The sequence below is a fragment of the Lissotriton vulgaris genome, chromosome 5, assembly GCF_964263255.1.
Source record: "Lissotriton vulgaris chromosome 5, aLisVul1.2, whole genome shotgun sequence".
Taxonomy (NCBI): domain Eukaryota; kingdom Metazoa; phylum Chordata; class Amphibia; order Caudata; family Salamandridae; genus Lissotriton; species Lissotriton vulgaris.
In genome coordinates, this window is record NC_141693.1 from 1556106513 (window position 1) to 1556178601 (window position 72089).

Here is a 72089-nt window from a genome sequence, read left to right on the forward strand (position 1 = left end):
ACCCACACAGGTTGTCGCTCTTCCCCTCCCCAGCTGAGGTGTCCCGGACCTGAAGGGCACCCCATTTGGTCTGAGGGAGGCCCTGCAGGCCCTGAAAGTAGAAGTGGGCTCCCCACAAGTCACTCCAGGGAAGCACAACAACACTCATTGGCATGACTGACTCTCAGTGTGAACACCTCGTGCGAGCCTTTCCAGCACAGAAGCCAAGTTACACAAGGCGCTGTGGCAGTCCATGCACTTTTACCAAGCCTGCCTTATTCGCACGCTGCTAACATATTCAAGATTGGTGGGTTTCCACATTTTGTTGCCTCCTGGTGACAAACACCGGATGCAACACACATCTGCAAACAGGGAGCTTGTCTCCTGCTGGGCTGTGGGTACACAGGCCGTGGCCTTGTGCACCTGTGCCACGGAGGCTGTCAGCCAGTGGAAGCCACCGGCCCGAGCGGGCCAGGAATGCGGCAGCCGAGCTCATTGTGCGCCATAATGGGCGCGGGCCCCCACCCCCCGGGCACTGCTCTTTACTTTCAAGTCTATTGTCAGAGCGGCCGGGACAAAGCTTCCCCTTCAGCAATACAAAATATGTGCGCCAAGGAACAGAGTTCTTCTGATCGGCTGCACGCAGTTAAAGGTGCAGTGCTGGGATTCCAGGGGCAGAGACGTGCACCCGCATCTGCACCCACGGCGGGGCGACCTAGCTTACACAAGTCCATCAATATTCACTCTTCATGTGAAAAAGCACGACTGCTCTTTCTGTATAAGTTTTACCGGCGTGATGGAGGCGTTTCCACACAACATGCGACGTCTGGTGTCCACAGTGAAATACAGCGAGCTGAAAGTGAAAAGAAAAAGTTAGAGGAGGAAGCCGGGGGCGGGGAGAGGAGGGAGCCTGCGCCTTCCCTCGCGGGAGCCAGCAGGAACCATCTGTTCGAGGCATATGAGCTGCAGATCGCAGATCCTACATTTAGCAATAGATCGCCACCTGGTGTTGGGCTCGGATGATTGCAGGCTGTTGTATTCTTAGAAGAAGTCTTTGTAGTCACGAGATAGGTGACTCCTCCCTTGGGCAATACTGCGCATGGTCATCGACTCCATCCTCAGATTGTTTTTTTCTGCCACTGGGTTCGGATGAAAGTTTTCGGCTCCGGCTAGAAAATACTTTTTTCAGCTTTTTTCGAAGCGATAAACTTCAAACAAACTTCTTTCAACATCGAATAGACTTTCGACATCACCAACTACATTCCAGTGCGTCGACGCGGGCCGTTGGGCCCATCGGCGCCGTGCGGCCTACACCTCATGGACAGAACTCCATTCAAGAGATGCCCGGTATGTCGAGCAAAATTCCCACATAGCCACCATCACGAGGTCTGCAACCTCTGTCTCTCGCCAGAACATGACGAGTCGACCTGCACAGCCTGTGCCTCCTTCCGATCGAAGAAGACCATCCGGGATCAGAGGGTCCGTCGACACGAAATGAGGAGATCAGCACCAGCACCGGAGGCCATCTTTGAAGAGGAGATCGTCGAAGAAGACGTCTCCGAGGACGAATATCCAATCGAAGATATCTCCGAGGACGAGACTGCACTCAGCGCAGAGGAGGACTCGCCTGATCTCCAGATTATATTGGGGGCAGAGGATTTGGACGATTCGATCCCATCTCGACAACCCGTGAGTACATCTGCCCTTGCACAACAGACATTACCCAAACAAAAGGCGACGGTCAGCACTCCGCCCATGGGGCCCATTCGAGACCGAAATTTACCCTCTAATGCCCTTCGGGCCCAGCTCCGAGGAACGAAAATACGCCTTCCGGTGCCTCGGCACCGAAGAAACACCATGTGCCAGTTACACCTCCTCCATTGGCACCGAAACATCCATCGACACAAAAGGACTCGTCGGCTCTGAAAATAAAACACCCTTCGATGCCCAAAGACAAGGACACTTCAGCACCCGTACCATCGGTGCCGAAGCCGAAACCTGTACCAGACCCGAAAGCTTCGACCCCGAAACCTTCCGGTTCAAAAAACAAAGAGGGGAAGGCAGTTTCCGGCGCCACAGGACCAGAAAAACCTGTCTCCTCGCCGAAACCTCTAATATCGGTACCAAAGACCCCAGACAAGACTAAAAAACCTTTGGCACCGAAAACATTGCCAAAAGACTCAGTTACTCCTTCTAAGGCAAAAAACACTAAACAACCTCTATCGGCTCCGAAAAAATCGACAACGAAGAAGATTATAGAAGAGGAAGAACTGTTTAGACCAGATCCTAGACAGAAAAAGGTCCATATTAATCCAAAGACTGGACATGTGGAAGCAATTCCTTATAAATAGAGACCAGCAGACACACCACTTACACCTGTGGTTCCTGCAAAAAAGGACTGTGCAACTTCTCCAATGCACCCTTCCTCTCCTTCACCTTCTTCCTCTCCTATTACTCCATATGTAGAACCTATAACCTCTCCAAGTCAATCTCCTGCATCATCACACCACACTGACGAGGAGTATGATTTAGGTGGGGGGATGATGTTCCTGAGCCACATACATACCCTTTAGATGAGGATATCAACACAGAATATCCCAAGGATGATGATTCATATAATTTTGAACCAAATAATACATCAGACATACCTGATCCTCAGAACTACCCAACAAAACCTTCCCCTACAGAGGATAGTATTGGGTTTAACCATTTATTAAACAGAGCTGCACTTTACCATGGGGTTCCTATGCACTCTGATGCCATTGAAGAGGATTTTTTGCTAGACACTTTCGAACAGTCACAAAGGTCTACCCAAATATTACCAATGATCAAGGGGGTCATTAAAAATGCTCCAGAGATTTTTAAAGATCCAGTACGGTGCGGGTGCTAAACCCTAGAATAGAGAAAAAGTATAGGCCAGCACCAGGTGATCCAGTACACATTAAGGGTCATCTGACATTAGACTCCTTGGTAGTGTCAAATGCACGGAAAAGGGTCAATTCTCATACTTCTGGGGATACACCCCCGCCTGACAAAGAGTCCAAAATAATTGATGCGTCAGGGAAGTGAATTGCTGCACAAGCAACAAACATATGGCGCATAGCAAACACAAAGGCTTTACTATCACGCTACAACAGGGCTCATTACGATTAACTAGAAAAATTAATGGAGCACCTACCAGATCAACACAAGGATCTGGCAGCAGAACTTTTACAAGAAGGCAAATTAATATCTAATGCCTCAATTAAATGCGCATTAGATGTAGCTGATACAGTATCCAGAGCAGTGAACACTAGGGTTATTCTCAGGCGTCACGCATGGTTACGCATCTCGGGTTTTAAGCCACAGGTACAACCTACCATTCTATACCAGCCCTTCAATCAGAACCAATTGTTCGGGCCGGAAGTAGATAATATGTTAGAAAAGATGAAGAAAGACACAGACACCGCTAAATCTATGGGGGCATTACAATCCACCCAAACTAGAGGTTCTTTTTGCCGCTCCTCTTATAGAGGAGGCTCCAAGCAGACTGGCGCAGACACATCATCATCTTTTAAAACACACACACAGACCTCCTCTAATAAAGGCTATTTTAGAGGAGGATACAGAGGCAATAACAACAAGGGAAGAGGTAGAGGCAGTAACAACAACCGCTCCTCTTCCACTCCTAAACAGTGACTTCCCTCTGCCTCCCCTAAAGCATTCCACTCCTGTGGGGGGCAGACTTTCACAGTTCCTACCTGTCTGGAACTCCATCACAACAGACAGGTGGGTAAGACAAATTATCCAACATGGCTACTGCCTAAAACTCACAGCAACCCCCCCAAACATACCACCCAGGCAGCGTCCAATGTCTGCAGAACACATAACTCTGCTTCAACAGGAAGTTCTAGCACTTCTACAGAAAGATGCTATTCAAGTAGTTCCGTTAGAGGAACAAGGAACAGAAGTTTACTCCCCGTATTTCCTAATTCCAAAAAAGGACGGGACATTAAGACCAATTCTCGACCTCAGGCCTCTCAACCACTACATACAATCAGATCATTTTCACATGATCAATTTACAACAGGTACTCCCATTACTACAACATGGAGATTTTCTGTCCATACTAGACCTAAAGGACGCTTACTTTCACATTCCAATACATCCTGCGCACAGGAAGTACTCAAGGTTTGTCATACAAGGACAACACTATCAGTTCAAAGTCCTTCCATTCGGAGTCACAACAGCACCACGAGTGTTTACAAAGTGCTTAGCAGTAGTGGTAGCACATCTCAGAGGACAACAAATACAAGTCTTCCCCTACCTCGACGATTGGCTTATAAAAGCAAGATCGTACGACCAGTGTGCACAACACACAAAAGAAACAATTCAGACACTGCACAACTTAGGGTTTACGATAAACTAAGCCAGGTCGCTCCTAGAGCCTTAGACCCAATCCTAAATTCCTACCAAAAGTGATTACTCATTTTCACCTAATCCAATCTGTAGAGTTACCAGTGTTTTTTCAAAAACCGGACTCTGTTGCGGAAAGACCTTTACACACTTTAGAAGAGCTCTACTATATTACACAGACAGGACTAAATCCTTTAGGAAGACAAAACAACTATTTGTATCTTTCTCTCCCCCACACAAAGGCAATCCCATCTCCAAAGGAGGAATTGCTAGATTGATTGTAAAGTGTATTCAAATATGCTATCACAAAGCTAAACGTACACTAACAGTTCCTCCAAGAGCACACTCCACTCGCAAACTAGGAGCCTCTATGGCTTTCTTAGGAAACATACCACTAGAGGACATATGCAAGGCAACAACATGGTCTACAATACACACCTTCACTAAACACTATTGTGTTGATGTGCAAGCCAAGCAGCAAGCTGCAGTAGGCCAAGCTGTTCTTAAAACACTATTTCAATATGCTGCAACGGATACAAGTGACCACCGTTAGGGGGGACACTGCTGCACAATCGTTGCTAAATGTAGGATCTCCAGCTCATATGCCTCGAACGGAAAATGCTACTTACCAGTATGCATCTGTTCTTGGCATGTAGAGCTGCAGAATCCTACATGCCCTCCTGCCTCCCCGGGACTTGTATCCGTTCCAGTACTCATCTTACTTAGATGCACACACAGACTTCATTTCTCTTTTTTCTACTAACTCCATCATTTCCCATCATGGCGAAAAACAATCTGAGGATGGAGTCGATGACCATGCACAGTATTGTCCAAGGGAGGAGTCACCAATCTCGTGACTACAAAGACTTCTTCCAAGAAGACAACAACCTGCAATCATCCGAGCCCAACACCAGGTGGCGATCGATTGCTAAATGTAAGATTCTGCAGCTTTACATGCCAAGAACAGATGCATACCGGTAAGTAGCATTTTCCTTTAATTACAAATAGATGGTTTCAACCTCGCTCCCGCAAGGGAATAGCCAAATGTGCACGGGTTGCCATTAAAGGCAATGCAACGCATGCACGTTTTTGGCCCAAAAAGCAAGTCGATTACATGAGGTCCCCTCCTATGCAACGCATGTGCGTTGCGTAGGCGAGACCTATAAGGGAGAAACCAGGGTGCAGAAAGAACCTGGAAGGGTCAGATGAAGGGGCAGCCGATCCATATGGTGGTGTATAAAAGAGTCTTGAAATAGAATCAAGTCTCTGCTGCCTTGGTATTTGGCACGCAGATATTCAGTAGAGCCAGTTGAGGCTTCTGAGAGCAACATTTGGCCCTTGCACCTATTCTTTTACAAATTGGGCAGAGGCCACCCCTCTTCATCTCGAAATGTTGCTCATATTTTTCAGATGTTAATCAGGTTAAATCAAAGATTTCAACATTCACAATGATGGAAATGAAGTTCAAACCTGAGTTAATGCATGCTCGACAATGTTCTGCACTGCATGTGGTGTTTGTGTTCTGGCTCTCATTAACAGCTCGCATTCCATTTTTGTATGACACTGTGCAGACCTACCTAGACAATAAACCTATTTGGACAGATTTACAAAGCCATTATGACTTGTGAACGCACTGTACATGTAGCAATGCTCGATTTAACAACGGTTGGAACTGCATTCTTAAGTAGATTTACTCATGCATAATGTTACCTGATAATTGTGTATCATTATGCACGAGGAAACTCAACTCCATGGACCAAGAGTAGGGGTTCCAGGGTGGTGAGTTTGGATTTGAAAAGAGTTTGAGAATACCCCCAAATATTCCCACATTTGCACCTTGGAAACACTCAAGGTTCCCTTTCAGTGTTGAGAATTTATGCGTGTGCAATTGTGCCCTAAGTTCAATTGCACAGACAGGACTGCATTTGCATAAATGCAAGTAGAAATTTCCGAACATTTTCCAGGAGCACTACTGAAATCCAGTAACTGTTCCATGTTTCCAGGAGCTTTCTAAGATATGTTTGGGAATTCCTGAAATGTATAAATATGTGCCCATGCAAGTTTGTAAATCTGCAGGTTCATATTTATCCATTTCCTCATGAATGACCCATTAATACTGCTCTGCTTTGTGCCCGCGGTAGCAGGTCACTGTTCGAGCTTCAGATTCTCCATGAAGTGAAGGCTAAGCTCGGAGCAGAGCATTATCTTCCAGTGCTTCAACAGCAAAGGGTGCTGTGCTATGTTGCTTCTCTTAGCTCAAGCACTGTTGCCTGTAGCGTGATATCAATCAGTGCCTAATCTGTAAAAGAATAAGTGCAGCGGATCAAAGTTTTGCTCGGAAGCCCGTGGCTGGTGCTAGTGAGGGTCGGGGTGTTGAATACCAAGTCTTTATTCCACCTAATGCCTCCTTCACTCACCACCACCCCCTGCCCCTTTACTTCACTGCTGCAGGTTATTTTTCATCCCTGCTTCCTTTCCTTGTCACTGTTTTTCTCTTCTTCCTCCTTTCGCCTTTTTGTGTTTTTCCCTCTCTTGCTCTGGGTTGAAGTCTAATTTTGAAGAATAAGGCTGTTCCTAGAAATGAGTGACCGTGGGCCCCACCAGCAACCACCGGCTCACATTAACCCCTTCGCTGCGGTGGTTAATCCCCCGCTGTGCTGGGAGGGGAGGGTGGCGCGCACAGCGCCCCCATGCTCATGACGAGCTGAGCTCGTCATGAGGCACGGCGCTCCTGTGCTCATGACGAGCTCAGCTCACCACGGCCACACCCATTCCAGTGGAACGCTCAGCACAGCGGGGGAATTATCCCTGCATGCGAGCTTTCCACGGCTCATGACGAGCTGAGCTCGTCATGAGCACAGGAGCGCCGTGGCTCATGACGAGCTCAGCTCGTCACGAGCCTCAAAGAGGTTAAGCACCTATATCAAGATGATCTGTACACATGAGACCCAGAACAGAGCTTTCTTTGCCCTGTGTGCAGCACATGTGCTAATGCAGTTCAGGAACGGAGGCACGGGGTTGGGATTTAGTAATGATTTTCAAGCAGTGACTCTGTGCCGCTACAAAGACTTTTCTTGAATGACCACACACATCCCTTCTAAGAGCTAAATCATAAACACTACATATGGCGCAACAAGGAGCTGTGCTTCCTTTTATGAAATTGCACTGCCTACAATGCAGCATGCACATGCTCGAACTTGTGTTGTGCACATTGGAGCTCGAAAATCTGGAGTGTAAACTTATGCACCATATTTCCAATTGGTGGCATAGCACAGCTTATGTATTAAGACATAGTGCATACTCTGTTCACAGAAAGATTTTGTTGCAAGCTGGTGTACTGCTCGGTTCTGGGCCTATGCAATGCCAGGCCGGGTCCAGCTGCTGTCCCTGGCGTCCCTTGTTCTTAACTGTACTAATATGTATCTGTGAACAGACATCTCTGTGCCAGCCACACCACCCCCAAGGTGGTGCAACGTGTGCAGTATCAGTCATCTCTCAGAGGTTGTGAGCTGGTGAAAGAAGATCGCCAATGTAGGGGCACAGCCACGGCAGGGCAAACTGCATAATGGACAGAGCTCTCTCTGGTGCAGGATATAAAGAACAACCTTCAAATAATGCCAGAGGCAGACTCAGTGTGGTAATTCATGACTTTGTAGCAAGATTCTGCTGCTTTATTGAATGTTTCTGTTGTAATCTACTTGTTGGGTTAATGCATCCTCTCCATTTTTGTTCTCTGACTTGCTGCTCAGCAAATGGTGAGGTCATTGGAATGTTGAGAGTGTTTGTGCTTGAAGAAGTATCAGTTGGAGTGGATGAGCTGAGCAGCAAGGAGGTTGCTCCTGGTGGGGCCTAATAAGGGTCTTACCATCTTCCTGTAACCTGTAACTGAAGCTGTAACTTGAAGAATACATCCATAACCTTTACCTACATGACCATGACCTGTCTATGTGACTTCCTTCATTTTAACAGCTTCCCTGTCTCCCCAGAATTTCCTGATTTCTAATTGGACCTTCCTTGCCCGATTTATGTTAAACGGATGACTCATGCTAACTTGAACCTTGCTTGCTTGTAGTTGTCTTGAATTTCCAGTTCCAACCTCTGCTACCCCTAGGTGAAGATTCACTTTCTTTAGGTGCTTGGATGCCTGCATATACCTTTGGAACACTCTATGATTTTCAGGCTGCTGGAACCCCTTATGTTTATTTGCCCTGATCACCTTGGGGCACCAAGCTATTCTTGCATCTTTTCCTTGAAGGCACTGCAGCGCCTTTTCTTGGGCTTTGGCGCCCAGCTACACTATAGATCATGTTGGTGATGCAAATCAAGTCTGGAGAGGGCAGGGACGACTGGCATGAGAGCTGTCTGTAGCCACCTGTCCCCTCATGCCACTATATCCCTCATAAATTCATAAACATCTTCCACAACTTTGAATTTGAATATGATGGCATGGTGGAATAGCACATTACGCTTATTTATGATGTGGGCCAAGTGGAGACAGCAAATTCAGGGGCGTATTTACACCGGGATATCGCCACCAGATCGTCGCATTTAGTGGCGTTCGTGTGGCGTAATACCCTTCTCCATATTTACAAAGTGGTGTTCGGCCACCTTTTGTGGCTTAACGCAGGCTTGTAAATAAGTCCCCTTCATATGTATCACTTAACATGAAAGGGACGTGCAATGGGTGTTGCTGTGAGCATTCCACCCCAACACCCATTGCTTTTGACACTGCCCCAGATTTACAAGGAGGTGTAAATCTGAGGCAGTGCCAAACACTAACGCCATGCAAGAGCAGGTGTAAGAATTGTGAAACAAGGAGAAATATTTTTATTTCTCCTCGCTTTTTCTTTTTCTATGTGCATTGCATTCTGCATTCAGCAGCACACAGAAGTAAAAAATTGCCATTAGCGATTGTTTATGTGCAGGAAGGGACACCTTCCTGCACATAAACAATAATTCCCTGTAGTACAAGGGTGCCTGTGTTGGCGCTAGGGAGCTACATTTAGCACCAGCACTAGGGAAAACATAGGGGTGTGCCATATTATTGTGAATATGGCACATCCCTGCATTAAAAAAATGTCAGAGCGCTGCGCTGCCAAATTTGGCGCAACTCAGCGCTCCGGAATTTTCTCGTATATATGCCCTTCAGTCTCTGAGGTTAGGATCCACAGGTGTCGAAACAACACTGTAATGGAAACTTTTTGAGTTTATTCTGGGTTTCACAACATTGCTGGTGAAAAAACCTGCAATTTAATTCTCCTTGTTCTTGCCTCTTCCACTCTCTGCCTAGTTCTCTTCTGCCATCCGGCTCATTGTTTCTTTACATTGCTCTTCCTTGCTGACAATGGCAATCTGTAGAATGAGTGAGGCGAGGGTCTGTGGTCTGGAACCATGTTTGATTCAGACCATGATTCCCTGTCATTTGGGTGGTAGTATTAAAGGCCTTTCTTCTCCTCTCTTCTCACCTCTCTTCACTTATCGCCTCCTCTCCTTTCTATTCTGGTCCACTCAATACCCTTATTCTTCTTCACTTACTCTCCTCACCATTCTTTCTCCACTTCTTTCCTTTATCCTCTGCTCTCTTGCTTTTTTCCTTCTTACTCTTTTCTCTTTTTCCCTGCTACTCTTTCCCTTTTCCTCTTTCATAACTTCCAGCTGTGGCCCGTACTTAAGGGCGGAGGGGCCTTGCACCCACACCTTTTGGACAAAAAGAGTGACTGTCAGGCTGAGTACAGGTCAGCTTGACAGACACTCTTTATTTTCAGGTCAGGCAGCCAGGAGCTAGACATGCAGTTAATGTGCAGGCTGCCTGAGCTGAAATTTGCTGGGCTGAGGTCGTCACAGGTCCTGTGGGAGTGACCTCCTCAGCTCAGCAAAGGCACTCGAGGCCCTCTCCCTCACGAGGGCCAGCATCAGTGATAGCCTTATACCTGGGCACTTCAGTTTTGAGCCCTGAAGTTCCCAGGGCTGAGTGTCTCTCACTGACACCTCGTCACAGAGTCGGTGGGGTCAGCAGTCTTTCTGACCCCATTCCATGATGAGTGAGGGATTGCCGTCTTCTCTCATTGGCTAGAGGGGAGGCAGCAGTCCCAACACTCCTGGCACTTACAGAGGTACCTCCCACAGAGTTGCAGCAGGTATGTGTTGGGTTTTTATTGCCTGGTGCTTATATGTATAAATTAATGTTTGTGTATTTGTGAGTGAGCGTTGTGAACGGGTGTGTGTGCACTTGTCTACATGTAAATTCATGGGTGTAAGTGTGCATGTGCATGTATGAGCCCCACCAGCCCCCTCTAAGTTGTACTTACTGGCCACCACTGCCAACCAATCCCCATTCCTTTTCCCCTTCACTCATTTCTCCTGTCTCCTCTACCTTTCCTCTATTCTCTCCTTGTCCCACCGTACTCCTTCTCTCACATCTTCTCACTCCCACCCACCCCACTTCCTTCCACATTGCCTCACTACTCCCCTCCATCTTACATTCACTCGTGCTACTCTCCCTCCTACATTCACCTTCTTATTTCCAGTAGCAGCTGCTCTTGACAGCAGGTGGTGGAATGGGGGTTGGGGAGGTGTGGGGTTAAATAGCAGGAAAAAAAGCCCTTACCTGGTTCTTCTGCTCCGGTCCTGACTTCGATTTCCCACAGGCTGGTGTACATTGCCCAGTCTCCTCTGCACCAATCAAGACACTGCTCTCATGCTGACAATACTATTTACCAGCATGGGAGCAGCGCTGTGATTTGCCTGAGCGGGCTGGTTTTGATGCTCGGTCAGGTCCTAGGAGCATGTGCCTCTTCACCATCTAGCTGTACAGCACAGCTCGGGTGGAGAGAAATCAAAGTGCGCATGACAGCCGGCCAAACCACCATGCACACTTATAGTGTGCACTACTCCTCTCCTGCTGTCATTATGGCCTGGCTCTAGCAGGGAAAGAAAAATAAAATGATAATAAAATGGTTTTATTACCATTTTATTTTTACCATTTCTCGCAGCTGAATTTCACTAAGGGGGAAATGCTCCTCTGCGATAGCAGAGGAGCCGCTGCTGCTTATTTCGTCATCTTCTCATCACATTGATTTCCCTCTCCTTACTTTGTGTTTCAACCGTTCATATCTGTGTTTATAGAATGTGCTTGTGCTGGCAGTTTGTGTGTTTCCTGTTCTCCGCATAACTGTGTCTGATGTGCGTATATACAGCACAGCTGCTTGCCTATACTTTAGCTTTATGTAAAAACATCTTCTATTGAAAGACTTCAAAAGTCTATAACCATGAATATTATAGCCCTTGAATATCTGTAAATGAAGGAAGCAGATGTTTGATTACTTGGAGGATTTGCAATGATGATCCCCGAGAGAAGTAAGTCACAGACTAGTCTTCCCCCGAAGTGAATCATGCCAAACAGGACATGGGTCAGGGTAGGTGTCACGTCGTCTCGCCTGACCTTTGAGACAGGACAGGCGAGCAGGAAAAAGGAAAAGGAAGTGAGGCAACAGGAAACAAGACTAGTCTGTAAGTCAGTCTGAGGCTGACAGGCAATAAAGATAGACGTAAATCAGAGCCTCCGCCTCAGTGTGTTTCTTTTCCAAAGGGTGATCCTGACAATGGCGACGAGGGTGGGATGCCCTTGACACCCACCAACCCTACCATCACCCAGCCGAACAGAGCGGCCGACCACCGAGCCCAGCAGCCTGCTTTGCCGGCAGTGCGAAGAGCGCGAAAATTCAAACCGACGCCGGCGCTGCCAACATCGATCTAACGCCAGAGGGGCAGGTCCATACACTTACCGAGTGGCCTGTTCCTGTCTGCGGAAGCGAGAACCGCATGCCAACAACGAGGGAAGGGGAGCGCATATGCCAGAGCGCTGCCCCACGTGGTCCTGACTCGAGCGTAGTCCCGACTCGACCAGCCTGGGGATCCTGACGCGAGGAAGAAGCTGCCTACATCCGCAGTTGGAGACGGAGGGTGAGTCACACCCAGCAGCCCCCAGTGACACCAGACTTGAAGGAAGACAAGACCCTCGGCACCAAGTAAGACGTGAGACGTCCCGCGCGGCGGCCATTTTGAAGTCAGGCGCCGGCGCTTTACACAGCACACGTCCCAATGATGGCGGCCATCTTGAGGTCAGGCGCCATACATTAAAACGACACAGCCTAGTCGGAAAAGAGCGCGAATGTACAAAAAACATGCATAAACGAAGGCCTGGACGTTTTTCAAAGCTTACAATCGATGTGCAATAAATCACACGTGCAAATTAAAATACAAAGTGCACACAGAGCCACAGAAGACCCTGGAAACTCTCTAAGGAGATTGCAATCACTGCACAGCCAGGCAAACTCACTCATTGCTCTGAGGGGACAGTACAAATGTCCGACCTACATCCTGATAGCTCATCTGGCAACACGAGCCCAACTCTACAAGCAACTACAGCCACAGCGGCCCCGCAAGCAAACCCAGGAGGATCGTCCACTCCAAGCAACGCACCCACCATGGCCAACAACCCCATTGGAGCCTCATTCATGCGCCAACCGCTGCCTCTACCCCTAACACCAGGCAACAGTATGGGCCCCACGTGGAAACAGTGGAGTGAGGACTTCGAGGACTACATGATAGGGTCCCGAGTGGAAGACTCCAAACAAAGAATAGTAGCACTAAGAAACCTCATTGGTCCAGACATTGCACAGATCATCAAAGAACTACCCAATATAGCGACCGCCACCTATGATGAAGTAAAACTTGCTCTTGACAGACGATTCCTTCACAAACGCAATGTGGACTATGAACGACACACCTTCCATCTAGCCACGCAAGAAAAAGACGAATGCATGAGCGACTTCATCATGCGCATCAGGAGGTTAGCACAATATTGCGACTTCGACAACTTCAAAACTGAAGATGCCCTGAGACTCCGCATCATCAGTGGGTGTCATTCCGAAACTCTCCGTCGACGACTGCTCAAGAAACCACATTCGCTGGAGGAAATCGAGGAGCTGACCCGGATAAACGATCAAGCAGAAGACTACGCCAAGCGAATGGGCACACATAAATCCGACCAGAAAGAGCACCACGCACTACGCGTTCAGTCACACAGAACATCCAAATCATCCAGACCGACGTCGAGCTCCCACAAATCTCATTCTTCCCGAAAGGTGCCGTCCAAAGGAAGCTCGCGTCACTCCACATCTGCCAAGTCTGCGCCCACCTGCTACCGATGTGGTCAGGACTACCCACACTCAGGACAGTGCCCAGCAATTGGCCAGCGGTGTCACCGTTGCGGGAGAGACAATCATTTTGAAGTGGCATGCCAAGCCAAGCGGTCACCCCACACATCATCGACCAGAGGCCGTGACACTCGCCATCGTGACATCCGCCACCATGCAAGAGCTATCAAAGGGAGGGACAGCCGATCTTCCAGCTCATCAAACTCCAGCGCCCAGTCCGCCTACTCTGGCCAGTCAAGAAGCCGCTCCGAGAGCATTCATCGGACCAGACATCACGCATCCGACTCATATCGATCACGCAGAGACACATCCAGCGGGTCTTCCTCATCGCGCACCCCACCATCTCAAGACAGCGATGAATACATTTGCATGGTATCTGACCCGGACCGTCTAAAGCGATACCCGAAGCTGGACATCCTAATAGGCGAACATCCGGCAAAATTTGTCCTGGATTCAGGAGCATCACTAAATTACATTTGCGCTCTGGAATACTATAACATGAAACAAAGGCCCAAACTATCTCCTGCCGCCGTCCGCATCTTCACCTGGATGTCACGCAAGCCCCTACCATGCCTGGGTCGATTCCACACCACCCTTACCTTCAAGGACCGGACAGTCGACGCATATATCCATGTGGTGGAGGGTCCAGATGTAGCGGACTGCCTCCTCAGCCTACCAACGGCAGAAAGACTCAAATTAGTAGAGCTCCTCTACATGACAGAAGATGCTCCAGACATCACAGCAAAATTCCCAAACCTCTTCAAGGGCCTTGGAAAATTAAACCACTTCAAAGTAAAACTCCATATCAACGAGAAGGTGACGCCTATCGCCCAACATCATAGAAAGGTACCGTTCCACCTTCAACAAGCCGTGGATGATGAGTTACAGGATCTACTCCAGACTGACATTATCGAACGCACGTCAGGACCCACGCCATGGGTGTCCCCGGTCGTGGTAGTCCCCAAGAAAGGACAAGATAACAAAGTCCGCTTGTGTGTCGACATGCGCGCACCCAACACCGCCATCGAGCGGGAGCGCCATCCTGGGCCGCACATCAGTGATATGATTACGAAGCTAAATGGCGCCACCGTCTTCTCAAAACTTGACCTTAATAAAGGCTACCACCAACTGGAGCTCCATGAAAAATCGAGATACATCACCACGTTCACTACGCACCAAGGCCTGTTCCGCTACAAACGGCTGAATTTCGGCATCTCCTCGGCCGCCGAGATCTTCCAAGAGGCCATCAGACGAGTCATTCAAGGCATCCCCAATGCCTTTAATTACAGTGACGACCTACTGGTGTTTGGCAAAGACCAAACCGAACACGACACGGCGCTGAACAGAGTCTGCCACGCACTGCTGACCGCGAACCTGACTCTCAACGCCAGCAAATGTGAATTCCACAGAGACACTCTGAAATTTTACGGACATATCTTTTCCAAGGAGGGGATGCGACCTGATCCAGAGAAGGTAGTGGCACTTGCAGACACTCCGAAACCTCGAGACGTAAGCGACCTTCGCTCCTTCCTAGGCATGGCGAGCTACTGTGCGCGATATATTCGCGACTACGCCACAATCAGCTATCCCCTACGTGAACTTACTCGCCAGGGCCAACCTTTCGACTGGACTGACCCGTGCCAACAAGCCTTCACCACCATCAAACAAGCTGTGGGGTCCTCCACAAACCTGGCATACTTTGACACCAAGAAAAAGACAGAGATCACAGTCGATGCCAGCCCAGTGGGCTTGGGCGCCATCTTAGCCCAATACCGTGATGATTCAGACCAGCGCCACATCATTGCGTATGCAAGCCGCAGCCTCACGGACACTGAAAAAGCCTACTCCCAACCGGAGAAAGAAAGCCTCGCTGTGGTGTGGGCTTGTGAACATTTCCACCTGTTCGTATACGGCAAGCACTTCATGATCATCACGGACCACCAGGCCCTCATCACCATCTTCGGCAATCCCAACGCCAAGATGCCACCACGCATTGAACGGTGGGGCCTACGCTTGCAAGACTACATTTTCACGATCATACACAAACCCGGCAAAGCTGAAAACCCGGCCGACTTCATGTCACGCCACCCCATGGCTGGAGCCCAGAACGCCCTGTCTGTAGCTGATGAATACCTTCATTTTGTCATTGACGCGGCCTGTCCACCCACAGTCCCTCTTGCCGCAATTCAAGAAGCATCCACGACTGACCCACTCATCCAAGCTGTCATGGCTCGCATCCGCACGAACTCCTGGAGGGATGTGAAACACTCACCACAAGACTCCGACCTCATGCGGCAGGATTTGGCCGCATTCCAACGAGTGCGTGACAAACTTTCCATCAGTGACAACGGCCTTCTTTTGCGGGGGGGAAGGATTGTGATTCCACTCAACCTGCGCCAAGGGGTCGTCAATCTGGCACACGAGGGACACCGAGGCATCAACGCGACCAAGAAAGCCTTAAGAGAACGCGTGTGGTTCCCCACACTTGACCACATGGTAGAAACAACCCTGAAAGACTGTATGACTTGCCAGGTGGTCAGTCGGGAAGAGCCCCCAGCACCACTACAAATGTCAGACCTCCCGGAAGGGGTATGGCAGCAAGTAGCAGTTGACTTCTTCGGACCACTGCAATCAGGACAATACATTATTGTCATCATGGATGAATACTCCCGATTACCCTTTGCACAGTTAATACCATCAACTCGAGCAACGACAGTAATCCCAGTGTTGGATGAAACCTTTGCTGCATGGGGCATTCCACTCCGAGTAAAAACAGACAACGGACCACCTTTTAATGGACATGAGTTTGCAAACTTCGCAACACATCTTAATTTCAAACACAAGAAAATCACCCCACTATGGCCACAAGCCAATGGCATGGTGGAGCGATTCATGGGGACGCTCAAAAGGGCGATTCAACAGACCGAACTAACCCATAGAGATGTCCAACAGACACTAAATGAAGTGCTAAGAGCATATCGGAACACACCACACAGCACCACCAACCAATGCCCAGCTACCGTGATGCTAGGAAGGACACCTCGAACTCGACTTCCCATGGTGGATCCCGCACCCCAACAGCGGCATATCACTGTCGACCACAACACTACGCTGACCAACAAAGACATGCCAAAGACACTAACATCCAAGAAAGAGACTGGGTGATTGTCCGGAGTGACTGGCGTGCCAAGGCAGACAGCCGGTATCTCGACATCCCCTTCCAAGGCGTCAAAAGGAAAGGGACCATGATTACAGCCAAATCAGATCACAAACAGATAACGAGAAACATCTCGCACTTCAAGAAATGTAACCAGAATCCCCGACGAGGGACCTCGTCGAGTCAAACCTCAAGTGAATCTCACAACCACAGTGACAGCAGCGACCAAAGTCCCCGCAGCCCGGCCAGGACCGTGGAAGTCACAAGACGTCAGAGTTCACCGCCAAAGCAAGAGAGACGCCCCCAGCGTCTCATCAGGAAACCTCGACGATTAGTAGAGGAGATGTAGTAGAAGCAAGACTTTGTGAAACAGGGGAGATGTCACGTCGTCTCGCCTGACCTTTGAGACAGGACAGGCGAGCAGGAAAAAGGAAAAGGAAGTGAGGCAACAGGAAACAAGACTAGTCTGTAAGTCAGTCTGAGGCTGACAGGCAATAAAGATAGACGTAAATCAGAGCCTCCGCCTCGGTGTGTTTCTTTTCCAAAGGGTGATCCTGACAGTAGGTAGCCAGGAGAGGAAAGGGTGGGAGTTAGGTAAGGGTTATAAGAGTCAGGAGAGACTTGTCCGGCCTATTCCTTACACTAAACATCGCCGGGAGGGGAGTGAAGGTTCAAAATGTTTTGTAAAAGTTAGATTTGCGTGGAATTATAGAGGCTCAGCTTAATTACCTTGGTCTGCGTAGGTTGGTGTCAGCTCTCCGTTCATCTGGGGCCAACGGCCTCTATGTGGGACGCAAGCGGGGGCATTGCCATGCCGACTGCTGTGGAGGTGTAGGCCACGCTGCACATGCTACTTGCCACCGGCCATAAGAATCTCTTTTGTAAGAAGCCCCAGGGTGCTGGGGGAGGCGTGGGTGGGGTTGCTGCCGTTGCAGCATGCTGATCCGACAGTGGTCGCGGAAAGGGAGAGACTGCGCTGCATGGGCAGGGTTAGGAGCAGGATTGGATTGGGCATTGCCCGAGTGCCCACTTTACCAATCCGACGCTGGTCAGGAGCAGGAAGCACTTGGCCAGTGCATCGGGTGCAGGTGAGAGGTGTCACAGCCTCCTCGTCTGTTTGCAGACCTCTGACTCTGCCGATCTCCAGGCTGACTCAGAGGTGCGGGGCCAACCACTGATGCACCCGTGCTGACCAGCGCAGGCGTGGCCAACCTTGGAAGGCCGAGGGCGACTGGGGCTGGTGAAAAACAACATTGTGGGCATTGGGGTAGCTTTGATTAATGTGGTAGGCAGTGGGGCAGCCCCAGTTCATGCGAATAAGCCAGTGCCTAAGCCCAAGCGCCCTGACACTAAGAAATTGAGGAATTCAGGGGGCACAGCCTTAATAAAAATTGAGGGTGGTAGGGTGTTGGGAGTAGCTCAGGAGCCTGCAGACCCCAGCAGCAGTGGACGGCTGGTAGTGTGACCCAGGCCAGCAGGTGGTCGCGAGTGGACATAGAGGTACAGATACGGAGCAGAGGCACATGGTCCGGGGGACCGAGGAATGCTGGGAACAAATGAGCAGGGCCCTAGATGCTGACAATGTACCGGGTAGGCAGGCAAAGACAGTCATGGACAGTGTAGAGGTGGACGACAGCCAGGGGATTAGTGCTGGTGGGGCAGGGGCGGGCCACTGGTTAAGGGTGCTGGCCGGGGAGTGTCTCAGTGTATGGTCAGGTATGGAGCTCTTGTGGCTCGGGACCCGATGGTGAACAGGACCCTTGTGGCAGCCAGGAGGGGGCAGTGCAGACAGAGTCAGGAACAGAGGCTGACAGACAGCGATGCCAGCAGGGCACATAATCGTCTGAGACGTTGGCCCTAAGAGGTGGGGTGTCCGCAGTAGCTGCCCCTTCGCCGGGAATCACACATTTAACAACACTCAGGCCTAAGGGCCATGGCAGAGCAATGATGTGAGTGTGTGGAGCCTGGCAGATGAGGCACAGCAGGGTGAGTACGAGGAGGGTGAATGTGAGGATGTTTTGGTGCTGGATTATGAGAGTGACCATTGGGAGAAAGGTGGATAGTGTGAGGAGGAGGATGTAGAGATGCCTGAGGCTTATAACTCGGGAAAGGGGTGCGCAACATGTACTTCAGTTGATGTCTTGCAGAAGTCAAGTGCGGACCAGAGAGGCACCAAGATGAAGAACCCGGATGGCAAACATTGCAAGGAGAAAAAATTCGCTGAACCATTGCCTTCAGATGGTGGTTCGTGTGGGGTTCCGGAAAGCAGAAAAAAGGCATGACTACATGCATGTCTGTGGGAGTGGGGGACGGAGTAGTCACGGTCAGGACCAGCAAAATGAAGGCATTTTGAATGGGAAGGAGTCGCACAAGCGCGCAGTTGCTAAGAAGGCCGCTGAGGGGAAGAGGTGCCAGACAGATAGGGCCCGATTCACAAAGGTAAACTTACACTTTTGTGTAAGGTTACTACTTTTCGGAATTCACAAAGTTAAACTTAGACCAAAAGTCTAACTTTACTACTTTTTGGTATTCACAAAGATAAACTTAGACCAAAGTCTAACTTTACTACTTTTCAGTATTCACAAAGGTAAGTTACTACCAGTAAAGTTAGACTTTTTGTCTAAGTTTACCTTTTTGAAGACCAAAAAGTAGTAACATTTGATTTTTGGTCTAAGTTTACCTTTGTGAATACCGAAAAGTAGTAAACATACACACAAGTGTAAGTTTACCTTTGTGAATCGGGCCCAAGGTTCGGAAGACTCCGAGGGGGTCAAGGGGGATGAGGACTCTTAGGATGACAAGCACTGCCGTACATGGGTCTGGAGATGCCTTTGGGGTCCCGCTTATCTATCAAAACAAAAATTAGAACTTGTAAGCAAGAGTATGTCGATGTCCTCAAACTCTTGAATAGGGATATTCAGTCTAAAGAGGGGTCTAAAGAGGAAGAGTGGAAAGTGACTAGATGACCTATTGTGCAAATTAATTTGGAGAACTGGACGTCTGCTTTCCTGATATATGTGAGCATATATTGTGAAAAGCATGGAGACAGGGCGATAGTCCTGTTCAAGTATTTGGACATCATTCCAAAGGTCCAGATGTATTTTGAGGGTTTTGTGTAGCTTAGCTACGACGAGGAGTTCTGGGCGAGGGTGAGCCCGAACCCATCAAGCCCTGTTGGGAGGTGGACTCTGTACTGTGGATGTCGTCAACTCAGTCAGCGACTTCCACACATTGCCCATTACTTACCAGCCTTTCCAGTCCAAGCCCACTCCACAGGGAGTGGGTTATACGCCAAACTCAGTGGGATCTAATGTGGGGCGTGCTGGAATTTTAACAAGGGATTTTCAGCCTTATTCATCAAGCCGAAATCGGCTCGCAAAGGGTCAGATTCTGAGAATCTGGCCCTTTGCGAGCGCTATTTTTGCATGTGGGATTCATCATCCCAAATGCAAAAACCGGTAATTGCTAATTCGCTAAATTGCGAGGAATTACATTTAAGGAATCTCTATTTGAGATTCCTTAAATGCAATTCATCAACCATTTTTAAATTGCTAATTAGCAATTTCGGGCCGCTATTTACCGAGAGGTCAGACCTCTCGGTAAATAGCAAAAACTTAGAAAAATGCTTTTAAAAGCATTTTTCAAAGTTGCATGTTGCACACACACATGTCCTTTGGACATGTGTGTGCGCAACACCTGTTTCAATTTGCATTTAAGGGGTGCTACAGGGTGTCCTTTGGACACCCCTGGCACCCTTTAAATCGCTATCTTATTTGCGAGTAGCAAATTGCTAATCGCAAATAAGGAATACTCCCCATTCATTCCTATGGGCCTTTTGGCCCATAGGAATGAATGGGGAGTTATTCCTTATTTGCGATTAGCTATTTGCTACTCGCAAATAAGGATTGTGTAGGCATCGCTATTTATTTAGCAATTCCTACATGAATCCCGTTTTGCAAGTCCTTAATAGCGATTCCTTATGAATCGCTATTAGGGGCTCGCAAAAAGGGAGATTGATGAATCAGGCTGTTTGTTCTGACTGCCTGTGCAAGTTCAAGCACAAGTGTTCCAAATGTGGAGGTATACACCCTATTACCCAATGTTTCATGCCAGCCAGCACGGCCAAACAGTGGGAGCCTCCCAGGGGCGTGGTCAACAAGGGCACCCTGGTTGAAAAGGCAACAACTCCCAATAAAGTTGACACCCTATGGCCTTTGCTTGCTTTGTATCCGGAGAGGGGGGCAGCTTTGTGGCTTGAATGGGGTTTTGGTAAAGGTTTCAGGTTTGGGTACCAAGAGCCTAGGGGACATAGGTGGGCCGACAATTTGCGATCGGAAAATGAGTTTTCAGAAGTGGTAGCTCTGAAACTGGCCACGGGGGTGGCAGAGGAGAGAATACAGGGATTGGCCCCTTTTGACTCTGACTTAATTGTTTCTCAATTGGGTTTTGTGCTTAAGACGGTGGCGGGGAATTCCAGCTAATCCATCATTTATCATGGCCTGAGGGTGCTTCCATGAATGACTATATTGCAGAGGAGAATTCCAGGGTGCTGTACGTGTAGGTGGGCGATGCTGTTCATTTGGTGAAATGGTGCGGTAAGGGGGCTGAGCTGGTAAAATGTAACATTAAGTTGGGGTATCGCTTGCTACCAATTCATCCTGAGGATTTTACGTTACTGAGCATGCAGTTTGAGGGGCCTTCTACTTTGACAAGGTGTTGCCGATGGGTTGTGCCATTTCTAGTGGGTTGTTGGAGGCCTTAAGTAGCTTCTGCAATGGATTTTCATGAAATCTAGTGGCCATCCTATTTGGACGATTTTTTGTTTGTGGGATGGAAAGACTCAGGGGAGTGCCTGAGGGCACTGAAGCATTTTCAGTCTATGGCGGGGTGTTTTGGTGTACCATTGGCACCTGAAAAGATGAAAGGACCCTGTGAGTTGTTGACTTTTCTAAGCATTGAGCTAGAAACAGTGTTGATGATGGCGAGACTGCCACAGGCGAAGGTGAGAGAGATTCAAGGTTTCTTGTTGGAGGTGCTGGGTGAGCACAGGATTTAGCTGTGGAGGGTGCAGAAGTTGCTTGGAATTTTTAATTTTGCATGTCGTGTGGTGAGGGCGTGAAGGACGTTTTGCAGGCATCTGGGCATGGCCATGTCCGAGGTGATTTTACTACACCACATGGTGCAGATCTCGATGGCAGTCAGGGCGGACTTTGGGGTGTGGAGGACATTTTCGGACGATTTCATTGGTGTGCCCATGTGTTTCCTGGACAAGTAGATGGTTTGGCAGGTTCAGATATTTTCCGACACTGCAGGTACTCATGGTTTTGTTCTGTTCTGGGATGGAAGGTGGTGCGCTGAGAGCTGACCTGAGCAATGGTTGTGCCGTGGACGCAACATTGCCTTTTTGGAGTTCTTCCCATTGCTGGTGGCGTACCAGGTGTGTGGAACGGAAGTAGATAACAGGACAGTGCTGTTTCACGTTAACAACATGACAGTTGTAAAGCTGGTCAATAGACAGTGGCCCAGAGACCTCAGGGTACTGAGATTGTTGAGGTGTTTCATGCTGACATGTTTGTGTCTCAACATTGTTTTCGAGGCTAAACACATGATGGGTGTGGCAGTGTGCCCAGTTCAGGAATAGCAGAGTTTTCAGGTGTGGCCTGGGCGGCGTTACACAGAGGCTTTTTGTCATGAAGGGGCAGGACAGTGTTGGCTTTCCACTTGTTGGCTGTGCTAAGGATGGGGTTGCACTGTGTCGGTAAAGACCCTGATGCTTTTGGCACCCACTCTTTTCGGATAGGGGTAGTGATTGCGGCAGCAGGTCTGGGATAAGACTGGGGTCAGATATGTAGGATGGGCAGGCGGTGGTCGCTCTGCAGCAGACGCTATGTATGGAAATTAAAGGGTTTTTCTGTTAACAGGTCAAGGGGGGTTTTGTGGGGTCTGTTTGGGCACCAGGCCTAAATCCTTTCTCTTTCCTTTCAATGTAGGGTGAGTGAGCGGCCCAGGGGCCAAGACGGTGACCTGGATCATGGGACATTCCTCTGTGCACTGAGCAGCGTAGTATGTGGACCAACAAATATACGGAAGGAATTTGGGACTTCACAGCAGCCAGCATGAGTTGCTGTGGTGAATTAAAGGTGGAATGTGATGGGGTAACATGCTATCTTGGTTGACCAAGTTGGTTCTAAAACTTGGTTGCCCTGATATGCTTTTGATTCACCTGGGGGAAAACCATCCTGTTCAGTTATCGGGTTTGATACTGTTACAACATATGCAGTGGGATCTTAAAGCCATAAAATGGAACTTTACTCAGGACTTGCATTGTGTGGACTGAATTTTTTGTCACGTCAGGTTTGGTGGGGGGCTGTACAGCATGCAACACTTAAAAAAGGCTTGTCGCAAGCTCAACAGAGCTGTGAGAGTTTTCTGAAGGGGGATGGGTATCACAGTGATCTTGGATGGGTTCCTTAAGGAAGAGGAGGTTTGTTTGTTTGTTTCGGGGTGATGGGGTGCACCTTTCTCGAATGGAGAATACATGCTACATGATGGAGTTGTGGGATGAGGTGAGCCGTTTGTGGCATGAGAGCATATGGTGCAGGCGAGATCACCTTTGAGAGGGTGCCAGTTTGTGTGGGGAGGGTGGGGGGAGGTGTAGAAAAACGCCTTCTGGGGTTTAGTGACGGTGGCAGTATTTTTGGGGGTAGAGAGTCACATGCTGGCATATCCACACCCTCGGGGGAAGAAGAACAGAGTACAGGTGAAAAACTCAGTGTGCGGTACGTTGTCGAGCATGGAAAGAGTTTTAGGGGATGGTGTTTGGGAGAAAAATTAAAAAGAGCCTTGATAGATGGCAAGACTACAAGCAGTGGGTCAGGGAAGTATGGACCAAGGTATGATAGCTTGGTGGATTGAAAGTTGGAGTGAGATGTGAGTGGTTGCCGGATATATGGGGAGGTTTTTCGTACGTTCAAGGTTATTGTTGATTAAAGATCAATAAGTTTGCAACCATGTCCTAATAAATGGCCTTTTATGATAATAATGGGTCATGTGTGTTTGTTGTTGCATGAAAGAAGAGTGAGAGCAGGAACCAGATGGGGGACTTACATAAGACTATAACTTTCAAAGTGCTGGTGGGATGGGTGTCATTAACAGGAGACAGCAAGGCTGCCCCACAGAGAAAAGATCTAACTGGCTGGAGCATTGGATTGCAAGCGTACGGTGCAAGGTACACAGATCAGTAATGTAACCAAGGATACAGCATTCAAATATAACAACCAATATATATTACTGTGAATTGTAAAATCTCTCGTTGTATTAAATCTTAGAATTCAGTAGAAGTTAAAGAAAAGCAACACTTTATAGAAACATTTGGAAACTGTCTATCTTCTTGTTACCTTTCTTTTGGAATGTTCTGACTTCTTGGACAAGATTCGAATTTTCCTGTGAAGATGCAGCAGGACCTAAAAGGTGAAAGGGTGATGGAAAGAATAGGTGAGGGTGGAGAAGGATAAAAGAGGGTAGAGGAAGGGAGAATGTGGTGGGAGGAGACAAAGTGGAGGACGTGTTATTCATGAGGTGCACTTTGATGATCCCCAAATTTGGTCAGTAGTGGAATTTACAAAGGCTTTGCATTGGAGGACCTATTGAAAAAGCCATGACTCCCACATACTGCCCGTCCACTAATCTTTAACCCAGAATCCCAGTACTGATGGCTGATAACCACTAAGAAACGTGTTAAGAATTTCCCATGTACCCACTCCTTCTGTAGAAACAACAGGCACTACTTAGGCTTTCCTTCTGTGTTTGCTGAACCCGGTCTAGAGTTCCATGTGAAAACACAATTTCATGCAAACCCAGATGTTTGTAACATTTGTAAATTCGTTTTTATACCTGCTTGAACACCATTAGAACCATAGCATTATTCCACATAACACGTATTTTAAATGTACTGCTACCTTCAGGACTGTACCCAGGCAATGTCCCCAGTAAGAACATCTGATAGATGGATGGAGTTCAGCACAACAATCACCCACCCAGACTTTTTGGAGGGTACAGAACACTACTTTAAGATTTTAAAATTATTTTTTATACATTTCTTTGCTTTTTCCCCCTGGCATATTTTGGAAAATGGGTAAAAAATGGTTAATTTAAAGGACACTGCCTAGTAACATTGAAAACAAGTGGTGGCAAAGCCTATAGGTCTTTTGGCTTTGCCAATACCTCTTACCCATGCTATGCAGCATTCTCCAATCCTGGATTGACAAATAAAAACAAAATGTGAACGTTTCTTTTTTTGGAAGGCGGTTGTGGGGAAGTAGCACAGGTTTGGTGCATGGAAACAACATGGGGCAAAGGAAGTGGGGGGAACAACACAGGTGCTGGTGGGGGTTAACATGAGGGATCAGAAGCAATAAGGAGGTTGCTGGTGGTGGGAAGCAACACAGAGAGCAAGGTGAGAAGAAGAGCAACATGGAACGAAAGGGTGGGGAGATACAAATGGGCGAGAGAGAGTGAGAGCTAGTGGAACTGGGAGGGGGAGAAGTATATGGCTGAGAAAGCAAAGTGTGCAGGGGGGTACACATGGGCAAGCGCATCACAGATGGAGGTGCGAAAAAGTAGCATAGTGAGAGGAAACGACTGGAAACCACATGCACTCTCATGGAGTGTTTAATCAAAAAAGAAAAAAATAGCGCCTGAAAAAGCAAGCAATGTGTCTATGCTTCAGATGAGGAGCAAACACAAGATAAGGAAGGAAAGTCCACACAGGTCAATAAATAATAAGCAAGCAAGTGACAATGAAACCAACCAATGGAATCCAATGGCCAGGCTCTAAGCCCACAGCGAGCTAACAATAGGTCTTGACAGACTACGCCTGTGTTAAAGTATGCGAGACCTAAAACAGCAAATATTTTGTTGAAGATTGGGTTACTCACTCAGCTGAAATCCTGGGAAATATGTAGCAAATGATACCTTCTAAAGCCTGATAATTTAGTAATGCTGGCCAAAACTGGATGTGTAATAAATACAATGTTAATTATCCTCTCAGGTGGCCTGTAAACATACAATCAAAGACCTGCTATATTGGAAATAAAATGTAAAAAAAGAAAAATGTCAAAGCAACCTTTCTCTAGCCTCACTCCAAGCCTAAGGGCCTCTTCTGCTGGATCAGGTGGCTCGGTGGGCTAATGCACCCACTCCAGTTACCAGTAATCTGTGTATGACCTCATAAACACAGGTTTGATTCCTGAAAGTTCCACTGAGCCTTTCACCCGTCTTGTGTTAATAAAATAAGTTGCATTAAACTCGGGTATAACAAACAACTATTTTCTGTCAATGGCATCAATTACTCCCCTCTGGTGTGGAAGTCCACTCCGCATATATGCCTCTTCTGTTTATTTAGTGACACCTAACCCCTAACATGCTCTCTTTTGGGGTCAACGACAAGGCTTTTAAAGCAAAAGTTGTCAGTCAAATATCCTATGGAGCAGAGCTGTGGAGGCGCGATAGGACAAGAGAATACGTAGGTCGCTGGGAGAGGAAGTTCTGGAAATCACTACTTACATTATCAGCAGGCTTTCCGACAGCATTATTGGAGGCGGGTGTTGGTCACTCCTCAACAGAGTCCAAATGTCAGATAGCTCCCATTAAATATGTTAGGTACAGCTAATGGGATTTTTTGAGAGTTCTCAGAAAGAGAAAGGCGCACTGCCTAGTGTAAACGTTTGGTGTGTAACTAGGGCTTAGTAATGGCGTGGTGCGGAAGAGCGAGCGGAAAAGACCCCTTAACCGTTCAACAAAGGTCTGACGACAGACCTATAAGACAATATAAACAGCAAAGCTCTCGCACACAACAAGCAAGGTATAACAATAGTAATTATGCAATAACAAGCATTGTAAGTATATAGCCAAATGAATGACAGTTGCAATTTCCGTATGATTTCTTTAGAAGATGGGTAGTTTAATGTTTCCACATCGTCCGTTGTTGGAAAACGGCGACCGGCAACTAAAGGAGGAGGGATGCCAGGCTGGAGATAATTCCGCGATTCAAGTTGTACCCGCGGGATCTGGAACCTGATTGTGGATCCCCTCCCGGTTTTAGGCTTAATATGTACAACTATTAAGCATGGCTCGTATAGCACTTTGACCCTATGTGCGCATGATCGCTATAGACTGAATAATACTTCCGCATTGAAGACAAGAACCCAACTTCAGCATCTGTTACTCCGATTTATGAGATAAGATCCATTGAATATTTCCCACCAGACCTACACAAGTGTAGGTTGTGTCTTAAGCCCTGAAGAGTCGTTGAGAGTTGTTCTCACACGACGAAACACGTGTCGGCTGGTTGTGGAAACATTAAACTACCCATCTTCTAAAGAAATCATACGGAAATTGCAACTGTCATTCATTTGGCTATATACTTACAATGCTTGTTATTGCATAATTACTATTGTTATACCTTGCATGTTGTGTGCGAGAGCTTTGCTGTTTATATCGAATTAAATATGGACTGACAAGACTGAGCTCAAGAACTACCCATCTTGTGGATGAAACCTGGAAAGAACATTTCTCCATGCAGTCTAAATCCAGCTAGGTGACCCAATAGAACAAGGAAGCAGAGAGGCGGGACATATCGCCACCCTCGAATTTAAATCTGTTACCACGCAAAATGCAAAACACCATAATAAACAAGCAATTTTTGATCTTAAAACTCAAAGAAACAACCACAGCTTTGAAAATCGAAACAGAGTCCTCATGTTGACCTGTTTGACCCAAACCTTATCTTGGGGGGTGGGGATACTGTGCCTTCCTCTACATTCAATAAAGATCAGACACAACCCAGAGGTATCTGATGAATGTCTTTGTGGTGAAAAAGTGGATCTGGAATATTGTATGCTGGCTTGTACCCATGACAATATGGTTAGATCCATTTCAATAACTAAGATCCTACGAAAAGAGTAACTTGGAAACAAAGCTGCCCTCATTCTCTTTTTGCTAAGCGATTTCATGGGTCATGTGACCAGGCACAGAAAGGCAACAGGTCTTTACCTTAGGCTTAGCTGGGACATCCTTATAAAACTCCAGAACGCCTAATTAGAACACTTGCAATGTTAATATTGGCCTTCTTATTTGTTAATATCTTGAGAGACGCCTTGATTGCCTGCTCAGAGGTATTGTCTTATGTCTTTTTATTAATTGAGTATGATCAATTTGATGTTGGTCTTTACAGCACATTGCATTTTAGCTTTGTTTTAAACTTTTTCTTTTTTAATTGTTTATGTGAAAGGCAGCTATGTTTTTTTTTACTGTGGGCCGAAATTACCTAAATAAGTTCTAAATTCTCATTAAGAAGAGCCTTAAAACACATCTGTTTAAAACCCTTCACAATGGTAACACTTAATTTCTTTCATAATAAAATATATGACTACATTTCTATGCCTATCTTTTCTATGTGTTCTACTTTGTTACATAGTGGAGCAGTCTCATGCCTTCAGAAGTCAAGGCTTGATTGCTGATAAATCATTACTCATCTAAATAAAAATAACTTTTCGGAGATGTGGCACTTCTCCCAAGGACTTTTTGAAATATGATTATCAAATGATCTGTTTTAAAGCGCATTAGGCCAGCAACATTGTGAAATACTGAATAGAAAACGAATTCCATTTTAACAAGGACATTTTGAGATTGTGTCTCCAAACAATTAGGCAAAATAAGTAGCAAATGTCAAAAATGGAGGTTTGGAGTTGGCAGTGGTATACACCCTCTCCAAGTAAAGACCCTTCCTTCTAGTCAGAATAAGGGAGTTACACACTCAAGATTACCCCTGCTCACCCCCTTGGTAGCTTGGCACGAGCAGGCACGCCTAACTCAGAGGCACTCTGTAAAGTATTTGTGCATAAAACTCACAGTAACACAGCGAAAACACCACAAAGGGACACCGAGACCAAAAATGACAAAACTCCAACATTAACAACTCAAAATATACATTTTACGAGGTTTCAAGCAATCTGTCCATAGAACTCTACGGATGCTGTGATTTTATACAAAGTACCTCAAATGCATCAAAATTCACCAGGCAAAACAGCTGCAGAAGAGTGATGTGTGCATTCCTGAGTCCATGAGAAGGCGATGCGTCAGTTCTACTGCATGCAGTGTTGCGTTGAATCCAAACTGTAGGGGGAAGTGATGCATCGAAATCGAAGACAGTTCTAGTTTGCAGGTGAAGCGTCGGGAAACTTGTCACACAGGTGCGATGGGTAAAAATATGGATTAGCTGGAGATAATGTTTTGGCGGAAAACATGCGCTGCATCAGTTTCTTGGTCCCACGATACGTCGATCTTGTCAGCCGCACAGCAGGGCCTGCATTGGAGTGAGTGTGGTGATCTCAGGCCTTTATTTATTTTGTTTTTTGTAGAATATCCGGGCCAATTTATATGAAGCTTTGATGATAATCCCAGTACTATTCGCCTGGGTCTTAAAACGCGTTGGCATTTTGGGAGGCATTTAGTTAATTCTGAATGCGGCGAGTGTTGAAGGAAACTGTTGGATAAAGGACTGATACACTATTCAGATACTCTTTTGATGCTGGAGCTGGAATAACATATGTGATTCATAACATTGGATATGTTCCTGTTTATTACTAAATTTTGTATATGATGTAAATTTTTCTAAAAATGTGTTTTACATCAGATTAATGTATGAATTCATTTGCTGATTTTGTAATGTTGCAAGCTGCTGCTAATACTTTTTTCACAGTTTCTAAGTCCATTTTTGTCTTTAAGTGTATATTATTGTGAATTGTATATACGTGTAAGTTCATGTGTGAATTTGATGTCTATGTTTCTTTTTCAGTCCCAAAAAACTTGTTTTGATTAACTTTTAAAGAAACAGGAATGGTCTAATAAAAAAATTCTATTCGGACAGATAGAAGAGTTGACTGTTCATTACTCCATGAGTAGTAGGAGTGTACGTTAGTATGGAGCCGGGTTCATTGTTTTGTGTCCTAAAATAAGGCGCTGGAAGGGCAATGCATATATTTTTATGGTTTTATGCAGGTCTATGCAACAGGAACAACCTCCAATGGCCTAGAACTGGATTTGACACCTCAAGGCAGGTTAGAACTCCCAGCAGTGGAGTTCAGGGATGCTGCAGATGAAGTCTTTGATGGCCCTGAAACTTCGAACAGGAGACAACCACACACACACCCTTGGAGAAAATTCACAATCAGGATACAAAGCAAAGTCCAGTCCTTTTCCTCTCCAAAGCAGAAGCAGCAACTGCAATCTACCCCAGCAAACTAACCCACAGCAAAGGGGCAGTAGTCCTGCTCACAGCTCTTCAGCTTTTCTACTTGGCAGAGGTTCCTCTGGACCCAGAAGTAGTCTAAAAGTTTGGGGTTTTTTGTCCAATACTTGCACCCCTTTTTGGCCTGAGAAGTTGGCATTCTTCAAAGGATTGTCTTTGTAGTGCACAAGTTCTTTTTCTGCCTGGTCTTGGCTCCAGTCATACTACTGGTGGGTGGAAACAGAAAAGTGAAAGGCCAGGCCCAGCCATGTTCAGGTGCAGGTGACAGCTCCTCCCACCACTCTTGGTCAGGAAGGCTCACCAGCCTGGTGATGGGCCATCAGGATATGCAGGGCACATCTCAACTTCCTTTGTGTGATTGTCTAGAGTGAATGCACAAACAGACCCTTGATACTCTAAACCAGATGTTGATTCTACATGCAGACAAAAGGACGGGATGGTTTAACAAGAAAAAACCCACTTTCTAAAAGTGGTATTCTCAAGCACCCAATTGAAAAACCGCCTTCACTAAAAGATGTATTTTTAAATTGTGAGCTCAGGGAGTCCAAACTCCAAATCTTTAGCTGTTCCCAGTTAAAAGTGGCACTTGTAAAATGTTACAAGGCATTCCAAAGATAGCTTATGGGGGAGCTAGTTCAGCCATATTAAAAAATGAAAGTGGCAGCATTTCACTATCAGAACATGTAAAACACACCAGTACATTACCTACCTTTCACAAACACCGCACCCTGCCCAGGGGGCTACCTTGGCCCAACTTAGGGCATACCTTGGCCCAACTTAGGGCTGCCTTACATGTAGTAAAAGAAAAGGTTAGGGCCTGGCAAGTGGGTGCACTTGCCAGGTGGACATGGCAGTTTAAACCTGCCCCCGCAGACACTGCAATGGCAGGCCTGGTTCAGGTTTACAGGCCTACTTATGTAGGTGGCAGAATCAATTCTGCAGACCCACTAGTAGCATTGCAGTGCACTTTGCTAGGACCTTATCAGTAAATCAAAGATGCCCATCATGGTGAACCAATCGGACCTACCATTTTCACAGGGAGCAACTGCACTTTAGCACTGATCAGCAGTGGTAAAGTGCCATGAGTACCTAAACCAGCAAAAACGAAGTCCGGCATAATAGCCACAAATACAGGAGTTAGAGTAAAAAAAGACAGGGAAATCACACTAAGGATGCCAGGTGTAACAGCAAATTGTATTGTTTAAAGCACACCGGACCAATAATTTTAATCATAACTAGATAGGGTTTAAAATACCTTTTTGGGAGTTTAAGGGCTCTTACTGGAGTGTTTTTTGGTAACATGAGCTGAAAATGGTGGAATCGCTATCGTCCATAAGAAATCAATCCGCATCTCAACCAGCTCTGACGCCAACCTCGCTAACTCCGAACACCTTCACTTCCAGATCCACACCGACCCCAAGACCACACTCAGAGGCACCCTCCTCTACAGACCACCAGAACCACGCGCAAAATTCAGTGAAGACATCACGGACTTCATCACCCCACACGCGCTCCCCTCCAAAGACTACATCCTTCTGGGAGACCTCAACTTCCACCTTGAAAAGATCAACGACCGCAACACCGCCACCCTCTTGGACAACCTCGCCAACCTCGAACTTAAACAACTGGTCACTTCCCCCACCCACATCGCAGGTCACACTCTCGACCCCATCTTCACCTCCAGCAACCATGTCTCCTTCAGCCACACTACGGATCTCCTCTGGACTGACCACAGCTGCGTTCACTTCACCTACAACAAGCCGAAACCCATCATCCACCTCCAACCAACTCTACAAAGAAACTGGAACAAAATCACCACAGAGCAGATCTCCACATCGCTCCTTCAAACCTCCCCAGCCCTCTCTTCTAACGCCAACGAAGCCGCCTCCAACCTCACCCTTTGGTTATCCAACACCGCCGACACCTTAGCACCACTGAAAAAACGTCAACACAAACTTGGCATCAAGAAGGCCTCATGGTTCAACGATGACCTCAAGAAGTCCAAGAAACTGTGCCGCTCCCTTGAAAAGGCCTGGAAAAAAGACCCATCCACCAGCAACAAGGACGCCTTCAAAAGCGCCATCCGTACTCACCACCAACTGATCCGAAAAGCCAAGAAAACAGCATTCAAGGATCGACTTGACAACAACGCCCACAACAGCAAGGAACTTTTCAACATCGTCAAGGAATTTTCCAACCCCTCGGCCAACTCCAACGACATCACCCCCTCTCAAACCCTCTGCGATTCCCTAGCCTCTTTTTTCCACAACAAGATTGCTGACATCCACAACAGCTTTGACAACCAACCCGGAAGCCAACCCACCCTACCATCAGCTGACCATCTTCCCCCCGTTAACACCCTTAACGCCTGGAACCCAATCTCCACTGAGGACACCATCCGCCTGATGAATTCCATCCACTCTGGATCCCCCACAGAACCATGTCCTCACCACATCTTCAACAAAGCAGACTCCGTCATAGCTCCGCACCTCCGAGACGTCATCAACTGCTCCTTCAACTCCGCTACCTTCCCAGAAGACTGGAAACACGCTGAACTCACCGCCCTTCTGAAAAAACCAACAGCAGACCCCACCGAACTCAAAAACTACCTCCCCATCTCGCTTCTTCCATTCCCGGCCAAAGTCATCGAGAAAGCTGTCAACAACCAGCTCGCCGCCTTCCTCGAAGCCAACAAATCACTCGACCCCTCACAATCTGGCTTCCGAGCCAAACACAGCACTGAGACCGCCCTCATCGCAGCAACAGACGACATTCGAACTCTACTGGACAATGGAGACACAGTCGCCCTCATCCTCCTCGACCTCTCTGCAGCCTTCGACACAGTCTGCCACAGCACCCTTTTACAACGCCTCAGAAACATCGGAATCCAAGGAAAGGCACTGGAATGGATCACCTCGTTCCTCACCGGAAGAACCCAGAGAGTCCGCCTCCCACCATTCAAGTCCCAGGCCTCTGAAATCATCTGCGGCGTACCACAAGGATCCTCACTCAGTCCCACCCTCTTCAACGTATACATGAGCCCCCTCGCGGCCATCGCCCGCCAACACAACCTCAACATCATCTCTTACGCGGATGACACTCAACTGATCCTATCTCTCACCAAGGACCCCAGCACCGCCAAAACTAACCTACACGAAGGAATGAAAGAAGTCGCCGAATGGATGAAACAAAGCCGTCTGAAACTGAACTCAGACAAAACAGAAGTCCTCATCTTAGGTAAATCCCCCTCTGCATGGGACGACTCCTGGTGGCCGGAAGCCCTCGGAAATGCACCCATCCCGACAGACCACGCACGGAACCTTGGCGTCATCCTGGATTCTTCACTCTCAATGAACAGACAAGTCAGCGCCGTATCCTCTTCCTGCTTTAACATTCTTCGCATGCTCAGAAAAACATTTCGCTGGATCCCCTCCGAAACAAGGAAAACAGTCACCCACGCTCTAGTCACGAGCCGTCTGGACTACGGAAACACCCTCTACGCAGGTACCACCGCTAAACTCCAGAAGAAACTACAACGAATCCAAAACGCCTCAGCCAGGCTCATATTAGACATCCCACGCAACGAACACATCTCTGGTCACCTTAAAGACCTCCACTGGCTACCCGTCAATAAGAGGATTACTTTCCGACTGCTTACCCACGCACACAAATCACTCTACGACATCGGACCAGATTGCCTCAACTCTCGACTGTCCTTCTACACCCCCTCCCGCCAATTTCGCTCTTCCAGCCAAGCCAAGCCACTGTACCTCGCATCAACAAGACCACCATGGGAGGCAGATCCTTCTCATACCTGGCTGCCAAAACATGGAACTCACTCCCCGCTTACCTTCGCCTCACCCAGAATCACCTAGTGTTCAGAAAGCAGCTTAAAACGTGGATATTTGACAAATAATACTCCTCCCCTTCCTAAGCGCCTTGAAACCCTCTGGGTATGTAGTGCGCTATATAAATTTTATGACTTGACTTGACTTGACTCTCTTAAAGGACATTAAGTCCGTAATGGTGGCGAGAGAAACTGCTGTAAAAATGACTGACAGTAACATTTCAGGACTAGCAATGATGGAAATGGAACAATGTACTCTGGGAATGAACTATGGCGAGGGAAGTGGTTGAGGACTGCAAAAGCATTGACTGCAGCTTCAAGGCTTCAGATATCTAATTGACTGCCTGAGGTGAAATGCATTTCTGGCATCCGTCATGCCACCACCATGTTATCACTAACACTTTTTTAGCATCGTTCCTATATTTTTTTGACAATATCATCACTGCTCAGAAGGATACAATTCATGAAAAATGTAGTATATCTTCATACATGTATTTGATTGAAGAATAATCTATTTTTATTATTCACAAATATTCCCCATAGTATGCCTGCAACTCTGACGCAGATTAACATGTTTTCCCCATGTAGAAAGCTCTTTACCTACACCACCACCATATGTGGCGGTTATACATTCATCTTCACATCCTGGTAGGGGAGGTATTCCAGCTCTGGGCTGCAGCACATCTCCAACCATTTCACTGGTGGACAAGGGTTGATTCGAAGTTTGGCATGTCCACATATAGCATTGTTTGTGGCCCTTCTCAAATTTCAAAGGTAAACCACACCCATTTCCTCCTCCTTGAGTGTGATTTATGACTGCAGATTTCTCAGCTCTCATAAAACCATTTACACCCGCTGAGAATGTCTCAACACATTTTTTAAATTTAAATCAGGCTTATAGAAGGAAGGAAGAGATGTACTCTTTTAAGGAAGAGAAGATACAATAAGGCGGACATCGAATGGAACGTTTGCAGTGTCAGATGCAGATTTACTAAATTCTCAAGCAATGCAAGGTTGTGCTGCAGCCCAAAAATGCTGTGCTGCGTTGCATGAGGAAAGATCAGGAGAGCGCCATGTTTACAGAGATATGGCGCTCTCCTTTCCTCTCCCTAGCATCGGCACACAATCAGGCAGCCGTGCTCCACACACACACACACACACACACCTGTGCACCATAGTGCAAAAGTATCTTGTAAGTCTAGCCTGGGTTTTATTCTGGAAGGACACCTTTCCAGTACAAAATACCATGCTTAGACTAACTTTAACACTTTTCCCACTTACTAGAAATATGTTTCTATCTATCAGTGCAGGCCAGTTCTTGCTCTGTAGCTCCGATACCATAGATATTTTGAAGTTACTAGAGAGTTTAAAACCAATTTTGACCTGCCAGCATTTGCTGCTGACGAGGCTGTAGGAAAGTCAATTATTAGGGATAAGGTCACCACCTGCTGAATGACACACAATTAAATAACTAAACCTGTGCGCGTTCCCTGGTAACATGACACACAGCAGTCAGGGTTACATCAAAGGCAACGTGTAAAGCATTTAAGCAGTGTTCAAACAGTAGAAAGAGTCACATAAAAAACATAAAAACTCCACAACCAATTCTAAAATAATGAGATTTATTTTTAGTAAAACAATGACAAAAATCCAATAAGGAGAACCGGAGATATGAATTTTCAAACATATTCATGAAAATATCACCATAAAGCACAAAGCGTCAAGGATAGTCTATGCAAGGAGTAGACAGGGACATACACGTCATTTGAGGATGACCGCAATCGGGTTCTGGTTGGAAACAACAAGTGGATTTCTCCTGGTAGATGTCTGGAAGTCAAAAAGTTTGCAAAAGTTTCTAAGTACTGTTAGAACTGGTGGTCTCTAGTTAGCTGAGGTAGGTACCTTAGTCCAAATAGGGACCCTAGCTTCTAGGTCAGGGAAAGAAAGGACACCTTCCCAGATAGCCCCTGCTCACCCCCTCTGTAGTCTGGCATGAGCAGCCAGGCTTATCTTCAAGGCAAATGTGTAAAGTATTTGCAACCACGCTCTCAGCAAACCAACCACAAATACACTCCACACGAGTTTCATAAAAAAAACAATTATATGTTTATAAAAGAAAAGATATACGATGAGACCACACGATAAAAATCCAACATATGCGTCTTTGTAATATTTCACCTTGCCGGTTATTAGGCCAGCACGCCCTTGTAGGTTCTTGCAGCATTAATTAGCAATTTTCGATGATCCAATGCAGTCCTAATGCAATGCTGTGTAGTTCATAATGCAAGAATCAGGCACTTTGTAATGTCAATATAATGCAGTTCGTTATGCAACAACCATGCAGTTCATAATGCCAAAATAATGCAACAATCAGGAAGTTTGTTATGCAAAAATAATGCAATGCGTAATGCAACAATCGGGCAGTGTGTAATGCAAAAATGATGCAATGCGTAATGCAATAATCAGGCAGTTCATAATGCAACAATAATGCAATGCGTAATACAACAATCAGTCAGTTCGTAATGCAAAAATAATGTATTGCATAAGGCAACAATCAGGCCGTTCGTAATGCAACAATAATGCACTGCGTAATGCAACAATAATATATTCTGGCACCAATCACGGTGCTCTGGATGGTCTCTATGCCACTCTTACTGCCACGCAGTCAGCAACTGCCAAAATATGCCCTCAACATGGGTATGATGGAAAACAAAGTGCAGCTCCACACTCCGGCCCCTGTACTGCCACTCCTCGGCAAGTACGGGCCGCGATACGAGCTTGAGCGGGGGGCCCGTGCTGCGAGGATGGGAAAGGCCGAGAACGTTTCTCTCAGAGCCCGCACCATGCCCCAGGCGGCAACACATGCAAGGTCGCTGAGCTTCTCCTGGGGGATGCGACCTCACTCTTGTTTCCTCTCCTCCCCTATCCTCGCGACTTGGGCCTCCGATGCGACTTCGTTTATTTTGAGCAGTGGAACTCGGGCCGCCCCGACGGGGATGGTTTGAGGTCCTTCCCTGGCAAAGGCAGGCTCGGGCCGGCGGCACAGCTCCTCTGGCGAGGCTGGTCTAGGCCAATGGCAATGACGAAGGTCTCAGACTGCAACAGGGCACATGCATCCAGCATCGCTGAGACTCACTTGAGCTCCGGGATGCACGGTCACAGGGCAATCCTCACAAAGGTCTCAGGCTGCACAAAGCACACGCACCCAGCGTCGCTGAGACTCACTTGAGTTCCAGGTGCACCCGATCACAGGGCAATCCTCACAAAGGTCTCAGGCTGCACAAAGCTCACGCACACAGCGTCCCTGAGACTCACTTGAGTTCAGAGTGAGCATGATCACAGGGCAATCCTCACGACGGTCTCAGGCTGCACAAAGCACACGCACACAGCGTCACTGAAAGTCACTTGGATTCCAGTTGCACACGATCACAGGACAATCCTCACGAAGGTCTCAGGCTGCAAAAAGCATACGCACACAGCATCGTTGAGACACATTTGGAAACTTTTGTGTTCCAGAGTTTCCACAACAGGGAGCCTGCTCTCCTTGGGCCCTAGGGGATAAGTTTCTTCAGGACACAGGAAAGTCCTTTCAAGCAGGGGGACACAGCACACAGCAAAATCCCTTTAGCCTCTCCTTGGTTAAATCAGCAAACTGCAGGCCAGTCCCAGAACACACAGCAAGGGTCAGTCCTTTCGTTCAGTCTCTTCAGCTGTTTCTTCCTTGGCAGAGGTTCCTCTTGACCACAAAGTAGTTTCAAGCCTGTTCAGTCCTGATCCGTTCCATTCCAACATTCAGGAGTTTCAGCTCTCATAGTTATACCCCTAAATGTCTTTGAAGTCTTTGTGTTCAGGGGGGCACTGACCCCATTCAAACCAGCTCTCCGTGTCTCCCTGCCAGTGACGCATTCTTCTTTTGATAGTGGGGGTCTGGATCCTCAATCACTCTTCACCTCCAGGGGCTACTCCTACCCCCTACACTCCAGATGCAGGTCAGACTGTTGCCGTCTCACCGCCTCCCCTGGGTCTAGACATTCCCCAGAGCCTATCACATTTAATCCCGACAGTCAATCCACAACCAGTCAGAGACACAGAGAAATGTTAGAACACAAACGCCTAGCCACTTCTAAAAGAGTGGTTTCTAAACACACAATACAAAAACCATCTTCAGAAAAAGATGTGTTATTAAATTGTGAGTTCAGGCACACTAAACTTCACCTCTCCCTCTTAAGCCTATGGGAAGATAGGCTGGAAACATATTTCACAGCCTTTCCCATTCTGTCTTATGGGCAAGATGGCCTTGCAACAGTGAAAAACGAAATGGAGAGTATTTCACTGTCAGGACATGGTACACACCTCAGTACATGTCCTACCTTTCACATACACTGCACCCTGCCCTGGGGGGTGCCTTGGGCCTACCATAAGAGTGTCTGATGTGTATAAAAAGGGAAGGGTACGGCCTGGAAAGTGGGTGCACTTGTCAGGACAACATGGCAGTGAGCAAACTGTGTGCAGGCACTGCAGTGGTAGTCCTGAGTTCTCTCCTTAGGGCTCGTTGTGTAGGTGGCACAATTAGTGCTGCAACATTACCAGCCCTGGCGCACATAGTGCACCTGATTAGGGACTTTACTAGTAAGGCAAACATACCAATCATGGGCAACCAATTACCATTACACTTTACACAGAGAGCACTTGCACTTGGACACTGATTACCAGTGGCAAAGTGCCCAAAGCATCTAAGTTGGCAACACCATTTCAGAAAAAAGGTCTGGGGGACGGCAAAAAGTTTAGGGAACTTTAGCCAAAAAGGGCCAAGTCTAACAAGTACCAACACAAAAAGTGATTGGTTTAACTTTTTTGAAGAAAAACATTGGGATTTCTTCTCATTCTAAACATAGAAAGGGACTTTGCCTCTTTTTGAGAAGAAAAATCCAAACTGAGCAGGCTGCTGCTGTAATTGTAGGCACCGTCATGAAACCGAAGACCGGATACTTGAAGAAGGTGGTGAAAATTGTACAAGTCTCAGTGCAGAATGGGACTCGGTTATTTTTTTGGAGGTGCTGGGAGCCTTTCCCGGGAGGAAGCTAAAATTCACTCTGATGTTGTGGAAATGCCTTCAGATACTTTTTCCCACTGGTCCGCCGGAAACTCTGGAGCCAAGGTTTTTCACAGTTCATAAACTTTCTTCGGTTGCCCAAATAACCACAGTACACTCCTAAGGCCCCCTGGACATCGGGGTAGGACACTTAGAGACTTTCAGGGTCTCAGACAGAGGCCAACAGCAAAGTCCACTCCATGTTCAGTTGCAACTGGTCAGCTGGGCACTTGCAGTAATAAAAAGGCTAATGCAGCTTGTTGTGTTCCTGTAGCTACAAAGGAGGTCTGCCAACTGACCCCTAGAGTCCACTTCTTTGTCCTATAGATCAGGTCCTTCATAGCTACCATCTGGTCACAGACAGCGGGCACAGTCCTCTTCCGGTCTTCTGCAGGTCCAGACAGTCTTCTAAAGTGGGTGTTGGAGATTCCACATTTATTCCTGACTCCCGGTAGTTGTTCAGGGTAACTCCTGGGTACTCCCTAGTGAATTGTGTAAATGTTCCCTCAGTCAACCCGACCCACCTTTCCAGCAGTTACTTTTTGCCTTCTGCATACAATCCCACAGTACCCTTAAATCTCAAAATCCATGATGGGGGAACCTGTATCCCCTTGTTCCTAGCCTGTGTGCCCATCCAGAGGTGTGGCCAGAGTAATGAACAGTCCCCTCCTCTGTGGTTAATCAAAACTGATTCTGGAGGTAGATTTTAACCCACTGGGTTTATTGCCAGCTTGGCTATGGTGATAGAAACTTGGGCCTTTTCAGGTATCACCTAACATTTACTTGAGACTGGGAAGGCTCTTTTAAAGTAGGGTAAGTTCCTAGGCCCACTCCAAATGATCTCCCTGCCAGGTGGGAAAACATCTATGAACCCCCAGACCAATGTCTTTGCTCTGGTAGCAGTTTTCACACCTCTTTCCAACCTTGGTCAGGCCAAATACAGGATGAGTAGTTGCTTTAGAGCTAATGCAAATTAGCCCCCAGTAGCTTAAGACAGGGTAAAGGTAACTGTCTAAAACTGGTATTTAATTATAATCCAGCTTCACCGTTAGATTCGATTTTTATTACATTTAAAAATAAGTCTTTGAATGGACTCTGTAGCTTGTACGGGTCGAAAGTTATGGATTTATTTTTTATATTAATTGTTTTTACTTGCTTCTAGCTGTATCATGTATGCACATACTCTAGCAAAACATCAACCAAGCAGTATATATATGGGCGATATACAATAGTAAAACTACTGCCAACGGTTGCTACCAAAAACCAGTCGCGTGCAGGTACAGAATCAATTGTAATTAGAAAAGGTGTCAAAGGCTCCACTATCAAGACTAGAAATTGTAACCTACATTGTAAAACATATTGATTCGCAACAAAACATAAAGGGCCTTATTACGATGTCGGTCAGTGTTGATTTCGAACTACACCCTGCACCGTGCCTGCCAGACGGTGCAGGGATTTTCAGGGGGGAAATATAGGTGCCCCTCAGGGCCACAACCAGTGGGCCAGGGTGGGAAGGGGGCCCTGCTACGGTCCCCCAAAGTCGCTTTCTGTAAGCCTTTCCATTTCAGAAAGGCCTACATGGAAAGACTGTTGTTAACCGTCTTCATAATCCCGATTGTGGAAACACCATCCTCAAGGGATTATGAGCCCATTCCGACTGGCCAATGGGCTCGTTGAGCCCAGCGGATTGAGTTGTTTCCCCGGCCAGTTGACAATCCGACCGTCATCATTGTAATGCGGTGGTTGGAATGTAAACTAAGCCTGGGTTGAGTTTGTGGAGTTTCGCAAGGCGGAACTCCGCAATTTTTTTTTTAAAACTCTGCTGTGCTACGCGGAGCTCTGGAACTTGCAGAGTGCATTTGATAAATGCTGTTTGCAGTGATTTTCAGTGCCGGGTGCTTGTCCACACTGTGCAATCATTGCAAACTTCACTATGCACATTGCAAGCGGGCGCTGCTGCCTTTCTTCCGCTCGAGTTGTTATTTTACTCGAGAAGTAGCTTTCTCAACGCAAACGGATGGTTTCTCAATGCGAGCGGTCGCGAGCATACACGGCCACTCGCAATGAGAAATTTTATCACCCGTGTTGAGAAATCTCACCTGGAGGTTGATTTTTCACCTTTTCGCTTGCCAATTTGAAGTTGACGATCGGGAACAAGGAAAATTCTCGCCTGGAGGTGGATTTTTCTTGCTCACGCTCACCAACTGAACATTAAAGAGCACGAACGAGGAATAAAAGGTTTTTCAGAACTTAGCGAGCTCTGCATAAACCAGAGTTTTGAAAACTGCAAACTCTGCGAGCGAAGCGGAGTTCACTGCCCGAAAGGTATGTAAACCTACCATGTTGGTCAGAAAGCCTCCGACCAGAGGTCAGAGGTTTTACGACCAACATTGTAATGTTCCTGACTGTTGTGGATGGATTTGGAGAAGAAAGCATGGAGATAACAAGGTAAACAACAACAGAACTTCTCCAAAACAATATCATTTGTTAAATTTAGGGAGAGGAGTTGCCCTAATGGCTAGAGCGGTCAACCTCGAATCTGGGGAACCGGGTTCGAATCTCGGCAATGACACTGAACATCCTGTGATTCTGGACAAATCACTTAATCTCCCCGTGCCTAACAAAAATGAATGTGTCCTCATGTAACGCAACTGGTGCTATGTAAAGTGCTCTGATACCTGATATCGGGTCAAGTTCACGCTGTATAAAAATCTGTAAAAAAAAGAAAAATTGCAATCCGTCCATGATATACAAAGTGTTCTGAACCAGACTAATGGTTTTTAAAGTTTATTTATTAAAAGTACAAAAATATATTTAATAAATCTTTTTTTCTTTTTATATTTGAATATTCATTTTATATAAACAAACAGAAACATATGTCACATTATTTTCATGTGTTAAATTATGGTGCACCCATAACAACAATATAAATAAACATTTACACACACAACATAAAGTGTAATACTGTGTAAATAACAGAACTCACAAACTATGATCAGATAAATCAATACAGAAGTAAGAGAACAATAACCATACAGAGCAAAGAAAACAAGGCCCAAAGTGTACATTGACTCGTGAAAGTTACATCTTCTCGTCCTCGCACCCTCCCCACCGGTTCCCACCCTAATCAGTGGCAAAGAACAATAAAGAAATGAGAGAAGACAAAGGGAAAAGTAAGAAATGTTGTCGTCCCTGGGATCCATCTAAATGTAAGCTGTGGTCGATCCTCATAGGAGGAATCCACCCCCAAGCACCCGAACTGTATCAAGGTGTTCTATCTGGCCATAGAACACCATTACAGAGCTTCTGGTACTTCTCAAGTCTGTAAGAAATTGCCCCAGATCTTATCACAAATATGGAGACAGTCCTCTCATTTATATATAATGAGTTCATATGAGGCAAAGGGGAAGATTCCCCTTAGACAGCTGTCAATTGTAAGAAGTATGGGTGTTTTCCAGTGTTGAGGGAGGCATTGTTTGGCAACCACCACTGCTGCAGTGCACCACTGGTCCAGATGCAGAAGGAGTTCTGGGTAAAGGAAGACATTGTGGAGCTTCTTATGGCCCCTGTAATCCCTGCATGAGTGCACAGCTCTGCCGTAACCTCCTTTCAGTACATTCCCAACGGTGGACTGTCCATAATATATGTACAATATCACTATCTGCAGCATTGCCTTATCAACAAAATGGGTCAGCGGAGATCTCTGCCTAGTGTAGTAGGTGCGGGCAACATTGCCAATTATGTCATAATTTGCCAATTATGCCAATTATGTAAGTTCTCAAGTATGTGTATGCCAGGAGGGTGGACCAGTCTTCCTTTGTGTATTCCAGGGAAAGTCAAGTGGACCGATTCTTTGGGATGGGTCTGTAACAGGGAGGAGAAGATTTTATTTCTCAGAAGTCTGTACAGTCAGGAGAATCTTCATAAATAATGCCATCTCATGGAAATGTACAAGGAACTACCTTCTACAAATTATAAAAACTGCTGCAAGACTATCAGAATCATTAACCATAAAGATCCATGGGGTGGAAGCAAAACTAAAAACAACAGTACAAATCTCAGTTTTCAAAAAAAGACTTGAGGAGATCAATAAGGAAATGAATGAAATCAGGGATTATATCACACGGAACAAAATACACAAACTAAGTAAAGATCTCAAGCAGTTCTCACAAGAAAAAATGTACCTGTGTATCAAAGACAATTACATCCTGCAGAAGAAAGCAGTGATTTTGACTCTGCGGCAAGTGACTCCTCAAACAATTCAGACAAAAACAGCAGAGGGGGAAACAGACAACAGCGATGCAGCAGAGGACGCGGCAGACACAATACACATGCATGGAACTCCAATTGGAGTACTACTAATTTCGGTGAACACCAAATACCCATGTGCCAACCGTTTCCACCACAATTCCCTGGCTGGGTGCATCCATACATATATGGCCAACCTTCACAAGCATTCCCAACAATGAGAACCTCTTTTTTAGGGAGAGACCAGAACCTATACCGAGGCAAGAGGAAAGGAGTAAGTTGGGACAATGAAGAACAAAGAGTACTAACCAGGAGTATGTTGAAAGATCAGGAGAAACCAGGGTCCAGCACAACAAATCGCTAGTAGTAAACCTAACTGATCATGAACTAAAAACAGCCCAACAGAACCTCCTTGAGAAAGGATTAGGATTTGTACCTACTCCTACCTTTGACTAATTCCAACTACACTATGAAGTTGCAGAATTTTGCCAGAAGATCAAACTAAAGGCATTTTTCAAAGACCAAACAATTGCTCCCAATGACGGAGACACTAACCTGAGGATAAAATCCCCCTTCCACCCACCGAACCACTCGTTACCGATGAAGTAAAAGCCTTTGAACAGGCATTATTCAAAGAGTGGAAACTATGAAAAACAAAGTAAAGAAACCATTCATGAATATGACCCAAAAGGAAATATTGGTACTAGCAGAACTTGAAAACAAATAAAGATTTAATAATTAAACCAGCAGACAATTTAGGGAGATAGTACTCTTATCCCCAGAGAACTTCCATACCCAATGTACTATATTACGGATGAATTAAATACACTACAGGATCCTCACTTAGGACCCAACACCAAGACTCAAACAAACTATCGCCATAATGGTTGAAGAGGCGGAAGTAAATTCCTGGATGTCAAATTATGAAGCAGATTACACTTAGGACCCGACACCAAAACTCAAACAAACTATTGCCATAATGGTTGAAGAGGCAGAAATAAATTCCTGGATCTCAAATTATGAAGCAGATTACCTGAGAACAACAAACCCAAGAATACCCTATTTCTACTCCCTACCAAAAAACAACAAAAACAAGACTCCCCCACCAGGACGATCCATAGTTTCCGGGATAGGCTCAATATTAGAACCTTTAACCCAGTTTACGGACCACCATCTCAGACCCATTGTCCAAGAAACACCGACTTACGGTAAAGACACTCAAGACCTACTAAATCACCTGAAGAACATGCCATTCCAACGAGGGGTCACATGTCTTGTCAGTATAGACATAGAAAGTCTATACACTAACCTACCTCAAGAAGCCACACTACAAACCATATAGAACGTACTATTTAAACAAGAATGGCAACACAATACCCGAGACACTTCATTATGTAATGCTGCTGCATAGCCCTAATGGAAAATTTCTTCGAATATAAGGGAACCCTCTAGCCCGAAAACCCTCGAACAACAATGGGGAGTACATTTGCCCTAAGCCTAGTGGGATTATACGTCAGTACGTTTGAGGAGAAATACATTGTGTGTGTAACAAACCCATTCATAGCTAAGATACTTTTCTGGAAAAGGTATATCAATGATATCCTGGTGGTTTGGGGCGACACACCAGACACAATACCTTGATTTCACGCATGGCTCAATACCCAAGATAAATTCCTAAAATTCACCTACACCGTGGATGAAAAAACACTTGATTCCCTGGGTATTACCATCTATGAAGAAAACAATACTCCACAGACCAAAAACGTTTTATAAACCAATTTCCCAAAATAGCTTGCTTTCATTTAACATTTTTCACCCTCTATCATTAAGGGACAACCTTCCATATAGCCAATCTTTATGGATCAGAAGAAACTGTAGCAACACACAGGTATATAAACAACAAGCCCATGGTCTGAGCCAAAATTCCAAAGAAAGGGATTATTTAAACAAAATTATCCAGAAATGTCAGAAAAGGGCGAGAAACCAGAACCGGGACAGCCTCCTGGAAAATGTGACAAAGGAAACCGACTCTGAGATCCTAACATGCGTCACAGCATACAGCACTGCTTCTAATCTGGTAAAAAAAGATGATTAAAAGAAACTGGCAGATCCTCACATCAGGTTCCCTTAAATGGCCAAAACCATGCTTTGCAAACATAAGAACCAAGTTATCCGAGACCTTCTAGTCCATACCAGAACAATGCAGCAACACATCACACGAGACCAGAGACCCAACACTTGGACAGGGAGACCAGTTATAGGCCATCACTCACATCAGAACTGCTCAGTGTGTAAACTTACCTAGATGAAAAAAAGCCTACATCTAACTGAGAATTTTGAGTGGAAAATCGCACGACACACAAACTCTAACACCACTCATGCAATATACATGATCACATGTCCATGCCGATTGAAATACGTTGAAATGACATGTCGAAAAGTGAAGCAATGGATCTGCGAACGGTGAACAACCTTTATAACAAAACATTTACAACGCACTACCATTAAGACCCAACTTTTACAACGCAAACCATTACAACGCATTGCGCTGGGGGGCGCTCTAGTATAGGGAATAGGTTTAATGTACTATCCAACACCTTCCCTACTATCCACGGGGACTGGAGTTGGAATACTAAATTTAACTATTCACTATCCAGCGCCCCAAAGCACTATGCGTTGTAAAGGCATGCGTTGTAAAAACCGCGTTGTAAAGGCATGCGTGGTAAAAGCATGCGTTGTAACGTCATACATCCGAACATCACAGCAACAGTAAATGTAAGAGATTGACCACCCGCATGAGTAACCATTTCTTAGAGTTGGAGCACACCATCGATGAAATACAATGGGTCATCTTAGAAACTGTGGACACAAAAGACAAAAATCGAGAAAATATCTTTTTTGACAAAGAGCAATGGTGGGTGTACCGCCTTAAAACATATGACATAGGCCTAAATGACAGTATACCATGGCTATCATTAAGACAATAATGTACATCACAAAGAAAAACAAGGAAAAGTATCTACTTTATTTGCCCACCGTGACAACATGAGAACTGCAAAAAACCGAATAAAGGTTTATTATGAATAAATAACTAATGGTCCTTCGTGAAAAAAAATCGATCTACTCCCTGTCATGAGTAGAATATAGTGGAGCAATACACTCCTCAGAGCTCTTTTGATACCATTTCTACACTTTAAGAATTTCCACTTTTATTATTGTCTAGAAATAACCAATAGTCAAGTGACCGAGATTTAATTCCAACAGATAAATGACAGAGACTTAAAACTGTTCGAAAATGATGGCAACGTTGATTATCTTCCATTTTACGATCAACATACTTTCTCTATGTCTAGTGAGTAATAGACCAACGCTTTAAAAACACTTCTGGTTTCAGCAAGACATGTTTCTGGGTCATGGCCAGTAGCGGCAGTCAGAAACGCACTGCGAGCAGTATGAAGGTAACACGGACAATAGGCGAGTTTGACCAAGTCCTAACAAAGGGAGGTAATGTAATAGACCCCCTGTCTTACCCTCTCACGCTTTACCACTCCCCCCCACCGCAGTGAGCACTTGCTCATTCCCGAAGGAGCCACTATGGACTCCACACAAGGTAAACCATTACTGTAACTTTGCCTGTAGTGCTCCGCGCACATATTGTTCATTATTTTCCGTACACATTAATACCGTAACGGTAATGTGAAGTTAACTGTGCAACACGATATTGATATGGTACACGCATGACCACCATGAAAGTCCGCTTCCCCAGCGTAAGTACGACCTTTTCTTAAGTGTAGCTCACACTGCATGGACATGAGGGCAGCATTTAACTAGTGCTAAGAGTCCTCCTCTCATCAAGACACGGCACGCATGAGCACTAAACAATATATTAAGCCATAGCAATAGCACAGATAGAAAACCACCAGTCCATGTACATACCGCTCTATAGTGCATGCTCTTTACTTGACTTACTGATCAGTCATGAACGTTATCACATTTTTTAAATTTGAAGGTTACAGATTATTTGACCTGAATTTATCAACTACTATTTACTGTACTTTACATCTCTCGTTGGGTGAGACGGGTTACAACGATTCAAACTGTATTATGTCCCCAGTCTCTTTCTCACCATTAGTTAGCGGTACAATGCGCACCCATAACTCTGGCAAGTATTGAGGCAAAATACTCAATTAAGAAGACGGGTAAGTGAATCAGCTTCCCTTGTATGAGCGATAAAGAATAAATATCGCTCCCTCTCTGGCCCTAAAGAAGGCCCGTAGACCCTTAGAGGCAATAAAGGCCGAAACATGTTGACCTCTCACAAGTAAGACACCAGGTGCGGTGGATCATTAACCTATCCACCTCTGCACTGACTTTGTTTTTAATACTTACTTCTGTCTGTACTATTAAACTCGGCATACAGGCAAGGAGGTATTTTTTAATTATTTTAAACATTTTTCACCTTTTCCCAACAGCTAAAAACCAGATGGTCTTCCTCCAGGTGGAGGATAGGAGACTGCTGGAGAACTGGAAACTCATGCGGTGAAGACCCAAAGATGACACTATTCACCTAAACAAAAAGGCAGAGAAGCAAGAGATACCACCCTATAGTTAGAGTGATTGAGTTTTTTTTTACAACTTATAGACCCCGGCATTACCAGACATGTGATCTATTCTCTCTTGATTGTTGTCCCTTATAGGATCCCCATTGTTGGAGATAGGTTCTTTGGGGAGATGTTGGCAGGGCAATAGGAAAAGATATAGATTTAACCCCTTCCATGCTGATGACGAACCCCAGCCGTCATGCACTACGGTGCTCGTGTGCTGATGACGGCTGGGGTTCGTCATGGCCCGCCCCTGTTAGTGTTGTTTACAGCACACCAGGGGAATCGCGGCCGCATGGAAAGGGTTAAATATGTATTCTATACTTTGACTTTGTTCATGTACGAGATACGGCTTGACCTGTAATAATGTCATTTTGGGCAACATGGGAAACATGCCGGTTCTAATGGCACACATGGACTACTCTTACATATTATGCACTGTTTGTTGTGGGATAGACAGTGTGCTTAGGGAGACTTATTTAATATTAAAATCAGGTTGGGTGATTTTGACAGGTCTGTGTTCACCCTTCTGCTGTCAGGCTATACTGGTTAGGCCTGAAGCTATGTTTCCACTGCCACTGTAGTGGATGTCACGATAGGTGCTGCAGTCCTCAAGTGGCATTTAACTTTCCACGCCAGGGATGTATTTCTCCACCATATACTCTCTCCGGGTGATTTGGCTAAATTAGGAGGAGATTTAACCGTGTCTATTATTTATTGATTTGCCTTACTTTGGCTATATTGTTTCAGCATGTTTGTGATATGTTAAAAGTTCCTAAAAAGATCATCTGGGAAGGAGACAAGGGGAAATAGACTGATTGGGTAGGTAGGAATGAGAAGAATACTATGGCAAGGACAGTGTGTGTGCATGCATTCCATGGTATAGAGTGCTAGGATTCTAAGGAGAGACACTAAAGGTAAAACATGTGTGAGAAGGAGGCTCTGTTCCAATTGCATAAGCCCCTTCACTAGACCCTCCTGGAGCATACTTGTGGAAAAGTTTAATGCAAGGGGATCTTTCAGTGTGAATGCACAATACCTTCCCTTCCCCCTCCAAGAGGTCAGTTGGAAAAATACCCAGCAGGGCACATGGATAACAAAGAGATAACATATGAGCACAGTGATGCAAACAACTGACAGTAGAGAACTAGAGGAAAGTGTAGGAGTAGCTAGACAAACACAGTCTCTACTCACGTGGAGCTGTTTAGGCTAAGAGTGCGTTCACTCCCTGATGGGTATACGTATCCCAGCTAATGCAGAACTGCTTTTATCTCAGACAATTTAAGACTAATTACAGATTAGCCTGAGGACTCTTTCCCCTCCTGAGGCGCAGCCGGGAGGTTCTTCACTCTATCCCTTACTTGCCTTGTTTTTAGCGCAATTACTTGTACCCTGCTTGATTAATAGGCAGTGGTTTTTAACTTGCATTGGGAGCATTAGCAATTGTTGTTGGAAGCTTCTCTTACCTCCTCTGCTACTCGGGACGCTCTCAGCTGAGTATTGACGCTGAGAGTTGGTCCCGAGTAGGCAAAGGGAAACGCAGCGGCCATCTTGGGGGTGAGATGCGCTGTGATGCGCTCTAGTTGATCATAAAAGGGCTGTCCTGGCTCGGCGTCTGTTGTAAGCCTGAGCACTCTTTCTCCTCCTGAGGCGCAGCCGGGAGGTTCTTCACTCTATCCCTTACTTGCCTTGTTTTTAGCGCAATTACTTGTACCCTGCTTGATTAACAGGCAGTGGTTTTTAACTTGCATTGGGAGCATTAGCAATTGTTGTTGGAAGCTTCTCTAACCTCCTCCGCTACTCGGGACGCTCTCAGCTGAGTATTGACGCTGAGAGTTGGTCCCGAGTAGGCAAAGGGAAACGCGGCGGACATCTTGGGGATGAGACGCGCTGTGACACACTCTAGTTGATCATAAAAGGGCTGTCCTGGCTCGGCGTCTGTTGTAAGCCTGAGCACTCTTTCCCCTCCTGAGGCGCAGCCGGGAGGTTCTTCACTCTATCCCTTACTTGCCTTGTTTTTAGTGCAATTACTTGTACCCTGCTTGATTAATAGGCAGTGGTTTTTAACTTGCATTGGGAGCATTAGCAATTGTTGTTGGAAGCTTCTCTTACCTCCTCCGCTACTTGGGACGCTCTCAGCTGAGTATTGACGCTGAGAGTTGGTCCCGAGTAGGCAAAGGGAAACGCGGCGGCCATCTTGGGGGTGAGACGCACTGTGACGCGCTCTAGTTCATCATAAAAAGGGACATCCACTCTCCGCGTAGCGGACGCGACGGGCGGACGCGCCGGACTCACGCCGGAGTCATGTCAGAGTCCTGCCCGTCTGCGCCCGTCCGCGTCACGGCAGCGGACGGCGTGGCGGGAGGCGCTGGCCACAGGCTCACTTACACAGCAGTGGACCTACTATCTTTCAAGACTAATACTGCCACCTGTCGCCATGTCTTCCCTGGCCGATATAACGGTAAATGCTGCTGTCCAGGTTGTGGGTGGTACCCTAACATATATCGGGCTTCTGAGGGGCCCCATATACTCCCTATTAACAATTTTAAGTGCCTGTTACTCAACACCCGATCTCTGCACAGGCATGCCTTAGACATTTTTGAGCTGCTGACATCAGAAAAACCACTATGTCTTATGCTCACGGAACCTTGGCTCAATGAGTCTTCTAACCCAGATATCGCGGCAGCCATTCCTTCCGACTATATACTTCACAGACAGGATAGGGTACTGGGTAAGGGTGGTGGAGTCGCACTTGCAGTTCAAAGATCTTTCGCTTGTGCGATCATACCATCCTTGCCTATTTCTGGTTGCGAATCCCTCGCCTTTTCCATCACTCCGTCCCCTCACCAATCGTTTTCTGGGCTCCTGATTTACAGACCTCCTGGCCTGTGGGGTTCTTTCTTTGATGAGTTTCAATCAGCTGTCACCACTCTCTGCCTGAAGGTAAAACATTGTATAGTGCTAGGGGATTTTAACATCCACATGGATGTCGAGTTAGACAGTGAAGCTATTAAAATCAATGACATCACCGCCCCTGTAGGTCTAACTCCTTACATCTCGAGTGCGACTCATGACAAGGGTCACACTCTGGATCAAGTGTTTTCCACCATTCCCCTTATTACGACCTGTTCTATCCCTGTTCTCCTGGTCTGACCACTCCTTGATCAGTTTTTCAATTCAGGGCAGAAGTAAATCATCCTGCATAAACTCTAACCATCCTAGGCACCCCAGTAGACCTTACCATAAAATCACTCCCGAAAGCCTTGCTCAAGCGTATCAGGAACATCCCTGCATTCTATCTGGTCATTTGGAGAGGGATCTTGATACGTTTCAGAAATGGCTGACCGAGAGGCTTGATGATCTTGCTCCACTTTCTACGCCTCGTTCATCTACCAAGCGTAGTTCGGCTCCTTGGTTCTCAGAGTCACTTGCTTTGGCTCGGCATAACTGTAAGTTAGCCGAAAGACTCTGGCGGAAGCATTACGATGCGGAAGCCAAGTCCGCCTACAAATCTTCCATCAAGACCTATCACGCCGATATTCTGGAGGCAAAAAAGAACTATTTTGCCAACAGAATTGAGTCAGCATCAAGCTCCTGTAAAGAAATCTTTACCATCGTTAAGGAGTTTGTCTCTCCTAAATCCAGCACAGCTCAGCACAAGTTTTCGGAACCTTGGGTAAAGGTGCTGGCTATTTTCTTCACTACTAAAATCAAACTGATTCAAGAATCTTTCCCTCCTTCTGTTCCCAGCTCATCTCTCACCGATTGTAATCCATTGTCCTTTTCATCTGATTCCTGCCCCGTTTTATCTGAATTTCCAGTTCTATCGGAATCTATTTCTCTGGATCTCCTACTTAGGATCAAATCAGGTTCTCCATTGGACCCTGTCCGGCGACCTTTCTCGCCAGCAACGCCAAGATTCTGAACTCGTTAATTAATCCTGTTCTTAATCTGTCTCTGACAAGTGGCACTGTCCCGCCGGCCTGGAAGAGGGCAATGGTTGTTCCACTCTTGAAAAAACCTGGCCTTGATCCGGAGAAACATGCCAACTACAGACCCATATCTCTCCTGCCCAGTTTAGCTAAGATCGTCGAGAAGCACGTCCACTCTGTGCTCTCCTCCTTCCTTGAAGACCATGGGTTACTCCACCCTACCCAGTCTGGCTTCCGCTCCAATTTGAGCACTGAGACCGCTCTATTGGAAGTAAATGAAGCCATCAAGGAAGCTCTCGACTCAGGCGGAAGAGCTATGCTGGTGATGTTGGATCTGTCGGCGGCCTTCGACACCGTCCCTCATGAGGCCCTCTTGAGGAGACTTCACGAGATCGGTCTCCGAGGGACGGTGTTGAGCTGGCTGAGATCTTACCTAGCGGGTCGTCGACAAGTGGTCTGGGCCCCCCCGTACTCTGCCGAGGTGCCGCCGATGGATGTTGGAGTCCCACAAGGGTCGGTGCTTAGCCCGACCCTCTTTAACATCTTTATGACTCCATTGGCGGTACTGGCGGAGTCTCTGGGTGCCCAGATCATATCATACGCTGACGACACCCAGCTTCTCTTCACCTGTAAAAAAGGCACGGAGTTCGACGGGGAGAGCATCCGCGGTTGCCTTGGGGCTGTCTTCGACTGGTTTCAGCGAAGCAGCCTCAAGTGCAACCTCGACAAATCGGAGGTGCTCTTCTTTGGTTGTCAGGTAGACCCGCCTTGGCAGGAATGGTGGCCAGTGAGTGTGTCACCCCCTTCTTCCTCCTCCACTGTTGCTAAAAACCTTGGGATTAAAATTGACAACACCCTATCACTGAAATCCCAAATTACAGGTCTCACCAGTACTTGTTTTGGTCTGTTAAAAATGCTGCGCAAATTCCTTCCTCTGCTCCCTCTGGTCCACAGGAAGCTGACGGTACAGGCTTTAATTTGTTCCAGGCTCGACTACTCCAATGTCCTCTACCTTGGTTTGCCAGACTACCTCCTACACAAACTTCAGGTAGTCCAGATTTCCGCGGCAAGGGCCATTTTTGGCTTACCCCGCCATGCTAGGGCATCGGAGTTGCTTCTTTCCCTTCACTGGCTTCCTGTCAGGAAGCGGATTACATTTAAGGCTCTTACATTGGCCCATAAGGCACTCCATTCGGTAGGTGCCTATTACATTCAGAAACGGCTTTCTCTCTATAAGCCCACTCGATCTCTTAGATCGGAACTTCTTGGCCTGGCAACTGTTCCACCCATTAGGAGAGTCAGGATAGGTGGACGCTCGTTTAAACATCTCGACCCTAAACTGTGGAACTCCCTTCCCGTCGATCTGCGCCGCATTCCCAATCTGCTGGCCTTTAGAAAGGCCTTGAAAACGTGGCTTTACAATCAATAACTGGTATGTCCCCTGTTTCCTTATCTCTCTTTTCAGCTACGGGTCAGAAAGCGCCGGGACACTCTTTGGAGTAGCTGTGCGCTATATAAGACACCCATTAACATTAACATTAACATTTCCTTGGTTAGAACAGGATTCAAAGAGACAGGGCTGAAACGTCCCTTCACTCTAGCGACAATGACAATGAAGACTCCAACTTTGAAGTCCCTGTCGCCCTCCTTCCATTAAAAGACAATTCCATTTCAGGCGGCACAATAACTGCTCACATCCCAGTGACTCCTTATTTAGGTTAAGATTTATTAAGGTTTTGCATTGCCCTTGCACCGCTTGAAGCGCAAGGATGTAAAATCTAAGTGACCCTTGCGTGGCCCTGCATATCTTGATAAATATGGAGTAACGCAAAGCAGCAAAAGTCGCATGATGAAGTTTCCTGAGTGTAACAAAATGGCTTCTGCCCATGAAATCTGCTTGGATCCTTCACTTTTGATCACCTGGTTTATTTTGCCTTTTTACTTTGGGTGAGCCTCACAACTTATGACTCTCCTACGGTAAACACATTGTGAATGGAGTGTGGTTTTTACTGCCAGTGACTGCCTTTTAAGATAACAACGCTTAGGTGCAGCAAGGGTAACAAGCACTTGGCTGGTTAAGCATGAACATGTGTGAGGGCTGCATGGGTAAGACTACTGTTGTGTACAGCCCAGCACCTACGCACAGGTAGCCTTTCACAGTGGGGACCCTGCGGCATTAAATATTGGCCTAGAGTAGGCCTTATGATGTTAGTGTACACTCATAGGGAAAGTCAGTGTGGTGTACTGTCTTATCTGTAATTACTCTTTACTATAGACATCGGGGGAAATCTGCATTAAAGTGCGACTTCATTACTCTTTAGCCTGCAAAGTATCTGGACATGTTATGGGTCGCCCGATTTTAGGTAACAAGGGTTTTGTGCAAGTCAAGCCAGCATTACTATATTTGCAGATGCTTACAAATGTATGGGGAATCTTTAACATTGCTAACTTCCTATCTGCAGCTGTTGGAATCATAAGGAGAACAAGTTAAGCTCAAGTCATGTATGTTTTATCTCATTGTCGTGTCCAGATGTAATTTACCCAAACTGCATTTTCCGGTTGTTTTTATGTATGTAAATATCTGTATAATTTTTAACAAATTTTTTAATATGGAAAATTGTGGTTTTATATCTCTTTTTGACATTATATGTCTTTTTAGTATGCTTGTATGGTTTGCACATAAACCGAATACATTAAATTTGACTGACTGACTGGGTCATCCAGAATTTGCCTTTTGTCACTGTGATGAACCAAGTTAACTACAATGCTCTCCAGCAGCAGGAACACAGGTCTCCCCACACAAAAGGAGCAAATAACAGTACTTCACACAGCTTGTGAGTAAGAAGGAGTGGGCAGATAAATCTGCATCCATGAATTTGTAGTCACACTGTACCAGGGATAGGACAGCGCAGGTTCACTGAACAAACAAGGGAGCCCAGGCCTCTGGAGCCAACACAGGAGGGGGCTCCTCTTTGAAGTTTTGGTGTGAAAGGCCCTGGCAGTGATGTCATCTTTAAATGTCCCAGCATGCCGTTAAGAAGGGTTAGGACGGGGCGGAGGGTTCATGTGGCACACTTGGATTGTTCAGGGGTGCTTGCATTTTCCAACTTTTGGCCCCTACTTAAAATGTTTTGCACAATGGGAGGAGAGTGCTTTTTGTTGGAGCTGGACACTCAGGGGCTCACATACAAGCCCCTGTGTGCCACAGGAACGTCACATTTATTGATGTTTCAGTGGCAGCAGTGCGGTGCCATATCTACACAGCCACATAAAGCCACCCTGCATGACTTTTCATGGCCTTGAGCATATGGTGTGAGGCAACCAGGGAAGGAGCCCAGGATCCCAATTCTGGGCCCAACGTTGCCAAAAGTGGGGGAGTGCAGCTGTGCTCCCCAGAGTGAAAGAGGAGGGCCCTATAATATTAACACTGGGCCCCACCTCCAAGCTAGAGCAGTGGGGAGCTCTGCGGTGTTCCCCCTGTTGCGATGGGCCTCTCCCTAGCTTCTGTGCCCTTGTCTTGGGGGAATGGGGTGACCACCAAAGAAGAGAACTTCCTGCCCGCAGGAGCGAGCGGTAGAGAAGAGCTGATGGCTCCTGCAGCAGCAAGGGAGATGCTGTATGCTTTGGGAGCTTGCAGGGCAGCCGGTGGTTGTCTCACTAGCTGCCCTAATAAATAAAGGCATCCAGGGTACCCGGGTGAGGTCAGGCATCCCGAAGACAGACAAAAAGAAAAGAAAGGTAGCCATGTAATTAATTTAAAAGATAAAGCTGCGGCCAGTGCCGGTACGTAGTTATTCGTGCTCTCAGGAGGGAACGCCCCAGGTTGTGTGATAGAACCACGCATGCTTTCACGATGCATGCCGGTTCCACTTGGTCCTAAACATGCAAGTGTGAACCACGCATATGGCTTTACCACCCATGCCTTTACAACGAAATGTGTTGTTCAGGCATGTATGGCAAAGAGATATGTGTGGTTAAGACTTATCAGGCGAGTCTTACTTCCTGACCCCTGTCCCTTGCCCTGAGAGCTAAAACTACCCCCCTGAAAACCAACCACCCAGCTGAGACATAAAAACGACCCCAAGCATCCCCTAAGCCCTAAAAACTAGCCCGACCCTGAGACCTGAAAACTACCCTCCCCCAAGCCCTAAAAAGTATCCCAATCCCTGCCCCCACCCTGAGCTCTAAAATGGCTCCCCAAACCCCTGCCCTGAGACCTAAAACGACCCCAGTGTCTCATGAAAACCAACCTCCTCCCCAGAACCCTAAAAACGTCCCTGCCGTCCCAGCCCTCAAAAAGACTCCACCTGCCCCATAGCCCTAAAAACTTCCCAACTCCTCAGCCCTGAAAACAACTCCGACCCACAGCCCTGAAAACTACCCCCCAACTCTTAAAGACTGCCTCCCACCCCCCAAAACCTGGCACCACTCATCTCACTGCGCCCTCTCCTGATCCTTCCTGCTTCCTGCTGCCACCCAGCAGCAGCTAGACTGCCTTAACCATGCACTGACTTGATTATGCATATGTGTGGTTAAAGCACATGCATGGTTAAGACAAGCGTGATATTTCTTGCATTGTTGGAACACGCGTGGCTCTGACAGCGTTGTTCAGACTGTTTCTCAGCGCCCAATAATGCGCTGTGGGGTTTGTATAAGTAAACAAATATTTACCAGTGTGGTAGCCCCAGGATGGTTATTCGTGCTCTCAGGAGGGAGCACCCCAAAATGCACTGCAGGGCTCGTATAAGCAAACAAGTATTTACCAATGTGATGGCCCCCAGGATGGCAGGGACACCACCAACGGCTCAACACAACTGTGGGTGAGGGTCGCACGAGTGCACAGCTCCTCCAAGGTGTTTTGATAACATTATCCTATGTTTGCAGTGTCTCAAAAATAATGACCTAGGATTTTCCTCAGATTTTCGAGCACTCCCAAAGCTGGATCTTTTGCTCTACAGCTGGAACTGCAGCTCACTCTAGGGCAGGGTTCTCCAAAGTCGGTGCTGGAGGGCCGGATCCATGCCAGATTTTTTTGCATATCACAATTTAGATAAATGTAGTTATCTTAAAAATCTGGCATGGATCTGGCCCTCCAGGACCGACTTTGGAGAACCCTGCTCTAGGTACTGGTTCAATGGTTGCATTCGATGTGGCCTAAAGATGTTAAAAAAGACTCCAAAACATGGTTTATGTTTAACAATGCTTTATTTAAAAGTGTTGTTCATGATAGTTGGAACAAAGCTTTATTTATTATTCACACTGCTTTATATAAAGACATTGGGGCAGATGTATCAAGTGTTTTGCATGTTGCAAATGCTGCGAATCACAATTTCGCAGCATTTGCGACATGCAAAAGTGCATTTGGCATGTATCAAAGAAATCGCATTGCACATTAAGAATTCGCAATATTGCGAATTCTTAATGTGCGAGAAGTGAATATTCACAGAATAAATTGCGATTTCTAATTTTGCATTTCCTTAATTTTGCGAAAATCGCAAATTAGAAATCGCAAGGCAAGAAATCACATCGAAATGTAAGAAAAAATCGCAAATTGCGAATTTCCAAAAATCGCATATTAAGAAATCGCTATTAACACCAAGTAGAAGCAGGTGGTAAAAAAAAAAATCACATACAAAAAAACTCCCACAATGCATTTTCTTTCTCTCCAAAATGCGGGACTGTACCTGATTGCCAGGAGGCTGCGCATTCAAGCTCTTGCCCAGAGAAGACAAAGGCAGGATAGAATATTCAGAATACGCATTACGCTGTTCCAGCAGACTCAGGAGGAGATCTATGAAAAATACAGGCTACATCCTCACACCACACTTGACCTCATTACTGAATTGGAACCTTTTTTGGCACACCCAACAGCCAGAACACAATCAATACCAACACATGTGCAGGTATTGTGCTCACTGCACCTTTTGGCTTCTGGCTCCGTTCAAACTGTAATTGCTGAGGTTGGTGGAGTGTCAAAGAGTGCCCTATCACGTTTTTTCCATGTCTTCCTGGACGCAATGATAAGTAGACTCCAGCATCATATATATTTCTCAAATACACAGCAAGCCATACAGGAAACCAAGTTGGATTTCTACCAAATTGCAAGATTTCCACATGTGATTGGATGTACAGACGGAACCCATATTGCCATCACTCCACCAGCAGCCATAGAATATGTATTCAGGAATCGAAAAAGCTACCACTCGCTGAACATCCAGATCATATGCAATGCAAAATACATTATCAATGACATTGTCGCAAAGTTTCCAGGGAGTACACATGACTCTTACATCTTCAGACATAGCGCAATTCATAGACGTCTCAGTGCTGGTCAGTTTGGAGATGGATACCTGCTAGGTAAGTAATACACATGCAAACATCCATCCATCCATCCATCCATCCATCCATCCATCCATCCGTCAATATGGATTGGAACATACAGTTACTTTTTCCTCTCTAACTTGCAGGTGATAGTGCCTACGCAGTGCGTGATCTCATACTCACCCCATATTTAAATCCTGCAAATGCAAGTGAAAGACGGTACAACAGGGCACACCGGTCTACACGTGGGGTAATTGAACGTACATTTGGAATCTTGAAAAGCCGTTTCAGATGCATACACAAAAGTGGAGGTGCATTGCAATACAATCCAGAGACATGTTGCAAAATTGTAACTGCATGTGCAATGCTGCATAACATGGCAATTCACAAAGCCACAGAAATTGAAGTGAGTGACTCTGACAAATCTGATGATGATGATAACCCTCCACCAAGAATGGCAGTGGAAGGAGTAGGAGCCATGGCTGGTCGTCAAAGAAGGGCAGAGATTACACGTAACTATTTTTAGGTAAGAAAAAATACTAAACACCAATATTACTTTGCAATTGTTCTTTTAATTCTGAACATGCAAACAGTACTATAAGTTTGACTCATTACTACAAATGTTAGGAAACTGAAATATCCATACGTGTTAATGAAATGAAAAAACTGGTGTCAATGCATTACTGCTGCATAGGCAATTGAACACTTTAAGTCATTTTTTACGCTGGCGGGTGGAAGCAGGTTGCTCCTGTGGAGGCATGGCCTCTTGCTCAGCTCCGGTAGTGGAACGCCTTCCACTCCTGCGTTGCACCATGATGTTAGTTGGAGTGGGGTTGTTACTACTCCTACTGGAGTTGTCCTCACTTTCTCCAGAGCAGAGGAGAGCGCTTGCACCTGAGTGGGTGGTTTGCATGCTTTCCAAAACCAATGTCATTTTGTCCACACTCTTTGCAACTGCACGTGTGCAGTCACTTAATTCACGCTGCATGTTGATACTGCGACGTGTAAAATTGCTGGTGACTGCACATAGCCTGTTGATGGCCTTGGTGCATGTGTGCATTCTATCCTGTGCAGCCTGTGCAGCCCTGTTTCGTGCCTTTTCAGTTTTTACAAGTGTCACGCAGAGTTTGTCAATTGAAGCAGCCATGCTTTCCTGGTTCTTGTTTGATTTTAGTAGCTGCCTATTAATTGATCTCAGTGCCTTATGTTGTAGGCGCTGCACCTGAAGCATGTTCTGCTCAAGGCCTGCAAACACTGTGACTCCTTCACTTTGGCCTGTGTTACTTCCAGATGCCTCCAGACGGAATGAGCGTGCCCTCCTTGGAGTTTGGGATTGCTGTTGTGCGTCTTGGGAGGACACTGTAACTGTCTCATTGGGGACTGCTTCTACATCAGAATTTTCATCCTGTCCCATTGGTACTATAGGTGATACACGTCGGCGCTTCCTTTGTATGTGCAGATGTTGCACAGGGGCCTTAGTGACTTCTTCTTCATTTTCTGACGTCACATGGGGAGGTGAAAATTCTAATTCATTGTCTGTCCTGGCCTCACTTGTATGTTCTGTGGATGTAGAGTGGAAAATATGAATTTGTTTTCAATACAAAATAAATTATTTCATTGCAGAATACTACCTGTACTGCACTGCTTCAGCATGCCAATGAGCTATTTTGTAAAATGACATGAATTACTATGGTTGAGAGTGTTACTATCTCAATAGGACTACCACTCCCATAATGCATTGCTCAGTTCTTGTTTCACAGTGTAAGTGGACTACTATTAATCTGACATGCAGAGCACACACACACATTTTTTTTAACACACATGGATTCAATTAGCAGTCATCTTACCTTCTGCAGTTGCTGTGGGTTCAGAGCTGTCAATGGTAGCCACTCCACTCACACTTCCAGGTAACAGTGTGGATTCAATCAGTTCCTCATGGGGTGTGGGTTTGTCCACTACAGAAGTTCCACCACCTGTTTGGTTGGCATCTTTGATCCTCTCAGCAAGTCTTTCTTTGGATCTGAGTCTCATGTCATACCACTTTTTTTTATTTCCTCAATGGAGCGAGTGGTGACTCCTACAGAGTTAACTTTCTCCTGGATCTCCAGCCAGATTTTTCTTTTCCTGGAGTCAGGTACTTTCAATGCTTTTTTGCCAAACAGGTCCTCATGGTTACACACCATTTCTTCAATGAGCACTTCTTGCTCCTTTTCAGAAAACTTCTGCTTTCTTTTCCTCTTTTCCAATGCCTGTTCGTCCTGTGCCTTCTGTGACTCCATTGCTCTCCAAACAGGTCTGCTCAGCCTCAGCACACTCTTCCAACTGCCACTGGGTGTGGCTCTGGGTAGCAGGTGCAAGCAATCACTGGAACTTCCTGGTTGTGATGTCATCAGCCTGTTCCTGCATTGCATGAATCCCGTTTTTGCGATTTCTTAAATTGCGAAATTTGCAATTTAAGAAATTGCAAATAAATAGCAAAATATTATGTGATTTTTAAGAAATCACTATTTTCTCGCAGAATTCTTCTTACATAGCATTTTGCGATTCCGAAATAGCGATTCGCAAATTCGCAAAAAAATCGCTATTAAGGACTCGCAAAAGGGTTTTTTGATACATCTGCCCCGTTATTACCATGAAGGTGTTGTTATTTATAACTGAAAGGCTGCAGTGCTTTATTTTTTTTTATATGATTCAGAAAAGGGGGTGCTTTATTTTTTTTATAAACACTTTATCACTTTATTTTTATTGTGATGAAATGGTAGACATCGAAGGAAACCACAGTGGAACTCATCCCTGATCCGAGGACCTGGAAGTTAACCAATAGAACCCAGCCATTCAGCCCACATCCCGGGGGCTGGGCGGCAATATAATAATAAAAGCATGGGCTCCGTAGTCTTTGTAAGGCGCCAAACACGCCGTGTAAACAGCCAGGTATAAGTACATCATCACTTTGTTCTTTTTGTTTTGGAATTGAAAACTTCAACGTAATGCAAGAACATCTAAACATTCCCCCCCCAACTCGGCATCAGTGAAACTCAGGCCTCTATACAGTCCGTTCAGGTCAACAGGGCACATGCGGGCACAAGTATCAATTGCAACACAAATCTTATTGGGAAATCAGAGCAATTTACCATAATTACCGAGATTATACCTGCGTCACTAGCAAGACACTACTTCCCTTTTATTACATGTAAGGCACCCCTAAGGTAGGCCCAAGGAAACCCCATGGGCAGGGTGCAGTTTATGTGAAATGTAGGGCATATACTGGTGTGCTTCACATGTCCTGATAGTGAAATAAAACTTATTTCGTTTTTCACTATTGTAAGGAATATCTCTCCCATAGGTTATCACTGGAGCTGCCTTGTAACTTCTTACAGGTGTAACTTTCAATTGGGAAGAGATAGAAATTTGGAGTTTGGATTCCATGAACCCAAGTTTAAAAACACATCATACTGTGAAGGTGTTTTTTAAATAGTGAGTTGGAAAATGCCACTTGTACAAGTGAGCATTTTCTTGCTTTACCCTCCTGTGCCTCTACCAGCCTGTTTAATCCATGTCTGGTTCAGATTGACAGTTGGGCTGTTTGTGCATACATTCTAGACAGTCACACAAAGGGAGCTGAGGTGTGCCCTGCATATCCTGATTTCCCATCAGCATGCTGATGGGCCTTCCTGAGCTTGAGTGGTGGGAGGAGTTATCACTGACACCTGAAAAGGGCTGTGCCTGTCATCGCACAATACTATCTACACCCCCTTGTAATGTGTCTGGAGCCCGGCCAGGGCAAGGCAGGATCTATGTACTCCAAAGACTATCCTTTGAAGTATGCCTACTTTAAAGGCAGAAAGGGGTATAAGTTTTGTACTTGTAACCCCACATTTTTTAAAACTTCTGGACTGAGGACTCTGCCAAGAAAAAGAGCTGAAGAGCGGTCAGGAGGAGTAATGCCCCTTTGCTGTGCTGCTTTGCTGGGTTGGCATGAAGTTGCTGCTTCTGCCTGTGAACAGTGAAAGAACTGGACTTTGTTCTCTAGAATCCTGCTTTCCAAATTCTCCAAGGGCTTGTGTGTGCTTGCCTCCTGTCTGGAGTCTCACGGCCACCAAAGGTTTTTTTCTGCAGTTCTCCTGAACTCTTGTGCTGGGAGTTCTGACCTGCCAAGTAGTGCCAATTTTTGGGCTCTTGGGGGTGGTTGTGCTGCTTCAAGGGCTGAAAAAATCAGTGCTTCGCCCTTCAGCATCATTTTTCCTGCTGCAAGCATGCCATGTGGTTGAAAAACCAATGCATCGCTGCGAGACGGCTGAAGAGTTGACGCAGTGCCTGTTCATGGCTGGAAGAACTGCCGCAGCTCGAGTCCAAAGCACCATGTCTCCAACATCTGAGACCGCTGCTCCCATTCCAAAGCAGGCCCTGCAGTGCAGCTGAAGGAATAAACTCTGCTGCATTGACCCCAGTGCATCCGTATTTTCCACACATCGGTCCTGGGCGCTAAGTTTCCAGTGCATTCCTCACAGTAAGGAGTCCCTTTCAGAATTCAATGCTAAGGTGGACGATCTCCAATCTGGGGAACCAGGTTCCAGTCTTGGCAGAGATGCTTAACATTCTGTGATTCTAAGCCAATCACTTAATCTCCCCGTGCCTAACAAAAATGAATGTGTCCTTGTGTAACCCAACTGGTGCTCATGTAAAGCGCTCTGATACCCGATACCTTCGGGTCAAGTTTGCACTATATAAAATGCATCGCTTTTCCTCGCAGTACGGAATCAATGAACACTTCTCCTGTGTGCAGCAGAACTGATGCCTCCATTTCCCTGGTACTCAAGAATCAACGCATCGCTTGTGTTTTCTGAAACTTCTCTTCGCTGCGGCTGTTTTTCCTCTTGGATTTTGGCGCATCAAAGGTACCTTATTCTAAAATTAACACATCCATAGAGTTTTATGGACAAACCTTTAGAAACTGATATTTCTGGTCAGGCATGTTGGATTTCTGTTGTTTTGGTCGTTTGGTTTAGATAAAGATTATTTATTTTTCTAAAGTGGTGTGGTGTACATTTGCAGTGGTTTTATTGTGTTACTGGGTGTTTTAGGTACACACTTGTAGGACTTGGCCTTGTTCCCTAAACCTTTTGCTTTTCCCCTCAACCGTTTTCCTGACATAGAGCCAATTTAGATACTTTGGGTACTTCGCCACTGCTGATCAGTGTCAAAGTACAAGTGTTCCCTATGAAAAATGTAATGGTAATTGGTTGGCCATGATTGGCATGTTTGCCTTACTAGTAAAGTCCCTAGTGATGTGCACTGTGTGTGCCAGGGCTAGAAATCCAAGCACGTGCGGAGAAGGGAACTCAGGCCTGCAGTGTAGGGCCTGCTTGCAGTTTACTAAGTTAGCATGTTGTCCTGACAAGTGTAACCATTTGTCAGGCCTGACTTTCCCTTTTACATACACATTGGGCACCCCTGTCGTAGGTCCCGGGTAATCCCTGGGCAGGGTGCAGTGTAGGTAAAAGGCAGGACATATACTAAGGTGTGTGTTATGTCCTGACAGTGAAAAACACTCCATTTAGAGTTTTTCACTGCTGAAAGGCCATCTTGCCCATAGGAAAGAGTGGGAGAGGCTGGGTGTTGTGTTTGTTTTTGTTAGCCTGGTTTCCTGTAAGTTTATAATGGAGAGGTGAAGTTTAGTATGTATGAATTCACAATGTCATAACACATCTTTCTGTGAAGGTGGTTTTGTTATTGTGTGTTCAGAAAACACTCTTTTAGAAAGTGGCTGAGTTGTTTGCTTTAGGCATTTCTGTGTGTCTCTGCGAGGAGCTGGGATAGGTCTTGACCCACTGAGGGGTGGAGATGGCACCAGGCTGTCTGGCATCTGGAGAGTAGGGGGTGGAGATGCCCGGGAGGTGAAAAGGCCTGGGCTGGTGCTATGAACCAATTGACCCATCTCCTGCTGGGTGATTAAGGATCCAGACCCTCAGTATCAAAGGGAGAAAGGTGACACTGGGAGGGAGACATCCAGAACTGATTTAGGGAGGGGTCAGTGACCCCCGAGCACAAACAAACTTCAAACGCATTAAGGGGTATAACTATGAGAGCTGAAACCCCTGAACGTTGGAATGAAACAGAAATAGATTGAGACTCAAAATGCTTGGACCCATTCTGTGGTCAAGAGGAACCTCTGCTAAAAAAGTAGCAACTGAAGAGACTGCTGTGGAAAGACCAATCCTTGCTTTGTGATCCAGGGCTGCAGTTTGCTGTTCTAACCAAGGGAGAGTCTGTTGGGACTGTGCTTGAAGGCGCTGGCTCCCCTGCTTGAAGAAGACTGTGCTTTGCGCTGTGTCTTGTTGCCCCAAGGGCCCGAGGCGAGCTGGCTCCCTGTTTAGAAACACAGGAACATAAATGTTTCCAGAGAAGTCCCAAGCGACGCGGTGTGCGCATGCTTTTGTAGCTTGAGACCTTCAGAAGTTCTGCCTCGTGATCGTGGGCACAGAGGAGTAAGCTGAGTCAACACATGCAGGGTGAGTGCTGTGGTGTTGGCCAAGGCGTTGGTGAGGAGTGCCTGGTCATTGTGTGCACGGGAAGGCAAGGTGGGCTCGGACGCGCAGGGTGGGTGCCGTGGTCATTGTGTGCACCAAAAGAAGAAATGATTCTTATTTATTTATTTATTTATTTATAGTCTTATAGCGCGCGTGAATCAGCCCCGAAGGGGTATCTCCGCGCGTGGCTTCTGAGTGAGTTAAACAAACTATAGGTAAGGGGAGGCAGAGGGAGGCTAAATTAATCTTGTGTGAATAAGTAGGTTTTTAATTTCTTCCTGAAGTTGAAGAGGTTGGCAGTTTGTCTTAGCTGGGGGGGGAGGGAATTCCACAGCAATGGACCTTTAAGGGAGGGGGCTCGGCCGCCCTGTCTCGCTCTTTTTACTTTAGGTACATATAGCAGCATAGTGTTGCTGGAGCGTAGAGTGCGTCCGGGAGAGTAGGGAAAGAAGATATCTTGGACGCGCAGAATGCGTGTTGTGGTGCAGCCAGGGCATTGGTGAGGAGTGCCTGGTCATCGTGTGCACTGAGTGAAGAAGTGAGATGCAGACGCACAGAGTCAGGTCAGGGCATTGGTAAGGAGCACCTGGTAGTTGTGTGCACCGAAAGAAGTGAGTCTCGGATGTGCAAGTTGAGTGTCGTGGTGCAGCCAGGGTGTTGGTAATGAGCGCCTGGTCATCGCGTGCACCGAGTGAAGAAGTAAGACTAAGATGCGCAGAGTGCATGTCATGGTGCAGCCAGGGCATTGGTGAATTGTGCCTGGACATCGTGTGCACCGGAAGCAGAGGAGAGACTCAGACGCGCAGGGTGCGTGTCGAGGTGCATGCAGAGGCATTGGTGAAGAGTGCCGGGTCATCGTGAGCACCAGAGAAGAGGCGAATCTCGGATTCGCAGAGTGTGTGTCAAGGTGCAACCTGAGGCGCTGGTGAGGAGTGCCTGGGTAGTGTGTGCACCTAATTTGAAGTAAGTCTCCACAGTGCTGAGTGCGGGTCTCGGTGTTCACTGAGACTGCCGGAAGGAGGGCCAGGGCATTGGGCCCTCGGAGTAAAACAGCAGCGGCCTGGACCGGCAGCCCAGGAGGAGCTGAGCCGCTGGCCCGAGCTCACCGTACCCATTGACCGAGTTCAGGATTGAGGCCCAGGTCGCTGAAGGAGGAGAGGAGAGAGGGGTCGCCCCTCCCCTGGTAACGTGGATCACCACCTGGGGTGGGGTGCAGGCCCGGAGGGACACTCTTGCGGCCTCTCGCTTCTGTCAGCTGCACAAGCCTGTTGCTTCAGCTCAGATCTCGGCTCGTGCTTACCCAAAGAGGGGCAGTACTGGAGCCAGAGTAAGAAACAGTACTTTTGTGTCATCATTGATTCCTATTGGGGGCACTGTTAACGGAGCAACTAAATTGTCATATTACACTTTGCATTATTGCTGCTAATGAACTATTGAACTGTCGAATGACGCCTAACCTCATTTGTGCCTGACGAACTACATACTCGGTGCGCTACACACTGCGTTATTTTTCCCCTGCAGAGTACATGATTGTAATGTGGCGCATTGCATTATTTCTTTATCGCACATTATCTGATTATAACGTGGCGCCGTGCATTATTTCTTCCTTGCACAGTACATGATTGTAGCGTGCCGCATTGCTTTGTTTCTTCCTGATACAGGGAATGCTAGTAGTGATACACATTGCATTATTCCTTCTATTGCAAAGTACATGACTGTGGCACTAGGTATGGCATTGTTTCTCTGTTGCACAGTACAAGAGAATATCATTATGCATTGAAGTATTTCTTTTCTTTTGCAACGTGTGTGATTCTAGCAATACGACTTGCCTAACCTTTTGGAAACAATTAGGAGTAAGCTTAACTGTTGGTTAGTAGCGGTTGGGGTTTAGAACCTACCAACCCACCGAAAGGATTACTACGGATGTATGACGTTACAAGGCATGCTTTTACCACGCATGCTGTTACAACGCAAGTATTACAACGAAAACCTTTACAACGCATTACACTTGGGGGTGTTGGATAGTGAATAGTTTAATTTACTATTCCAACTCCAGTCCCCGTGGACACTAAGGAAAGTGTTGGATAGTAAATTAAAACTATTTCTTATCCTAGAGCGCCCCCCAGTGTAATGGGTTGTAATGGTTTTCGTTGTAATACATGCGTTGTAACAGCACTGCGTGGTAAAAGTTGCGTTGTAAAGGTTGCATACCATTACTACCCATTCTTATATGTTGATTGTGTATTGTGTGGTCATATCGTATAACTTCTTATATAAAGATTATGCTCATTTTATAAATACTCATGTGGAGTCTATTTGTGGTGACATCATTGGGTTGCTGTGAGTGTGGTTGCACATATTGCACACTCGTGCCTTGGAGATAAGCATGGCTGCTCGTGCCAAGCTACTAAGGGGGTGAGCAGTGCTATCTCAGATGGTATCCTTATTTAGCCTAACGTTAAAATGAGGGGTCAGGGACTCCCGCCTCCAGCATTTGGTGGCGGCGGTGAGGGATAATGACCCCCACTTCCAACAACTCTCTTTACACATTGCCTCTGAGATAGGCCTGACTGCTTGTGCAAAACGACCAAGGGGGTGAGCAGGGGTTTTCCTGGGTCACCGACTCCCTTACGCTGACAGGCCGGTCCCAGGCTATCACCTAGCCCTGCAGATGTAGTTTATGGCCCCAGCTGTAGAGAATCACTCCTCTTCAAAGGAGTTACAGTAGATCAAGGCCCCCACCCGATGAGATCCGTCACACCACACGCGTTCCTACTATCTGATAACCATCCTGTATTGTGCTTGGGGAGGGGATTCTCACTGTGAGGATGTGTGGGTCCGAACCTGAAGCGGAAGATTCCTGGGATGCCTCTTTGTACATCAAAGTTTTTACAATTATGTGTCACATTAAAAATATATAGCACTGCAACAAAGTAGTAGGATTATAAAACTTTAATAACTTATAAATATATACAACGCAACAAAAACAGTAAATACATTTAAACATTTTTTTGAAAAAAGAAGCAACAAATGGTCAGTAGCTGTGATGTGTGAATAGGCCGGAACCAGCACAAGGCGCCAAGATCCGGATGGCACCGAGGTGGTGTCATAGTTGAGAGTTCTGAGCAGCACTTGTAACACTGTCTGAAGCTTATTTGCACCTGCTGCAGTTTCACTATTGCCCTGGTGTGGCCAAAGATCGCCCATGACATAGGCGGCCGGCTCCCGGGGTCCGGCGGAACTTTTTTCCTTTTCCTTTCTGCATCTTGTCCCACAATCCGTTTGACCTGAAGACACGACCAGGTCCCTGAATGTGTGCAGGGGGACGCTATTGATTGAATCAAAATGGCGGCTTCACACAAAGCTGACTCAAGCGTTGCTGCTGATGCTATACAGACAAAAACTGGTTTCAGTTTGTACATTCTTCAGGATTTTTCCATCCAAGGCTGGTTGAGAGTTTGTAGAACAATGGCTTCAGATCTTGCCCTGCTCCCATTTTGACTGATGGTTCTTGTTGTCTATCTCTTCTGTTGTCATTTAACTGAACCTTTTTTGACTGCCGAAAGGGGTTCTGGTCTAACCGCTGGTTGGTGGAGACATTTTGACTATATCCTGGACCTGCCCGGCCTCGCCCAAAATGGCGCCGGTATAAATGGGACTCGTAACTCCTTGTTGTGTACTGGTTGCACAACCTTGATATCACGAGATACGTATGCAGTTTTGAAGCACATGGCGGGCGGGGACGAGAATTGATTTAATATTTCGACATCCCTATTGATATTAAGTTTTGATGTGTTATTGATTACTGTACTATTGAAAGTTCGAATTAACGTCACCCATGGTACTTGCTCGCAAATGTATATCTAGATAATTTTATTGTAAGTGGCCCTGTCGTATTTTAATTACAAAATGTACGTCCACCGATTCCGCAACTGTTAGACACCTTAGTTCTTGCAACCTAATGGCCCGCTCGTTACGTTCCTCTACAGTGTAAATGTCTCCTCATCATATACGATTCCAGTTTGGTCCGTGGCCGGCCCACGTGGTTATAGGCCCGTATTTGTATACTGACATTTTCACAATAAAGGTTTTTTTAAAAAAACATGGTAGTAGTATTTACATTGGTAAAGTTTTTAATTTTAGTCACTGTTTTCGAATCAGTAAAAGGCAAGTGAAATAAAGCAGTCCAATTACATGACGGATAAAAGGTATAATACGCAGGAATGCAGTAAAGATAAATGGTCAAAGGCTGTTGTGTTTTCTACTCCTGCAACATAAAGTGATCGATAAGAATCTGATATTCAGGCGTATCGGCGACTAAGACAGCAGGCCGAGTCATGGGACGAAGAAACGCCCTTTTTCTAGAAAAAGGAATATATTTTACTTGCAGGACAGTTGTAAATTTTCCGGGAAAGTACATTAGCCTGGAACATTATAACATATATGTATAAGAAAAAATAATGTTCGAAAGCAATAAAAAGCGTAATTTTTAGGTCATATGACCAAGCCTTTCATCATTAGAATAACAAAAGTAAAATGAACCAATGAAAAGTTTTAATAACAAGTCACATGACCTGTTATGCTTACGTTACGCGCTGCGCGCCGCGCCCCGGATCGCTTCCGGGAAGCTGCGCTTCGCGCACCTGAGCACTTCCGGGTGCGCTAACGCGGCGTGTCATATAACGCATTACGCGACAACGTAGGTCCAGAATATAGTCAAAATGTTTCCACCAACCAGCGGTCGGAACACAACCCCTTTCAGCAGTCTAAAAAGTTCTGTTAAATGACAACAGAAGGGACAGGCAACAAGAACCATCAGTCAAAGAGGGGAGGGCAAGTTCTTCTCTACCGGGTCACGTTGGGGTGCTACCGGAACTGATCGAATTGGTAGTCTACAGTGTTTCTGGATGTTTCAGACTGAAGCTGGCGTCAGCATGAGAGCACCACCATTTCGTAGCTCAGTCGTGGCCATTCCACGAGCAATCATGGCAGCCGCTCCCCACCAGAAGCCTGTGGGAGTCGGGGGCCCCCAAGACTTTTGTAGAATCTTCAAGGCTGAGGGGACGCTTTCGAGAATGGGGCCTAAGCCCTAGCAGACAAGCGTCCGAGTTCCAAGGTGTCCCAGGGCCATTTTAGTGGACCACGCCCAAATCTGAAGAGCCGGCCGCCATTTTGAGAGTGCTGTGGCAGCCGCCTATCGCTGCATCGCAAGAGCGGGAGCAACTCAACTACATGGTGAGCGAGACGCTGTAGTCGCAAGAGCGGGCGGTAAACAGCTGAATGGCGGAAGAGGCACAGTGTAGCAAAAGCGGGCGGAATGGCAACTGAAATGGTAAAGGGGCGCCCCACTACAGCGTGTCTTCAGGTCAAACGGATTGTGGGACAAGGTCCAGAATGGAAGAGTCATCAAAAGGCAAAAAGTTCCGCCGGACCCCGGGCGCCGGCCGCCTATGTCGGGGGCGATCTTAGGCCACACCAGGGCAACACGACTTGGGGAGGGGGCAGGAGCCAAGCGCCCCCTCCCAGTCCGCGCCACCACACCGTATGTTGAAAATCTGAAGCCATCGTTCTACAAACTCTCAACCAGCCTTGGATGGAAAAATCTTGAAGAATGTACAAACTGAAAACCAGTTTTTGTCTGCATAGCATCAGCAGCAACGCTTGCTATCAGAGTGCATGAGTTTCATGCTCGATCGATTGAGCTAGCCGGATCAGGCAACAAAAAGTATAAAATAGTTATGTAAATAGTTATTTAATAAAAATTTTTACCCTGTTACTTTGCTGGTGTGTTGTATATATTTATAATATTTGCATAGAGTTTATCGTTATTTTGGGCGGAGTGGGTGGCGGAGCCGAGCTGTCTTGCAGCCATCATGGTGTGGAGCTCAGTTCATTTCACTAGTTTCGTATTTCTCATGAAGGGTTGTTCCTAATGTTTCTATTTTAGCGAGGTCAAAAAGAGATCCCATTAGTGGCCTACTGATTTTGCTCGATTACTTTTGTTTTTTTACATGATTTTTCACTATCTGCAAAGACTAAACAGAGTATTGCGACTCTGTGCTTGTTTGTAAATAGAGAATGAACCAAAGAGAATCAATTCTAAAACAGTAAATGCTTGGATAACAATCAATCAAATGGAGAGACAAGCAGGCACGACGGATTACAACGGGGGCAAAGGCCTGCGTTAACTACCCTTCACTATCTGCAAAGAGAGAGTACTACTAAGAGAAAAGAGGGGGGGGGCAGCGTTCAAAGCACATCAGCGTGCATAAACACGAAAATGTTTTTACCTATCACGTACTTCACATTTGACAGCTTTTGATATTTGCTATTAAAAAACCATTGAAATTCAGTGATGTCATCTGAGATGTCATCAGTGATGTCATCAGTGATGTCATTTGAGATGTCATCAGTGATGTCATTTGAGATGTCATCAGTGATGTCATCAGTGATGTCACTGACCATGTCATGAATGATGTAATATGTGACACATCAGCAGTGGGTTGCGGGTGCGCGATATATAGTTATTGCATCTAACTATATATGCGAATTTCTATGGTTTTGTGCGAGTAAAGTAAGGTTTTGTAAATGCTAATCCCTAACTATATATGGCCTAAAACCTATGGTTTTTTCAGTGAATTTTCAAGGTTTTGTAAATGCTAATTCCTAACTATATATGGTCTATAACCTATGGTTTTTTCAGTGAATATATATATATATCTATAGTACTATTATAAAGAGAGAACAGAAACCTTTTGGCAAGGTAAACTCGGGAACCACAGCGCCAATCCACACACCCAAGGCATTGTTGGAATCCTCAGGGTGTGTAGCTGGACATAGGCGACATAAAATAAAAAAAAAACGTCAATTGAAAAATTAAAATTTACAAACAAAGTAGTCCCCTAAAACTAGCGCCGGCCGCGATATAGTGCTGACCGTTACCTAGATATGCGTGATGACGAAAGGCGGGGAGGAGCGGTGACGAGCAGCGAAGAGTGGCGGTGAAGTCCGGACCTCCGGGAGGAGCGGCGGCTCAGGTAAGGCGAGGCGGGACGCAGTCTGAGCAATGTCGGGGCGGGCAGGGGCCCGGGAGTGGCGTTCAAGTTCAGAGCGGCTCAGGTAAGGCAGAGGCGGGAGGCAGGCGGGAGGGAGGCAGGCGGGGGCGGTCTAGGCAATGTCGGGGTGGGCGGGGGTCGGGGTACCCGGCCGGGACTGCACAAAAACAGAAAATGATGCCCCCAGCCCCCTTCTGCCCCGGGCAAGCCGGGGCGGGCTGCTAGTATATATATATATATATATATATATATATATATATATATATATATATATATATATATATATTCACTTAAAAACCATAGGTTTCAAGCCTTATATAGTTAGGAATTAGCATTTACAAAAACCATTGAAATTGCTCCTATATAGTTAGTTGTACTAACTATATTTCGCGCACCCGCAATCCACTG